Consider the following 72,089-nt stretch of genomic DNA (forward strand, 5'->3'; position numbering starts at 1 on the left):
CCAATCTTGATCGAATAAAAGGTTGCTAGAATGTTTAAAATTTTAGATGAGCTGACAACTCTATTCAATAAATGGTAGCTTTGAATCTCGCCTAAACGGGACACTGATATCAGTTTGTTGAAAACCTTGAAAATTATTTAAGATTGTATGTTTTAGTATTTTCACTTGTCATTCCTACTTGCTATATGTTTAATAATTTCTGAATTGTGTATGAATTTACATTGAACCATGTTATTTTCTGTTATTAAATTGTAGTTTAATTTCGAATCTTCATTGTTGGTCTAACTTGGTTTGTTTATCTAATGAGATAAATCCTTAATGGATTTTCACCATTAGACATACATAATAGTGTTAGATCTCGAAAGATAAATATTGTATATGCAACATCTAGCTGTTCATCAATAGATGACACCTTAGACTAGTATTTTTACAATATGAAACAAGAAGATTGTATAAATAAGATTACTTTGACTCTCGCTAATCGAAGCATCGTTGGATTCTTATTTATAAACGAAATCATCATAATTCCTCTTAGCTTATTCATTTCGAATTAGCTCAATAACATATCATTGGATGAATGGTCTATACAGGGCCGGCCCTGACTTTTAGTGGGCCATAGAAAAAAAATTATTTTGGGCCCTTATTTAGAAAAAAAATATGGTATTTTTGAAAATCAGTAAAAAAAATGGTATAATTTTAAAAGATAAATATTTTTTTTTTGGCCCCTGGGATAGGTGGGCCCTAGGCACAGGCCTAGCCCGCCTATGCCCAGGGCCGGGCCTGGGTCTATATATAATTTAATGTCATTCTATTTTCTCTCTTCATAAATTAAATGACACATATGATTATAATCCCGAAATTCTATTTCACAATGATATAAGTCCTCAATCTTAGAAATCTCCTACTTGTATGGGCAAATCTGACTTAGAGTCTAAATTAGTAGTGATGGTCCAAGAAGAATTACTCATTATATTTGGTATAAATTTAAGTCTTTGACTTTAATTTTAGATTCCAAACAAAAATTTTCTTATATTTCTAATTCCAGGATACAATACAGTTACACTTTCACAAGTGTTTAATAACCATTTTCTATCAATGGATTCAAACTGTATGGAATATGAGTTTAGTATTCTGTGACCAGGATCCACTTGCACTATTCTAAGAACTTTTGAATGTAACTAAACATTAGTCATCAAAAAGACACAACCACATTTTTTTAATCTATGACATTTGTATCTTGTTCATAGTGGTTTTGACAAGATCAATCTCTGCAAAGAGTTAATATGCCTATATCCACTGAAAGTTGTTCATCTCATTCGTAGATGGATGTACATTCAGGGGTGGATATGAGTTTTTCGTTGTATTCTTAAAACGATCACTCTAGATTATACCTTATGCAAAGAAATCTGAAATGTTTGAAAAATTTCTGATTTCTAGCAATGGTGGAAAACCATTAAGGTAAGTGGTTAAAGATCTTGCGAACTGATAGGGGTGGAGAAATAGTTAATAGATATATAGTTCAAAGATCATTAAATTGATTTTTGTATTATATCCAAACTTATCTCCCCAGAAATTTCGATTTGCGTATTGATGATTAGTTACTAGTCGTTGCCTAAGTCTTTCTATGGTAATATAATTTCATAATGATGTAATGGTTGTATACTTAATGTAAATCATTACTAGATTCATGGATGACCTAATCAAAATCTTAAGAAAAGCTAGAACTGTTAACCATGGTTTGTTAGCTATTCTAAGTGATTAGGGGTGGACCATCCCATAGTCAATAGATAAGAAAGTGTTTGTTTAAACAAATACTACTTTTCTAAGAAAATGACTAAGTCTGAAAATAAAGTAGCAAATAAAGGAGATATTTATTTCTTGATTCCAAAAGTGTTCTATCATCTTATTTGACATATGATGATCCCACTGCCTCTGTTGTCTTGTCACAACCGAAGAGATCAATACCATTTAGTTTTCTTAGACATAATTCACGGTACCTTGTCGTAGTGGGAGAGTTTCTAGGAACTCACCTTCTTATGACTTGGAAGACACTAGTGATTACAATCCATTGTGAGTTTAAACAAGTAATGGATTGTCAAGATAAGAAACTAAGAAGAAAAGCCAATAGAACTATGGTTTAATCCATTCAAATGGAATAACCTAAAGTTTTCTATTACAAGGACATAAAAGGAAATTTTCGTTAATAAGTCTAATCAATGGACTTAACAAAACTTCCTGTTCCTAGTATTATAGGTTTGAGTTTATATAAACCTTTGGCTTGTGGTATACCTGGTAATTACTTACTCTAATGCAAGCAACTTACTTTAGTAAGATGCTGAAGCATTTTCTTTCTAATGGCAATCTATAGAAGCTTCTCGATTAACCAAAAGTAGTTGCCAAAGGTATAGAATCCAGTATCCCAAAAAGAGTAGACATATAGAGAGGAATTTCACATTATCAATGATTTTGTGATTAAGGAAGAGTAATGGTGGAGAAAAGGTTGTGTTTAATTCAACCTTTCAGATCCTATTACGAGGAGTTTACTACTACTACACTTGATTTGTATATCAAGATGTTGAGATTATTTGACATGCACTTTTTGTTTTATATTAGTGCAAGTGGGAGTTTGTTGGGTTTTATGCCCTAAATAAAACTCCATTTCAATGTAATCCATTTTATTCAACATCAATAAAGAAACAGAAGTATTTTTCATTCATTTGTGTATGTTTTGGTTCATGTTATCAATTGCTTGTCTATTTGATTTATAAATTCATCTGAAACCCTTTACACATACATGATCCTGTTTATTGTGTTGTCAACACTTTGGAAAGTAAACATGACTATGTGAATAAAGTTTCCTAGATTTATCAGACACAGGGTTTTACTGATATGATAATATACAACAGAGTTTACTTGCATTTGGAGAAATGCTATGTTCTTTCCAGAGCATTGGTTAAAGTAAAGCTCAGGTTGGATGCATGGAGTATGCATCGGAAGGGACCGATATTGAACTTTGACTTAGATTTATTAAACTTACCGTAATATCTATTCAAGTCAATATCGCCTAGTTGATCCTAGATCAAATGATCTTAATCCTGTTATGATTAGGCTCAATCTCAAGAGGTTATTCGTGTTCTTTGATTGTTAGTTAAGCCTACTTTTGGGTCAGGGTGATACGTACATTTTGGGAACACGGTAATACAATTGAGTGGGAGCGCTAACATAAACATGGAATCTATAGCTTCTATTTGGAGTAAAGGATGATCTCCTTCGAGCTTAACCAAACGAAAATAAATGGTGGAGTACTCATTTCACATAAGCTGAAATATCATTTATACGGGGTTAAGTGTTTTAAGGATAAAATACATTGTAGGGTGTAACGGTAATCTAATCCCTTTACAGTGTAGATCATTCATATAGAGGATCATTGATCAAATTAGGATTATAACAATGGATAACTAATAATGTCTCTATATGGTGGAACATATAGAGCATTCTATATACTGAGAGTGCAATTCTAAGTTCTATGCGTGGATTCAACGAAGAATTAATAAGTCAGTGAAATTAGGTTATAAATTCTTGATCTGCTTATTGGAAGCTCGGTTATATAGACCCATGGCCCCCCCACTAGTTGAGATAATATTGCTTGTAAGACTCATATAATTGGTTTTGATTAATCAATTATAATTCTCAAATTAGACTATGTCTATTTTTGAATTTTTCACTAAGTAAGGGCGAAATTGTAAAGAAAGAGTTTTAGGGGCATATTTGTTAATTATGATACTTTGTATGGTTCAATTAATAAATATGATAAATGACAATATTATTTAATAATTATTTATAGTTATTAAATAATTAGAATTGGCATTTAAATGGTTGAATTTGAAAATTGACGTTTTTTGAGAAAATGAGATGCAAAAATGATAAAACTGCAAAATTGCAAAAGTGAGGCCCAAATCCACATTTCTTAGGGCCGGCCACTTTTATAGGGTTTTTCGTATGATATTTTCATTATTTTAATACCAAATAATTCAAACCTAACCCTAGTGGAATGCTATAAATAGATAGTGAAGGCTTCAGGAAATTTACACTTAACTTTCACACTTTTCCTTCAGAGAAAAACCTGAGCCTTCTCTCTCTATACCTAGCCGCCACCTTCTTCTCTTTCTTCTTCCTTGAAATTTTGAAATCTCTTAGTGATTAGAGTAGTGCCCACACACAGCAAGTGATACCTCAATCATAGTGAGGAAGATCGTGAAGAAAGACATTCAACAAGAAGGAGTTTTAGCACTAAAGAAGGAGTGAAAGAGATCCAGGTTCAGATCTTGATAATACTCTGCGACAGAAAGGATACAAGGGTTAGAGATCTGAATGGAATGAGTCATTTAATTCAGCTGCACCCAATGTAAGGTTTCTAAAACTTTATATGTGTTTATTTTATAATCGTTTTAGAAGTTCATATTTAGGATGTTAATCAACATACTTGTGAGTAGATCTAAGATCCTGGTAAAATAATTTCCAGCAGAAATAACTTGGGGAGCTTACCCGAGCCAACAATGGGTTGAAGACTAAGAAGACTTTGCTCAAAAAGAATGAAGAGCTCTAGATTTCGCATCTATGATTAGCGCTCCCACTCAATTGAACTACCATATTCTCAAGTTATAAGTATCGGGAAGATCTAATTGGTCAACTTTAACGACCAAGTCAAAGAACATAAATAATACAATTGAACTAGAACCTAACCATCTCAGGATTGAGATCATTGGTCTAAGATCAACTAAGTGATATTGACTTAGAAATATATAACGATAAGTTTATGATATCTTATCCAAGTTCAATATCGATCCAGTCCGATGTATAACAATACATCCAATCCAAGCATACTTTACCAATGCCTTGGTAAAGACATAACACTATTCAAGTGTAAGTAAACTACATTGTTGATTATCATATCAGTGGAAATCCTGTGTACTGATAAATCGTGGGACTACATTTAATCACATAATCTCGATTACTTTCCACTATGTAGACAACACAGTAATCATGAATAACAATGTGATAAGATTTAAATGAATTTAGAAATCAAACAAATGATCATGAAATAAACACGTGAACCAAGCAATGTATTAAACAAGTAATAAAATAATTATGTTCCTTTATTGATAAATGAATATTCAAGATTACATTGAAATAGAGTTTTAATTAGGACACAAAAACTCAACACATGTGCATATAAATACTCTCATTTTTATGTACAAAGAGCGAGTAATTTTATACTAGCTAAATCTCTACTAAAATTCTTACTAACTTTTTTCTTCTTCAAGAAAAACAAAAGGAGTGAGAAGTAGGTTTTATACTGTAAAAGCTTGTATTATTCAACACTCGCTTGTAAGGTCAATATAACTGACTCATGGACTAAAGATTATTAACGCCCGAACTATATAAAAATTATCTGCTTATTGTTTATTATTTTTTTTTTTAAGTTCTATTTTATTAGTTTCTAAAAATCTCAGTAAATAAATAAAGCTTACAATTTTTTTATCGTAAATTGTTCATAATTTTTTAAAAATTAGTAAGATGTCTACTATAAAATAATCGTATAAAAAGAATAGGTTATAATTTCTTTAAATATTGATTAGTGAAAGAGAGACATCTTATTAGTAAAGTAAATGTGACACCCTCCTCCTAGCTCCATACATAAGATTTATATATAAAATTATTTGAACAAGTTGCCCACATTACTCTTTCACACGTTCATGATAAAATGATAAAATATAGATAGGGTAGGTAAAATTCGATCATCTACATAAATTAGGGTTTCATGTAGGCCCCGTTTGGATATCATGTGAGATCCCAAACCATCCATTGTATACTCCACTCCTTACATACACACAAAAGAAAAAAAAAAAAAAAAAAACACCCAATTTATCTTATAATGCCAACATTATGACATTTTTGAAAAAATAACTTTTACAAAATTATATATATAAATAAAAATGTATTTATGTATAGTCTTTTTTTTTTTTTTTAAAGAAGGGATACCCTTTGAGGAGAGGAGAGCAACTAGATTATAAGGGTCATCCTCAATTCAAATTGCAACTTCATCTAACCTTAAAGTTATTTTTGCAAGTTTGTGAGCAAAAGTATTAATCGTGTTGTTGACATGAGTAATTGAGGCATTGGGGAAGTGAGATAAAACTGAGTTAATTTACTTGATGAGATCTCTAAAAAAGGAGATGTCTTCTTTGAGCTATTGTCTTAAGCCAAACCAAAAGTGAGACAATTTTTTTTTCCCTACTAAATGAAAGAGAAAGTTGGAGAATACCAATTTCAATATAATCACATTATGATAATAATATAATTTATTTTGGTAAATAGTTGTACTTAAATATCAAATTATTATTATTTTTTAAAAAAAGTAAGAAAATAATTTTTTTGACATAATTATATTGAATTTTTGTTAATAATTACACAACTATTTTTCTTTTTTTTTTTAATGGTAATACTATCAAATATTGGTACTTATTTTTTTTTTATCCAGTAATAATATCAAGTCATTCCTAATATTACACTTATTGAAGGTGTTATTGTTGAAAGAAAGATAAAGAAAAAAAAGAGAAGAGGGTATTTAAGTAAAGATTTAATATTATTGCTCTTAAAAATTAATTTACTACTTAAATGTAATTATCAAGTAAGATATTATTATTGTAAAAAAACTAGTTTCTAAATAAAGTAAAATTATACATTTTAGGAGTTTTTATATAATTGTGCAAAAATATAATTTTCTATAAAAAAATTATAGAAAAAATAAAAGATACTACATAATTGGTTTCTATAGATACCCTAAACTATTTTTTTTTTTTTCAAAAAAAATTCCCATAAAGAATTTTTTTTTAAAAAAAAAAAATATATATTTTCATAAATTTTGCCCCAAAAAAAATAGAAATGAAAATTTTTCCTAAATAAAACTATTAACAATGATTTTATTTGAAGATATGCTAAGAGAATCATATTTAACAAAGAGAGAGAGCTTGAAGCAAGAATATTGATAAGATTTAGAACATTATGAGTTCATTTGGTACGTCGTATTACATCGTATTACATTGTATTGTATTATATTCAATTGTATTTTATGTAAAACTATATGTAGTATTAATTTTTATGGATACCTAAATATATAATATTTTAGTATAAATTAAAGTTTAACATATTATTATATAAAAATATGATATATAATCCAATTCAATATAATACAATACAATACAATCTAATACGACATTCTAAACGAGCCCTATATATTTTTCTCCAATTAAAACAAATTGCATTATATTATTATTCTAGTAAATAATTGATTTGTTTAATGAAAAAAAAAACATGGAAGAGGCAAAATGTGGGTTTGAAATGTGAGGTGAGTCCACTTGTTTGGTTTGTTATGCATGGAATTTGTTGTGCCCTTTTCTACACTTTAGCTCTGGAGTTTGGTTGTCTTCTCATCCCACTTTTCATGCCCTTGTCCTTCTCTGTCTCTCTCTCCTCTTCTTTCTCTCTCTAGCCCACTTGTATTATGTTAATGCCAATCATGTATCACTATTATTGGCAACTTACTCCAAATTTTGTCCACTTTGCTTCTAAATTACAGCTCTCCTTTTCAATTTTTAATCACTTTCAATTCAAATATAATAATAAATAATAATTGATAAAACCCTCCTATCAAATACCAGAAACAATCTTTTCAAGCCAAAAATAAAAACAAAAGACTTATCTTTTTTATTGGAAGAGTCTTCATGTAGTCACCACCGTTTATGAATCTCAAATTAAATATTAGATTCATTCCCAAACAAAAGTAGATTAATATGATTAATAAAAATTGTTTTTAATTTTGTAAATTTAACTGAATTGCTTTAAAATGAGAATAGGGTCAATTTTAATTAATGTGAAATTTGTAATATTTTACATAATATTAAATCTTAGGAATCATGGGAAGAAGAAAAATACTATTTGTAAAATTAATTCTAATTTATTTTAGAAAATATCTTCAGAAATGTAACATCATTTCATAAGTCTAATTATTACTTACCCCAATTTTTATTGGTTTGGTAGCTGGAATAAAACAAAATATTCTTTATAGAAAAGGTAAAAATGAAAAATAAAAGGTAAAGAAAGGGCTTGAATAATATTTGGTAGATAGTTTGGGGTGAAAATATGAATTATACAAAACTTTAAAACACACAAACAAAAATTGGTTTATACTTTTTTAGTTACATTCCAACCCAGGCCTCAACGAGGAAGAGAGAGAGAGAGAGAGAGAGAGAGAGGCGCTTGTTAGAAGTAGAAGGAAAAACAGGGAAAACGAACCCTAGAAGCGATTTTTGTTTCCATTTTTTTTTTCTTTTAAATTTCAATATTCTCGCTTACTTTTCTCATTGCATATTGAGATCTTGATTCTTAATTCCAACAAGGTACGCTTGCTTCTTTTCATTTTTTTTGTTTTTTCAATAAGGAAATGATTTTTATTTTTTTTTTTATTTTAAAAAAAAGTTTTTTGATTTTGGTTTGGAAGACGAATCTATCTTTCTTCTGTTTCTGTATAAGTCAGCTTCTAATCTTATAGATGCATCATTTTTGTTTTCTGGAATCCCATAGATTATGTTTCAAAGATATATATTTTTTTCATTCTACATTTCTTTGTTTGTTTATTCTCTGTTTGGTTCTTGAGAAAATGTGAGATGGGAAAACAAAGAATGGCTTGAATATTTAATTTCTGATATGTTCAGGTCCAATTTTTGTTTTTGTGGCAAAAAGAAAAACATTAACAGTAAAAATCACCTTATATTGCTCTCTGGGGATTGATACCTTAAAATATGTTTCTGTTTCTTTAGTTTTCTTCATAAAATATAAGGTTGAATTGAGATTGAAGGGGCTAATGTATTTGAAAATTTACTGTGGCAACCATGCCCATTGTGGGATTGACCCGTGTTATATGAGCCAAGGATGGCTCAGTTGAAACATTTTACTAAATTGTATGGTCTTGTATTAAACTTTTTGTAGAAAATGTTTTTGGGGGTTGCATTGTTATGGCACGTAGTTTGGCCTTTTTTTTTTCTATAGTTAGCTGTTTCATTTACTTCTGTCGTAGAATTCTTCTTTTTTTTTTTTTTTGTTCTTGTTGATGTTTGTGTCAATTTTTTTCTTCTTCAAAATTGTTCATTTTTCATGGTTTCATTCTTTTTGCTTTTATTCCCTGTGTAAGTATTGTCGAGTTTACTGTTAGTCTGCCAGAATGCTGATTATGGATTCATTTTATAATGTTGGTTATACTTTTTGCTCCTCAGCTATGGCAAATTCAAAGGGTTCGACTAACTTTAGAAGCTTGATGTACTCTGGAAAACATGCCTTACTTCCTCCAAAAAGTCCATTTCCTAGTGTTTCACCATCATATGCCGATTATGTTGTTAGTCCTGCGGTTGGATCAAAAGCTGTTCAGAAACCTAGAGAAGGAAATTCGCATCACCAACGAACTTCCTCAGAGAGTTTTCTTGCAGAGGAACAACCTTCTTGGCTTGATGACCTTCTTAATGAACCTGAGACACCTGTACGCAGAGGCGGCCACCGACGATCATCAAGTGATTCTTTTGCATATGTAGATGCAATTAATCACTCAAACATTGATTATTCTGCTCAGGATGATTTCAAATATAGGAATTTGGTATCAACTCCTTCTTGGGGATCTCAAGATTTCGATCATCATAAGGATTTGCGACATGCTTCATTCTATGCAGAAATGAACATGGCAAAACAGAAGAATAAAGCATGGGACTCTTCTTTGAATGTAAATATCCCAGGTGGTCTTCCTTCTGGCAAGGATATTATATCTCGTCAGGGTTCAGGATCTTTTTGCATGCCACTTGAAGCAGATGGCCATCCATCTACAGCAAGTGAAAAGCATGACTTAGTTGAAACTAGTTCACATGATTCAAAGACTTCCGACAAAAAGGATAGTCCTGGTATTAGGCCTTCATCTTCAGACACTGATACCAAACGTGCTAAACAGTATGTACCTAAATTGCTTGTTTATTTTTTCATATCTACCACTTACCTGGATGATAAACTTAGCACGATTGCATTATTTTTATGATTTTATTTTTCTGTTTGTTGATTTAGTGCTGCTTTACATAATTTTATGCATATAATCTTAAACATATCTATTTTTAATCAAAGGCTTTAGCTAATCTACTTTGATTCCTATAGGATTATAATAATAGCAACCCTTACGGAAAGGAATGTAGTACGATATATTCGAAACGTTAACACTTTTTTGTTCATAGTTGCTTAACACATTCAAAATGATGATTCTTTTTCTCTATGACTTAATCACATGCAAACGAACAAGGAAAAAGATGGGTAAACTGGCATAAAAGCTTTGGAAATTTGTACTAATGAATTAAAGTTTTTATTGACTAATAGCTATAGGGTCATTGTCTGGACAATTTCTGAGATTTTGGTCCTATCTTTTATAAGTTAATTCTCATCTTCAATTTATCTTTGTACTGCTTTTATTACTTTCTTGCTTTGTGGCTGTATGATGGTATTACATGCATCTAGATTAAAAATGAATATTCAAACCATGTTTGTGAGTTTGAAACAAGATTATGAGTACATTGATAAAATGAAACTCTATTTGTACAGGCAATTTGCCCAGCGCTCACGTGTCCGGAAGCTTCAGTACATAGCTGAACTGGAGAGAAATGTACAAGCTTTACAGGCAAGTATTATTAGTTGGAATCCTAAGAGGGGTAGCTCAAATGGTTAGGCATGTGGTTTGCTCCCACAAAGTTTGAGGTTTGAGCACCTCCTGGGTACCTACGTAGTAATTTTCTGTAGTTTCCTGGTCTCCAACTATTGTAGGATTAGGTGGGGAGCCTTGCTTGAGGAAAAAAAGAATCAGTAGTTGGAAGAAATATGACACAGATCAATCTGGAGTTAAAGACTGGATTTATTTGATGTAGATTTAAAATTTGTTTAATTGTTATTATTTTTCTGGAGGACTCCTTTTGTATCTAGATTCTAGAGACACTTTCCAACACATAATGCTTCTTTTAAGTTTTTAATAGAAAATTGTTTTAATGTTTTTGTTTGTGTGATTCTACAGGCAGAAGGTTCTGAAGTTACAGCAGAACTTGAATTTCTCAATCAGCAGAATCTTATTCTGAGCATGGAGAATAAGGCCCTTAAGCAACGGCTAGAAAGCTTGGCGCAGGAGCAACTTATTAAATACTGTAAGTTTCTTTAGCTGATTTTATTGTTTGAAAACTTATGCAATGTCCTATTTTATTGATTTAATCTGGTTATACTTGAAAATTTGAAAAATGCTCTAGATTTTCTTGGGAATTCTCTGAATGCAACTGAAAACTACTGTTAGGAGTGAAGAACTGTCTATAGTGTGTATGTTGGAGCTCATGCTTATTAAATTAATCATTAGAAATTTGTAACTATCTTTCTGAAAACTCAAAAAACATTGTGGGTTTATGGATGTTTCTGTGGCCTATCTTGTTAATTTAGCTTTTCTGAGGTGCCTTTGGTCAATTGTTAATGCAAAATTGAAATGCTCATGCAAAACCTTGCTATGCATCTTTTTTAATTTCTCTTCTCATCAGCTAAACTAAATAGATAAAGGAGATCATGATTGCAGAAATACGGTGGGGAAATTTCTTGTTTAACTATTTTTATTTTTATTTTCAGTTTTGCTTTGTTTATTTATATATTTATTATAATTTCATTAGATTTCTCTATGTTTTATGTACCTTTTTTGGGTGTCTATATACTCTTTCCACTTGTGGTGCTTTGGTTCCTTTATGCTATGTATTTCAGTTTTGACTTTGAGTAAATCATAAATTGTTAGTGCAAGTGGAAAATCATAAGAATAAGAATGTCAATGTCAATGCTGCCTCTTCTGGGCATTTCTTGATTCTGTAGTTTGCACACAATACATATGGGTACACAAATAAAATGTTGAAAAGCGAATAAGATATATGGTGCCATCTTTTCCCTTGTTTAGTGGAGCATGAAGTATTGGAGAGGGAGATTGGAAGGCTGAAAACCTTGTATAAGCAGCAACAGCAGCCACCTCCACAACAGCCACCACCATCTTCTAGCCACAGACGCACTAACAGCAGAGACCTCGAGTCTCAATTCGCAAATCTTTCTATGAAACACAAGGATTCAAATTCAGGCCGTGATTCTGTGACAGGTCAACTTCGCATCTAGATGTAGTTTGAGCCATGTTCTGCCATTTCTCAGTCCTTGATTAACGCTGCCATATCTAACCAAAATTGTTGTTTCCCTTGTTTGGGATCATAAAGCTAAGCTCACCTTGCTTGATGCCTTCTACCACTTTGTGCATTTCGATTTCAACCGTTTCTTGCCATTTCAGTTAAGTTAATATCTCTTGTGCACCTGGTAGTCGCCGCCAGAATATTCTTCAATTTCGGGCTGGCAACTCACCGGAGGTGGTAACTCAGAACAGCCTCAATATTTCAGTATTTCTGTATTGTTAAGTGATCATAATTGATGATAATTCATAAAATGTTGTATGCTCCAATTTTTCCTTTTTTTTTTCTCTCTTCAATTGAAAATGTCCACCTATTGTGAGGATTCTAAGAGCTGTGGGAAGCTCTCTGTTGTACTGCGTAATGCTTAGAATGTTTATTTGTAAAATGTGTTTAATGAAAGCCATCGTACTAGTGTTTACTCAGATTTCACAGGCTGTTGAAAAAAATAAAGTAAAAATTCTCAAGAATATTTTGAACTTCTATGGTTTCTTGAAAGATGTGGAAATATGATATTTGTAAGGAATACATTTTCCCTCTTTTCTTATGTTTGGTTAGAAAATAAGTTAGTATTGGAGTGACATTTCAAGCGTAATTTTTCACCTGAAATAATTTAAATAAAGGGCCTTTCAAATTCTAATGCATAATTAATTTTTTTTTTACTTAGTTGAATTTCATGAATGGAAATATGTATTTTGTGTTTAAATTTGAGTATAGAGTAAGTAAGATTTATGTCGCTGAAAGTGAATTAAGATATATTTTTTTAAAAAGTCGTGTCTTATATTATGTTAAATCAATTAAAATTTGACATGTTAATTAATTTTTTATTTATAAAAAAATTAAACCTCTAATAAAATCAACAAAAGTAGTTAACATATCTAATATAAAATAGATTAATTAATGTGTTAAACTTTGATAGGTTTAACACAGTATGTGACACTAATTTTTAACAGAAGATTTCATTCCTTTCAAACCATGCTTCTTAAAATTCTTTATGAACTATTTCTGTTATTGAGTTATGTTTTTGTCAATTTTAATTGTACATAAGCAAACATATGACTTACATGATATTTTTTTTGACAAAATCAGTACCTAGTGTAATTTAATTGAAAAGTTATTTATAAGTTTTATAAATTTATTTTTAAAATGAATTAAAATAAATAAATAAACTAAAAATTAATTTTAATTGTATTTATATATGTGATGTTGACGTAACAATGCCACATTAGTATTCATAGTGTCAACTAAATTTTTTGTTGGCCACGTAAGATTGAAACTGATAGAGTAGGCATAACTTAGAAACATGAATAGATTGAAAGAAATTTTTAACTATAAAAAAAGTTCTAAAGGCATGATCTGAAAATGGTAGTACTTCAAGAGTAAAAATCATATTTAAATTAGTTATTCCTTAGAAAATTAAGAGAACTCATTTAAATTTCATATTAATAGTTGTAAATTACCTTTTTTAAAGGTTAATAGTTAAGGATTGATTAATTTTCTTTGTTATAATTAAGAGACAAATTAGTTTTATTTTGCCTTGTATTTTATGGTCTTGCTACATTGTCATAGTCATCATTTTGTAATTATCTTTTCCTAATTCTAATATCGTGGGAATACCCTTAGGTTGTTAGAATTTGTTATAGGCAGACCGCGTATTATATTCTTGTTACAATGCTTCAAAATATTTCTACTTTGTATCAGACTTTATCTATATAAGGAGAGGCATACCTCAACATCATTTGAGCTGAGTAATTTTCTCATTACTAGCTATTTTTTCAACTTGGTATCAGAGCAGTGAAATAGGTGCGTGCCTATGTCGATCAGTGACCAATTTTCGCCCAACCAAACTCCTCCAACAAGAGCATGGACTGCTTCCAGCAATATTGGAACACCACATGTCACAACTACAAATGTAGCTTCAACTAGTATTGCTCACGCTCCTAGTGAACCTTTTGGTAGCAACCTAACACAACCATTCTGAAACTGGATCAAAAAAATTTCATTCTTTGGAGAACTATGGTGTTCACCCTGAAATTTGACCTAATGATGTGGACACCACTTTTGACACGTGGCAAAAAGGAAAACAATTTTGGGGCCCTACCTCCCGAGATTAGGGTGGTCAACTTGAGTATTGGGAACTGTGCCGGTACCTTAGTTAACATTCAGGGGCACCCAGGTAGGCACCAAGATCTAGCGAAGTTGTTTTTGGGTGCTATCCTTCGATGAGTTCAAGCAAGTAGGTTACAATGACCCTAAAATGATGAACCATGAGGCTGAGGATGTCACGTGGACATCCCATGGCTCAACCTAGTTCTAGTAGCAATACTAGATGCCTAGGTTGATATCATGTGCACCGTCTTGCATCAGTTTCGGTTTGCAAAAACTTCTTATGCGCAATCTACTTAGCCATTGCACTAGGATACATGAGAGACATGCCCCAAACAAGTTTCAAACATTGGAGATAAGTCTATAAGAAACTACACCCAACACTCTGGAACCCCAATGGATGCCCAAGTTGACATATCGTCGACATGGGCGACACGGCGACTAGGGTTTAGGTTTTTGGGAACTTTTTGGACCCTAATTCCTCAAATCCAACGAGGAACAATGCCAGGACATGAATTTTCTTCAGTGACACCCCAAAGGAGGCCAAATCAAACTATGGGCGCCTAGGTTGACATTACAACCTAGCACTAATTTCACTTCACTGAGTAATGCCAGTGCTAGTTTGACAAAACTAAAATCCATGGAGTAATTTTTACCAAAAAGAAGATTGAACATCAACGAGATGTATTTTGGAGCTTTGAACTCTGTCTAGTCACCCAGTGATAGCCCCTAGGTCACATTAGGTGCCAGGTCAACATAAGGTGGCCGGTGGCACTTTGGTACACTTTTCCAGGGAAGTCTCCCAAAAGTTTTCCTTATTTTGTTCAATGATGAAGATATAAGTGCTTTCAAGGATCAAATGAAACCACCAAGAGCCCAGTTGAAAATATGGGTGACTAGTGTGACATTCACCCAGTCATTAGGCACCCAGGTTGACATGTTCTACATGAACATGTAGTTTTGTCAATTTGATTGTGACTCCGTCTCAAGCATTGTTCTTATTTTCTCCCAAAATAGGATCTAAGACTTAGAATCAGAAGAAAATATCATCCAAGTAGTGGTTCAGCCCCTAGGCAGTGAACCACACTGGGTGCCTAAGTTGACATTGGTCTAGGGCTCAGTGTTTCATCCATCAAACGATAATCTATCTCAGGCATCGGTCTTATTTTGCCACCAAAATAAGATTTTGATGCTTCCGTAAGTCAATATCTCATGTACATGTGTCATGCGCAAGTCCACAGACACATATGAGACTAGTGATCACCGGTGATAGTTGTTATAGGTGATCATTTGGGCAACTCCCGCGTGCGTCATGTAAAATTGCCGAAGAGACGGTGAATAACGAGTCAAAGAATGAGCTAAGGAAAGCTTTTGCATCATCCGAGCATCTATAAATATGCTTAAGACCCCTAAAACCAAATTTTAACGTCATTCTGGGTGCCCCAAAGTCAACTTGGCCGCCCATCTATGAATTCCTAGTTTTTCAACACTACACACTGCTCATTAAAATGGCCATATTTTACTCAATTTTTATTCAAATAATGCAGTTCAAGTGGAATTGGAAAGCTTTATTCAAGATGGATCTAAGCTTGTCTAATGTCCTTTTCACGATTTTAACTTTTTGGACCTAAAAATTAGTTCGTGAGCTCGACTGTGAATTGCATGAATTTTCCAGCGAGTTTTGTACAAATTTTCTATTATTTTATTATAATTTAGTTGGACCTCATTCCTTATAAAAGAAGAGCTCCTCTAGCTCATTATTCACACTTTCTATTCTCTCTACAAGGTCATAACTTCTCTTTCCTCACTATTTCCCTCTCTAAAAATTGTGAGGTGAAACTAGACTTAGTAATTTTTTCTCTAGTTCTCTTGTAAGAAAATGTATTTTTACGATAATAAAAGCTCAAAGTAGACATAACTCCATTAACATCATGATATGGAGAGTGAAATACTATAAAATGTGGTGTTCTCTTTATTTTTCATTATTTTTCCATTTGCCACTATTTCAATGTCAACATATGATGTCCAGCATAGTTAGGGGCCATCGTCTAGATTACTATGTGATTGGTACTCGTGTGAAGCCACCAAAGTTTGTTCCAAGTGTCGTCAATAGAGATGGTGATGAGAAGATTGGTTTTGGGGTTCAATTCACTTCGGTCTTCGAACAATGGATCGTACACGAACAACTTCCAATGGGCTGGCTGTATGGATCTATTACGGAGGAGATTGTGACTGGGGTGATGGGATCTGAAACTTTTGCTACCCTTTGGAGTGCTCTTGAGGCGTTGTATGGAGCTTACTCAAAGGAAAAAAGGATGTAAGTTGACCAAGTCTCTCATGGCCTTCGACAATCCCCTAGAGCATAGTTTGGAAAGTTGAAAGCCACACTTCTCCAAAGTTGACTGCTCACTATTTTTCTATAAAACCTAGAGTTCTATCATCATGGTTGTTATCTACGTTGATGACATCATAGTCACTAGGAATGATACAAAAAAAAAAAAAAAAAACTCAAACAATTCACTCAAAGGATGAATAAGATATTTTTATCTAAAAGACCTTGGTTCTCTTTATTAATTTTTGAGAATCGAGGTTTATAGAGACGATACGAGGATGTATCTTACTCAATCAAAGTATGTGGAAGACCTCCTTACAAGGATTGAGATACTCCATCTTAAATTTCATCCAATGCCTATGACAATAGGAAAGGTTTTATCACAATCTGATGGAGAGACTTTGACAAATGCCACAACCTACATGAGTATAATTGGTGGCTTGCAATATTTGACACACACCAAACTTGACATTAGTTTTTTCGTGAATAAGTTAAGTTAATTCCTGCACACCTACTAGAACACACTGGAACACAATTAAAAGGACCTTTTGTTGTGCTTTGTGCCCTAAATAAAACTCTATTTCAATGAAATCTTTATCATTTAATTATCAATAAAGAGACAGAAGTATTTTCATCACTTATTTAGTGTGTCATTTGGTTCATGTTATCATTTATATGTTTATTTGATTTATAAATTCATCCAGACCCTTATTACATCGATATTCTTGTTTATTGTGTCGTCAGCACAGTGGAAAGTAATCAAGATTATGTGATTAAATGTATTCCTAGATTTATCAGTACACAGGGTTTAAATGATATGATAATCTACAACATAGTTTACTTGCACCTTGGATAAGTGCTATGTGTTTTCTAGGGCATTGGTTAAAGTAAACCTTGGGTTGGATGCATGGAGTATGCATTGGAAGGGACCGATATTGAACTTGGATTAGATATGATAAATTTACTGTAATATCTATTCAATTCAATATCACCTAGTTGATCCTAGATCAAATGATCTTAATCCTGACATGGTTAGGTTCGATCTCAAGAGTATTATTCATGTTCTTTGATTTGTTAGTTAGGCCTACTTTTTGTTCAGGGTGACACGTACATTTTGGGAACATGGTAGTGCAATTGAGTGGGAGCGCTAATCATAGATATGGAATCTATAGCTTCTATCTGGATATAGAAGTGAAATGATGATTTCCTTCGAGCTTGGCTAAACAAAGATAAATGGTTGAGTACTCATTTCAGTGATTATGTTAGTTCACTAAAATATTATTTATAGGTAGTTAAGTATTTTAAGGATAAAATTCATTAAAGGGTGTAACGGTAAATTAATCCCTATACAATGTAAATCATCTATAGAGGATCATTGATTATTGGGATTATAACAATGGATAACTAATAGCGTATCTATATCGTGGAACATATCGAGCGTTCTATATAACTGAGAGTGCAATTCCAAGTTCTATGGTGGATGCAATGAGGAATTAATAAGTTAGTGAATTTAATTGGTAAATTCTAGATCTGCTTATTGGATGCTCGGATATATAGGCCCATGGTCCCCATACTAGTTGAGAAAATACTACTTGTAAGACTCAGTTAATTGATTTTAATTAATCAATTATAATTCTAAAATTAGACTATGTCTAGTTTATGATTTTTCACTAAGCTAGGGCTTAATTATGAAGAAAAGAGATTTTAGGGTTTATTTGTTAATTAAAAGACTTTATTAAGTCTAATTAATAAATATGTTAAATGGGAATTTTATTTAATAATTAATTTTAATTATTAAATAATTAGATTTGGCATTTAAGTGGTTAAATTGGAAAAATGGCATTTTTGAGAAAATAAGATAAAAAATTAGAAAAATGGCAAAATTGCAAAGTGGGGCCCAGTATCCATGGCCGGCCACTTGGGAAGAAATTTACCATTTTATTTTTTTTATTATTTTAATGCTAAATAAATTTAACCTAACCCTAAGTGGTTTCCTATAAATAGGTAGTGATGGCCTCAAAGGAAAAGATGATGAAAACTCTTTCCTTCAGTAAAAAATTTGAGCCACCTTCACTCTCTCTATTCGAAACCTTCTCCCTCTCTTTCTCTCTTCAAAACCGAAGCCCTATAGTGAAAAGAGTGAGTGCCCACACACATCAAATGGTACTCAATCATAGTGTGTAAGGCTGTGAAGAATCAAATTTCAAGAGAAGGAGATTCGGACTCAGATCTTGATGATACTCTACTACAGAAAGGATACAAGGGTTAGAGATCTGAGTGGAAGGAGACATTAAATTCTGCTGCAACCACTGTAAGGTTCCTGAAACTTTATATGTGTTTATTTCATATCGTTTTAGAAGTCCATGTTTAGGATGTTAAAAACATACTTGTTAGTAATTCTAAATCTTAGTAAAATAATTCCAACACTTTTGTTATGTGAAAAGTACACCCCATCTAGGGCTACATGTTAAACCATGTGAAAGACTCACTTTGAAAGGTTTCTCTGATATGAATTGAGCGTGTTTCCATGATGATAAGTGCCTGTTGCTGGATATTGTGTATATTTTGGTGATACACTTGTTTCATGGTCCTCGAAAAAGTAATTTGTTGTCTCTCGGTCAAGCACATAATTAAAATACTGTGCACTAGCTTAGGTGACATCTAAATTCTCCTGGATACAAGCCATGCTCAATGAATTTGGTTTTAGTCTACCAGCTACTCTAATTATGCGGTGTGAAAATATGGGAGTCGCTGCGCTTGCTTCGAATCTACTTTACCATGCTCATACCAAATACATCGAGTTGGATGTTCATTTTGTTCGTAATAAGGTGCTAGTCAAGAAACTTGACATTCATTATGTACCATCTTCAGACCCAATAGCTAAATGCCTGACCAAGAGTCTTTCCACAACACATTTTCAATTGTTAGTTGACAAAGCTTGGTATGGTGTCCTCCCCATTAAGTTTGAGAAGAGGTGTTAAGAATTGATTAGTTTTTTTTGTTATTAAGGGTCAAATTAGTTTTTATTTTGCCTTGTATTTTGTGGTCTTGCGGGCCGCTACATTGTCATAGTCATCATTCTGTAATCATCTTACCTTGATTTTAATATCATGCGAATACCCTCACACTACAAATATTTTACTTTTAGTCACAATAAAATCTGTGATTAAAAGTATAAAAAATTGTGATTTATAAATAATAATTCTTATGTTGTGATTAAAAAATTCGTAGCTAAAAGTATTAGTTATAAAAATTAAATTTGTTGTGACTAAAATTAAATTTGTTGTGACTAAAATTAAATTAGTGATATCTTGTATATAAATACTTTATTTTGGTTATAAGTAACTTTCTGTTGTGACTAAAAAATTATATCAGTATATATAATATTTTTTAGTGTCTAATAGTTAGAATTTGTTATAGGCAGTCCATGTATTATATCCCTGTTACAATGCTTTTAGATATTTTTACTTTGTATCAATTTCTCTATATAATGAAAGGCATATATCAGCATCATTTGAGCTTATCAATTATCAATTGTTATTTCAACTTTAATAACTTAATTAATTTAACAAGAAAAACATATTACTCGATCAAAGCTCTTTTAACTCCATTAGTCATAACCTAGACAGCTAATTTCCATCTTTAAACTGATCATATAAAATTACAAAACACACACCCTACATAATCCTAATTATAGTTAGCATGAATGATCATGATTTGAAATTAAACAAAATTTACAAACATTTGTTGTGAAACAAATAATAAAATGATTATTTAACAAGAAGATGGAGAAGAGTAGGAATATATAGTTATATAAATTTGATTAGTATTGAGATTGAGAAAAGAAATAGAGAAAATAATGATGAAGGTTTTGGGGTTATGAAAGATGTTTGGGCAATGTTTGGGAGTGTTGGGTAGTGATCAGGAGATGGCATGACACAGTGATCACCATTAAAGGAAATCATTCTAGGAAAAGCCCATCCTTGTTTGAAGCTAAAAATTGGAGTGTCTTTGTGTAGTAACATCTCACTTTGTACATTCCCACTCTTGCCTGATTTCACCAACATGTCGTTGTAGTACTCAATCCCCCAAAATATTCCACTATCATCTACAATAATTACACATCCACATATATCAAAATTTATACCATACTTCACTTAATGATTAGTTAATAATTTCAACATTAATTCAAATAGTTAATCATCACAATAATTTAATTAGTACCTGTACAGAATACACTGAAAAATAAGTGTATATGGTTTGTCAACAGTGAAAAATTATATATGATAAATGTGATTAGTGAAAAAATCATTGGTTAAAAAACCTGTTACGTCACTTCATCACTTACTTATGTTTCCATACTGATTGAGTGAACGATAGTTGAAGCTGAACACTTGAGTGAGACTTTGCAAATTTGGGTGAAGAACCAACAAGTTCCAGTGAGAATAGTTCTTAGCAAAATTCATATTAGTAATAGTGATTTTCACACGCCAATATTCTCTGTAACTTTGTTTCACGTGCCAATGAACCCTAATGGGGCACATGTGCTCTGAGCACCTCACTAAACTTGACCTTTTATCCTCTTTCGTCTCACGTGATGAGTACTCTACTGGAAGTTGCAATATTTCATTCTCAGGCCTACAAAATAGTCACCAAAGAAGTTAGTTATTCTTATAAATCAATAATGTGATTGATTTCCTAAAATGTATATATATAAATTTTGGTTGGAAAATTGAAGAGAAAATAAAATAATCATTATGATTATTGTTATTACGTGAGACATTTTGCTCCAGGCAATCCTTGGCAGTTGCAGCTGCATTTTGGGCAAGGGACAATGGTGTCATTGTAAAAAGCAGATAAAGAAACACAACAGTTTGGGACTGTTGATGCTCGAAACTGAGAGTACATACAGTTCAATTTCCATGTCTCTGTAAAAACAAACACATCCATATATAACTAAAATATGATTTTTGTCATTAATTAGAGTCTTAAGTTGTTCTTGTTCTTTTTCCTTTTTTCTCAGTGTATGTAAGTGAGGAGCACTGCTATTTCAAATCTTATTTAAATATCACAATTTAAATGAAAAATATTCTTACTGAAAAAATCATAGATCATTTGTAAAAATGTTTGTCACTAAATGTATTATACATAAAAATCGTAATTTATCGTATCTAAATCTATTTTCAGTCACGGGGAATTATCAATAATATCAGTGACAATTAATTATCATCAAAATTAGTGACAATTTGTGATTAATTATGACTTTTTAATCACAATTAACTTTTTGTTATAAGTAAATGTTAAAAAAGAAAATCTTATATTGTTATTTTATGAGAAAAATTAAAACAAAAATGGGATAAACAAGTAAAATAATTTCAATACATATTTTGTATTTTCCTGTAAAATATTTTTTGTTTGAAAAATACCATATTTTTGTAAACTTTGCAAAAAAAAATCAGAAATATAAATTTCCCATAAGCAAGATCTATATTGTTACTAAAAATATTGTTATTAAATAATTTTTGTAGTGTTTGACATAAGATGTCCAACACTATATATTATAATTAGCAATTTAATACAAAATAATATCAAAGTCATATATATTTAATTTAAAATTTCATATGTGAATGTTGCATGATAAAATTGTATTATTAAACTATTAAAATATTTTCAGTTACAAATATATTTATTTTTTTCAATGAATAAATTCATTAAAAAAAGAATAACGTCATACAGGCTAAGTATGAATACTAAACATGTTCATTAAATAAATACTAAACATGGTATGATAATCAGTATAAAACTAAAAATCCAACGAAAATAAGAATATTCATATCTAGCCAAACAAGCTGTTTATCCATCCAAAGAGCATGCGCAACTAATCTATGAGCAACACAGATTAAGGACACTCATGGAAATAAACTTATTAAAATATATATTTTTAATTTTCCATATCAATTTATTTTTCTACTTATTAAAAATAAAATATATTTTCAAATATATAATATGAATATTCAAAATTTAGCAAATATATAATTTTATCATGTTAATTATTTTTCACATTAATAAAAATATATTATAAATAAAAATTAGAAATTTCAAATAACACAAAAAATAGACAAGGATTTAACTAATATGTCTACATAATTTTTTTTTTTGGTATTCTATAAAAATAAGGGTAAATATCATTTTGGACCTTGTGTTTTGTCAAATTTATTAATTGGACCCTCTGTTTTGTTAAATAACATAATGGACCCTATATTTTGCAAAATGGTAAAAATAGGACCATTAGCTCAATTTTCACCAATTTTATTTTTTAATATAACTAACTTTAAGACTATTTCTAATACGAACAGATATAAAAAATTTAACTAATTTTATCATAACATCTCTAGATCAAACTATTATTAAATTTTATTTTAATAAAAAGTTAATTCAGGGGATCTTATTTGTACAATTTTAGAAAATACAGGGTTTATTTTGTCATTTAACAAAACAGAGGGTCCAATTAGTAATTTTTACAAAACACAAGGTCCAAAATAGTATTTATCCTAAAAATAATATGAAAACAACAAAAAAAAATCATATAAAAGTAACAGAAAAATAACAATAAAAAATAAAACAACAAATTAACGAAAGTATAACATAAAAATACATTAAAAAATTGTATTTTTTGTAAATAAAATCATAAAAATTGTAAAAAATATTTAAATTTCGTACAACCGTATTTTTGTAATTTTTGTGTATTTGTGAAATAGTCACTTAAATTTCTATATATGTATATTATTATTTTTTATTACAGTGATATATTATATATTTTTTGAAAGAAAGTTACTTTTTTTCCTTCCAAAGAAAAAAAAAACAGAAAGGAAGTTACTTTCAAAAGTAATATTACAAAAGTCACAGGCAGTATATAAATTATAAGAATTATAAGAATTGTATGTAAAATAACTTTTTGATATTAAAATTAACATCTTGGTAAATAAAATAAAATGTATATATATGTATGTACATCACTAGTTATTATAATACTATGCAATAGAGATATTACATATAAATATAGGTAGGTAACGTACCAAGAGCTTGTGTATATCGTCGACCACCATCTTGGGAAAACCTAGTTGGAGAGACTTGAAAAGGATTTCCACAAGTGTAGCCAGGGAGACCAAGAGTGAAGTTTTGGGGCATATTTATTGTGCCATTATTATTAGTACTAGTATCTCCAACAATCATTCTAAAAGTAGATAAATGGTTTGTGGGATCTTGAATGAGTGAACCCAAAAATCCTCCTCTACAACAGTTGGAAACTTGGAGATTGTAAGGTGTTCCGGGCATGAGATCCACAATTTCTGGCTTTTTCTCACAACAATGAGGAAGCTGTTCTTCACCTCTCAACTTTGCACAATTCCCTTGTTCTCTTGCTTCAGCTCCCCACATGTTCCATATTACCTCATCACCTTTCCATTCCCAACCAACTCGCCAGCCCGGACTCTCCACGTGCCGGTATAATTGGTTGTTTCTTATTGATACTGTTATCTGATATAAGAAACAGATTCTTAAACATCATTATTTTCACGTTGCCAAAACATAATATCATAATATAATATAATAAACATTTTTCACGGATGACCAGTGTTCATCTTGAAAATTAATATGGAGAATTTTCATTATTATATTTTTTTTAGCAAAATTTACAAAATATGGCTTTTTTGGAAAAAAATTATAGGATAATTACATAGGGCACCACTTTTTCTAAGAAGATTACATCTTTACGTCTATTTTTTTTTTTTTTTTTTTTTTTTTTACATTTTTAAGGTTTCCATACAAACAACACAATAACATGAAAATAACATCTAAATAACATTAAAATAATATCAAAAAATAACATACAGATAACAAAAAATCAATAACAAATTAAAAAGAGTTAAACATAAAAAGACCGTATTTTCTGTAAATAAAATTAAAAAAAATCGTAATAATATTTAAAATTTCCTGAAATCGTATTTTTGTAATTTTTTTTTGTTGTTTTTGTGTATTGTGAAATAATCCCAAAAATTATTTTATGGGGAAAGGAAATTAAGAAATGTGGAAAAATAGTTTAGGGTAATCCATGTTCTACTGTTTTTTTTTTCCATATTTTTTAATTTCTTAAAAAAAAATTCCCTTAGAATAATTTCTTTTGATAAAAAACTCATAATTTGCATAAATTATATAAAAGCTCACAAAATGTTTAAATTTTTCTTTTTTGATCAAGAATAATAATCTTTCTATTAATCAAACAAGCCATTTACAACCAAATAGGGACTACACCCACAAATTTACATCAAAACTTACAAACTTTTAGCATTTCTAAGGACAATCCTCTCAAAACTAGAAAGCTTCCTATCTTGAATAAGAGACAATTTAGTTTTGAGATTCTCTTTAATGCTTCTATCTATATGCAATGGGGCTATACATTTTCCTTCAAACACACACAAGTTCCGATTGAGCCATATTCCATATATGGCACTAGCTAGTGTAGAATAGTAGATTTCCATTAATAAACTCCTCGGTCTTTTTCCTTGGATCCACTCAAGAAGCAATTGAAAAGAATTTGGCCAAAGCCAATCCCCCAACCACTTCTTAATATTTTGCATCACTCTCCAAGAGAAGGGACATTCAAAGAATAAGTGTTCATGAGACTCTAGATCCCATTCACAAACCGGACAGTAGGCACTATCAATGGGAACATGTTTCTTAACAAGATTGTCCCTGGTGAGAAGGTTAGAGTGTACCATTTGCCACATTATAAAACGATATTTTGGTGTCGAGAGCTTGCACCAAACTGCTTTCTTACTATCAAAACTTGTCTCCTTCGAAATGAGATAGTCATAAGCTTGCCTAATCGAAAAGTTGCCATTAGTTTCAGCTTTCATGATAGCTTCACGAGTGAATGAATCTCTTAATCTCAGAATTTTCCTCCAATACCAACTCACATCCGCTTTCAGCTCAAGAGACCACATCTCTTGATCTTTTATGTACATGTTGTTCACCCATTTTACCCAAAGTACATCTTTCATTGTAGTGATAGCCCATAGATACTTTGCCAAAGCCGCTTTGCTCCATTTAGGACCTTCTCGAAATCCTAAACCTCCAAGTTCTCTCGGTAGACATACCAAGTTCCAAGAGGCCATATGAAGCCTGCTCCGATTATCCTTTTCCCCCCAAAGAAAGTTTCTACACAATCGGTCAATCTCTTTAGCTATTTTTTGAGGTAATTGAAATATGCTCATCCAATAACTTCTGATTTCAATTAAGACAGTGCTTATTAGAAGAGCTCTACCTGCAAAGGATAGGTGGCGGCTTGCCCAAGAATGTAATTTCAGCTTTAGTTTCTTTAAGATGATATCACAATCCTCATACTTCCATTTGGTTGGCCTCAGAGATACCCCTAGATATTTCAAAGGAAATGTACCAGTCTTGAAAGAAACCTCCTGCTGAATGAAGGTTACCGTATCCTCAGGTATACCTGCAAAGTAGATGTTAGACTTCTCTATATTAGCTTTGAGACCCGAGCATGAGCTAAAATGAGTAAGAGCCTCCAAAATACATTTGACCTAGTCCCTATTCCCCTTACAAAATAGGATTAGATCATCAGCAAAACATAGACTGGAGAGCTTTAGCTTCTTGCACATTGGGTGATAAGAGAAGGCTTTGTCCATGGCTTTCCATTTAAGTGTTCGAGTAAGGTAGTCCATGACTAGCACAAAGAGAAGGGGTGACATAGGATCCCCTTGTCGTAAGCCTTTAGCACCCTCAAACTGTCCTTGTATTCTTCCATTCATTACCAGTAAATAGCATGAGCTCCGAACACAAACCATTATCCACTCCACAAATAATCTTGGGAACCTGTAGGCTTTTAAAAGGCTTTCCAAAAATTTCCAGTCAATTGTATCATAGGCCTTGCTCAAGTCTATTTTCATTAGACAGCGAGGAGAGAGTTGTTTACTGTGGTACCCTTTGATTAAATCTTGGAGGATCAAGACATTGTGCGCTAGGGAGCGATCTTTGATAAATGCTCCCTGGTTGTCACTAACTAGCCAAGGAAGAACCTCTGAAATTCTGTTACAAATCAACTTCGAGATACATTTATATATTGTATTACAACAGGCAATCGGACGGTAGTCTATAGCTTTGGAAGGATTCTCTACTTTAGGAATTAGCATCAGAAGAGTTTCATTCAATTGTTTTGGTAAGGCCCCCTCCTGAAAGAAACTCAAAATGGCTGTAGAGAAATCCTGTCCAAGATCCTTCCACATACTTTTAAAAAATCTCGATCCAAAACCATCCGGACCAGGACTTTTTATATCAGGAATTGAGAAAAGCACATTCTTAATATCCTGTATTGAGAAAGGACGAATAAGTTTTACCTGCTGATCCAAGGATAGCTGCTTGCCTTCTTCAATGCATTGGGGAAGAATGGTTTCTGTTGCAGAACTTGAGCTGCCCATGAAGCTCTTGAAATGAGACAAAAAGTGGTGAACAACTTTTGAGTAATCCTTAACTACTTGTCCCTGCTCATTAACAAAAGAAGCAATCCTGTTAGTATCTCTTCTATTCTTAATGCACGCATGGAAGTAAGCAGTGTTCTCGTCCCCAAACTTGATCCAGTCAACCTTGCTCTTTTGTTTAAGTAGGCTGCCATAAAGGTTCCTGCATTTCAGCTTCTTCTCTCTAGCTTGGTTTAGTTCCATCTGTAAAATGAGAGAATGAGGATCACGTTGAAGAGCAAGGTGAGCCTTGTTGTATTCTTCCTGAGCCAACTCAAAATCCATCTTGACATTCCGAAAATGGGAAGAGTTAAACTTTCTCAACACCGGTTGTAACCTTCTTAACTTGTAACTTAAGGTTGCCAAGTTTCCTCCATTAGCTTCTTTCCTCCAAGATTCAAGAACCTTCTCTTTAAATTCACTATGGTGGCACCACATGTTAAAAAATTTAAATGGCATATATCCCAACTTCCTCAAATTTAACTGCTTAATCACACAGAAACAATGATCCGAGACAACCTCCCACTGAAAAAAAAGCTTCCGTGTTAGGATGGAGATCTAGCCATTCCTCATTTTTAAAGACCCAATCAATCTGCGAGTAGATTCTCTCTCCCTTCTCTTGATTATTAGTCCATGTGAATTGAGAACCACTTCTCTTCATTTCATCAGCTAACCCAAGAGCCAACCATTGGTTTGCATCTTTTAATTCCCCAGCACTAACCGATTTCCCACCAGTTCTATCACTGTAGTTAAAGACCGAGTTGAAATCACCACAAAAAATCCAAGGCTTGACCGGCATGTATAAGTTAGCCAATCTTTGCCATAATAGGACCCTTTCGGTTATTGAGTTACTACCATACACAAACGAGAGACAAAAAGACTCATCTAGTCCTGTCATCCTTATTTGGCAATGCACAAATTGGTTGGACTCTGCCAATATCTCAACATTGACAAATTTATTTAACCAGAAAATTAGAATTCTTCCTTCTATTATGGGGCTAGTGTAATGGTCCCATCCATACAAGGAAGTATCCATAATGTCCTTAATTTTATTGCCTCTAACTTTAGTCTCCAAAATTGCTCCAATTCCCACCTTATTAATGTTAAGAATTTCCCTTACTTTCTCTTACTTCTTTTGCCTGTTGAATCCCCTAATGTTCCAGCATAAAATGTTGCATCTATCCATGAACAATAAGAGGATCAGTGCTGTCTTGCAAAGCACTAAACATATTTCCCTGCTTCCTTGCCATTCTTTTCTGAATACGGTTACTTTTCCTTTTTGGAAGTTCCCAATTCTCCACAATACAATCTTCTAATTGACTCTCCTCTGGTTGCTTAATTAACTTAGCAGACCTATTCAAAACATCCTTTTCTCCTCCTTGGTCAATCTGTTAGTGCAAACAATTCCCCACTTCATTAATGACATCATTTTCTACCAATATACTGGGGCTCTTCTCAAGTACTGGTAATGCCTCTTGGTCCCTTAATCCTTCTAGGGTCTTATTATCTTTTTCCTCAACTTGTATAGTGGATTTGGGACATCCTAGAATGTCCTTTGTTTGATCGACAAACATCAGCCCTGTGACCAAACCCACCACACTTGGAGCATTTTGTGGGTAACCATTCATACTCAACAGGGACAGTATCAAGAACTCCCCATTCATTTTCAAATTCTATAGCTGCAGGAACTTCATCTTTAATCTCCATCTCCACTAGAACTCGTGCAAACTTCACCTGGGATCTTTCTTTGGTTATGTTGTCTACCATTATAGGAGTACCAATAGTGCTAACAAGAGCACTAAGACTGTTGGTGCCCCAATATTGAAGACCCAAACCAGGAAACTTCACCCAAATAGGCACAAAATTGATCAATTTCATAGAATTAACCTCAGGAGTCCAAGGTCGCATGATAACAGGTTTATTATCGAAGTGCACTACCCCTGCCTCAAGGACATAATCTCTGGTGGCTTCATCCTTGAATTTCACTAATGTTACACCATTATTCATTCTGGCAATTTTTTCAATCCCTAAATCTCCCCAAACTCTTCTAGCAAAACCCTCAAAAACTTTTATGGGTGGATTAGCACCCATAACAACACATAGCATTGCTGTTTTCTAGTACTCAGATTCATATTCAATTTCAGTTAGGTCAAGCTTAGCAATTACCTTGCCCTCATGTTTTGCCGGAGGAGTGAAGTGAAGCTTAGCAACCACATAATTGGCCTTCGGCGCTAGCTTTGCCCAGAGATTCGATGCCTCTTCTTGCAGGTTCAAACCAGAAACTCCATTCGTAGGTGGCTGATGAGAACCCCTTGCAGATTGTAGTTTCCGACCAGAACCACCAGTCGCAGGTACCTGGAGAGATCCCTGTGCAGGAACTCGAGCATCTTCTTCTTCCTGTAACAGGAGAAAATTCCCATCCATAGCATCCATAAACTCAGCTGATGAATCTTCAGTCATCACAGCTTCTTGCGCATCGTGAAATCGAGCTGGAAGTCGATCGATTGAACCTAATCTTGCTGGCTTCTGGTTCGACCTTTTCTTCTTCATTGGGAGAGAAAATCGCACCTCACGCCTTAACCTATGTAGCTTTTAATGATATGTTTAATTTTCAAGAGAAAATACTCAAATTATAGCATTACTCATAATCTTACAAATCAGACCCGACCCTACACAAAGAGCCCTAAAATTAAGAAAAATACCATTTGTTTTATATACTCAAATATCCGAAATTATCAACTTTATATATATAAAAAAAAAAGGGTGTATACATATTTGATACCTTATATTTCATCTAAATACAGGTTTGCACCTTATATTTTAATAATACTTATGTGATATTTTGTGTTTTAAAATCATACATATTTGGTACCATAAACTCAAAAATTTTTGATAAAATTTTATCAATACTATAAAACTGTCTTCAATTTTATAATTTTGAATTCAAATTTAATTATTTGATTACATATAACTAAAAACTGTTTGATCAAATTAATAAAATTATATTATTATATTTTACTTTAGGATACCAAATATGTACAATTTCAAAATATAAAGTATCAAATAAGTATTATTGAAAATACAAGATACTAAATGTGTTTTTTGAAAAAAATCATGATACTAAATAAGTATATTCTCATATATAATAAAAAATTGAAAACTAACATATTTTGTATAAGTTCTCTCACCAGCGAGAGTCGGGGTCTGTTATTAATTTATGTCTTATAAGAATGGAATAAGTTGAGAAATATCTTTTTTGTGTATCTATTAATCAAAAATACCTTCATATTATATTTTATTAAAATATACCTACTTTTGTGAGTAAGCTACCCAATATACCCTCACCATCTACTTAAGTCTAGAACATAATTTACATTAACTTAAGGGGTATAATTAGGACATCATCTATAAAAGTGGGTCTAATTTTAAAAATATAAAAATAAAGCTAAAAATTAAAACATATAAAGTAAAGTAGGTATACAATGTAATTTCCTCAATAGAATCTATATATGTAATGAAATAAGTATCATCCTATATAATATAGGGGATTAGTCCCACAAACTATAAAAGGGGTGGGCAACATCCAATCCAATCCAATTAAACCGAACCGATCCAATCCAATCAAATTACAAAAAATTAGATATCCAGCTATAATTGGATTGGATTGGATGCTAAAAGTTAGATTCTAATTGGATTGGATCAGTTATTAGGTGTCAATCTCAAAATCTAATTAAAAAACTGATCCAATCCAATTACATTTATATATATTAAAAAACTATTTATATTGATTTATATAATAAAAACTAATAAAAATAAAAAAAAAATATATTAATTATATTTTTAGTGAATTTTTTTGTAAAATTTGTAACACTTGGTTGTTCTATATATTTATTTTCATGATGTTTTGTTATATTTTATTACTTGAAAATATTATTGTTTTAATTATTTCAAATGTTTAGTTACATTACGCTTGCAACAATTATATTTTTATGGAGTATTAAACTTAAAAATTAATGGTGATATTTATATTTAACGTATTTATCTTCATATTTTTAAGTTAATATTAAAAAATCGATCCAATCCAATTAGTATAATTGGATCGGATTAGATTAGAATTTGATGTCTAATTGGATTGGATCGGATGAGAAAAAAAAATATTGAATTGGATTAGATGCTCACTTCTACTATAAATTAAAAATTGAAATTACTTTTGTGCTTGACTTAATGTGTTGTTACTAACCTTCATTGATTATAGGAAATTACAACAAACTTTTTTTTTTCCTCTTTCTTTAAGTTTGATAAAAATGAGATTTTTAACTTTGTGTGTTGCCTTTTCTAAAGTTTTACATTTTATGGAAACTTTTTTCCATATTTAATATTTTTTTCTTCAGAAATTGATAATATTGGTTTTTATCATATCAATTTATTATTATTATATATATAAAAAATAGTGAAGTAAACACACTGATAATAGTAGTATGTTATTGTTGACCTCCAAAATTTACCAAGTGTAAATTTTAGAATCCTAAGTCCGAATAAGAATTAATACTTGAAAAGTATTAACTCTAACATTTGGGATGCAATAAATGTCGAAGTTATAATTATAATAAGAGGTAAAATAACGTGACAATCAAGGTGAGTCCTAAGAGGTAACAATTCTCAGAGTAGATGACCCAAGGAGTATATGGCACCAACCACTTTCCTCTCTTCTTTTTTCTTTCTCACTCCTTGGTGCTCCAACCCCCTTGACCCCGCCAACTACTTTCCTCTCTTCTCTTCTCTTTCTCAATCTTTAGCGCCTTCGACCCCCTTGGCGTTGCCAACCACTTTCCTCTCTTTTCTTATCTTCTCTTTCTCTCTCCTTGACACCTCCAACCCCCTTGGCGCCACCAACCATTTCCTCTCTTCTCTTCTCTCTTTCCTCTCCTTGGCGCCATCTACCATCTTCCTTTTTCTTTTTCTATCTTTACTATTTTCTCTCTCCTTAGCACCAAAGAGGTCTTGGCTCCAAGAAGACTTGAATCCCCTTCTTTTCTTTTCTTTTTTTCTCATTCAATAGGACAACAAAACATAAGTCTCGTGTCTTGAAGGGGATGGACTAGGTACCAAGCAGTAATGAAGCAAGGAGCATTAAAAGGTAAAACAAATGTCATTTTGAGCGTGTCATGTACTCACCTGACCTATGCATCCAACAAGTAGTAGTGATAGAGTCATACACAAGGGAACCTACCGCTGGGACAATCAAGTACCCCGACAACCACACCTCTGCAACAACTACCCTTGCAACCACAACTCTGATATTCGAGGGTTAGAAAGTGTACCATGTATTGGCCATCCTTAGGGACCCCGAAAATCAATTCGTAACACAAGGTCAGTAGAGCCTCACTATAAATACCATTCTCTTTCATTGAAGAGGGGGTTGAAAAATCACTGTAATACTTCTCCCTAAGAAATACAAAGGCTTCTCTTACTCTATTATTGTTCTAAGCTTCAATCTTCAAGCATTTTAAGTTATATTACTCTTTGATTTGATAACTTAATTTTGGATTTTCGACCTTTAATTCGTTCACGAGAATCATTCGTCAATAATTTGGTACCATTTGTGGGAAAGAAAATTCCATAGCTACGTTTTCCCTTAGTATTAATCAATCATCATGCCTAGACATTTACAACATCCCCAAGACAATGGAGTTCACTCAGATGACAATCACTGGTCACCATCATAAGAGAACATGTACCTTCCATTTCCATAGAAGACCAATGGAAAAATAACCAAAGTGTGGACTGCCAAGCCAATGCTCAAAAAGAGCCCCTAACGGGTGTGCAGAAAGTCACCCAATCTAATTACAACCGACTTATCCAATCCCAACTGACCTCGGATATCCAATCATAATTGGATTGTATCAAATGTAAATTTTAAAAATCTAATCGGATCAAATCGGTTGTTGGATGAGACATCCAATCCAATTGATAACCGACCGAACCGATCTAATTACCATCTAATGGTCATCTAATTATATTTATATATTTTTAAAATATTTTTATAATTTTATATATTTTATTTAAAAATTTAATATACATTTAACACATGAGATTAAAGAAAAAAAACTTAAATTTAAAATATTAATTTTCATCTTCCTAATGCCAATAAAATTGTCAATACGTATTGAATAAGTTTTTTTTTTTTTTTTGACAATTTTATTATGAGATCATAAGAATTAGGTTGGACTAAATGTATGTTGAATTATTAGGTTTTAAATTATATTTGTATACATATATTTTTCTTTTTAATGAAATCGACTTAAATGGTAGCTAAAATGGATTGGATCCATCCAATAGATCCAATCCAATCCAATAGAAAACCAGTCAATTCATCCAACGATTGGAACCGATCCATTCCAATACATATATTAGATTGGATCGATCGAATCAGATGACTTAATTAGATTGGATTGGATCGGATGACAAAATTCAATATCCAATAAATAATTGGATTGGATCAGTTGGGTTCGAATCCATTGGATGTGATCCAATGAACACCCCTACCTAACACAATATGACTTGATAATGACATCAATGTCTAACCTCGTCAACGGAAGTATTCAATCGCCAAGGAGGCCATCTCTGGTGTGACACCATCCACCATCTGTGACACAAGACCTTCACACTTCAAGACGTGGACCCAAAAAGGAGATGTGAATGTACTCGATGAGCTTAAGCTCCCAAACTCGCTACTATGAAGAGGAGATAAACGACCTCCGCTGGAAGAACCAAAGGCTAGAAACTTCAGTGGCTGGCATGCAAAAAGTATTGAGTTGCATACTCAAAGGAAAAATTCAAGCCTCACACTTTTAATAAAAAAGCCACCAATAGGGGGAACGGTGTCTCAACCGCATATCCACTGATAGCCCCCTAAAAGTTCAGCGGGAAAGGAGCCCATCGCAAGACAAGAATCATATGGGTAAGTGAGACAACTTGAGCCTATCCACCACGAGGAGTTCGCACTGTGGGAATAACCTTATAACCTTATGGAGAGACTTCACCCAAAAGGTCTCATGCTAGGGGCACCTCGCCTATGGCACCCCCCTCCCCAAATCAAGAGAAATGTAAGGCCTTACCCTTTCAGCTTTGGTGACAAGTCACACACTGATGGGACAAGAAGAGTACCTCTTGCAGGCCCTATGTAAAACATAAAAAAGGACCAAAGTTCTATCCGCCAATCCCCGAGAGAGGATGAGCAAAAGGATGAAGGTGCTGGAAGCAGAGATACAAGACCTACATCAATAGATAGCTACTTCCTTGAAGAAAGACTTGAATGATGATGAGGAGTTTGATGAAAAATCCCCCTTTCTCAAGGGAATTCAAATTAAACCACTTCCATTAAACTTTAAGGAGGCGCGGATGACACCAAATGATGGTACAACCGATCCAAAGTATCACCTTGGTGCTTTTAATGAGCTAATGAAGATGAAGAAAGTTTCGAGCAAGGCTAGATGTCAATGCTTCGTGGTCACGCTAGAAGGGGTTGTGTATAAATCGTTCAAGAGGCTAGAACCGGGGGAAATTGCATCTTAGGAGAAATTTTCAGAAGAGTTATTCCAACAACATCAAGCAGCATTTAACTATATCATGCTTATCACAAGCATCACCAATGTGAGGCAAAGCCAACAAGAAAGTTTGTGAATCTACATTCAATGTTTTAGCTACCAAGGTGGGAAAGGTAGATGAACTCAAGATCTCCATAACTACAAGAGTATGCTCTGGAGGTGGGCTATGCGAGAAGATGTTGAAGAGAGAATTGATTGATCTAGATGACTTCTATGGAAGAATAAAGAAGTATATTCGTGTGGAAGAAGGAAATGTATGCTTAAAGAAAGGTACGAGTGAATACTCCTCAGGAAACAAATCAAACCCTTATATGGTCTGTTAGTCAATACACCTCGATGCTTATAAGAAAATGTACTTAAGTGGCACTTTCACCCCTTCACCCATAAAAATCAAGTATCTAAGAAGATTTAGCGATGTTGAACTATCCTATTTAGCTTGAGTGACCAAAGAAGACTCTCTAGTTGGTCTCATGTAACAACAAGGATTCTACTTTCTTTTAATGTGTTGCATTAAATTAAAGAAGGCATCTAAGGATGACCTCCAATAATAGCAAGGGTACTCGGTACTTATGAAATTAATTTTATCAATGAAGTGTTGAATTTTATCTTTTATATGACGTTCACCATTTTATACCCATCCATTCAACTTGTTTGCTTTACTTGGAATTTGAAATTTCCAAAGTGAACGAAGTAAAGGAACAATAAAAAGTGCAAGTACTTGCCAACATGAGCAACTACCCACCACAAAAAAAAAAAAAAAAAAAAAACTCTTCAAGAATGTAAAGATTAGCTACCCTTGCAGTCCAAGAGAATAACAATGAGGGGGCACCAAATCCACCTCGTAAAAATAAGCCTAGAACAACTTGAGTCGGCTAGCCAAAAAGGGTCTTGAAGAGACGCTTGCAAAAGTAGTACTATGCTTAAAAATAAAAAGGACGCTTCTCGATCAAAATTTATAAAATAATAAGAGGATGATTAGCCCACATGGTCGGTAAGTCCTTAGCTATACCAACAAATTAGAGGATGACTAGCCCACGGGACCGATATGTCCTTAGCCATACCAACAAATAAGAGGATGAATAGTGTAATACCCAGAATTAAGAAATAGATTAGCAAAACTCTAATTATATAATTATGAATAATTGAGGAATTATATTATTATATAGTTCAATATATGTGAAATTATATGAGTTTTAATATGTTAAGACCCCGTTGGTAAGCCAGGGGCATTTTAGTAATTGTGACCCGAGAAGAGTAAATTGATGAATTAATTTAATTACGTGCTTAATAGAACTATATTATTCTATAGTATGCATGTGTTGTCTTTTCAGGTGTGTTCTGACAGGTTGGCGCGGTATAGTCACAACCGAGAATTTCGGGTCGAACCGGGTTCGGGCCCGAAATGTAAATTGGATTGGTTATTTGGCATTTTTATTTGATATATGATAATCTGAAATTTATTTGAAATTAATTGAGTATTGAATGACTATTTTACCCTTGTGAAGGTTTATGTGAATATTTAAGCCCTAAGGGCATTTTGGTCATTTGACCCCTAATTACTATATTTGGAAAATGGATTTTGTTAAGTTTATCAAAGTGAAAAATTCTGGTTTTATTTTCCCCATCTCACCCGACCCCTCTCTCTCTCTTTCACTCAAAACCTCTTGATTTTCAAAGCTTGAATTGTTGAAGAAAAGCTTGGTTTTGGCTTGTGTGAGGCTTGAGTTTGGAGGAAAGACCAATTGCTCTTGTTTTATTGTGAATTGAGGTAACTTTTTATGATTTTAATCTTGTTTGGTTGAGAAATTGGAGTGAAAAGTTTTGTTTGGAAGCTGAAAATTCGAAGAGGGGCTGCTGGTTTTCTGGGTTCTGCACCCAGATGTCGCAGCATGCTCTAAGCATGCGCGGCCCGCTCCTCTGAGTGGACCTGGGAATTTTTCCTAGGTTTCTTGGCATGGTCTGGGCATGCCGCGGCCCGCCCTCGTGTTTTTGGGCAGTTTTGAGTTGATTTTTGAAAGTTCGTAACTTTTGATTCCGAACTCCGATTTAGGAGTTCTTTATATCGTTGGAAAGCTCGTTCCGAGCTCTGTATGATTATCTGAATTGTAAATTCCATGCTTGAATTTTATTGGGTTGAAAGTCATGGGTTAACCCTAAGTGTGAATTATCCCAGATTTGTGTGACTAGAATTACCGGCACCTGATCAGGAGCACCCGGGGATTCAGAATCTCCTTCTATTGCTGGACAACAGGTAAGACAGTGATTAGCACGTAGAGTATGCGCAGTGGCGCTTATATTGAGAATGATATGCATGAATGTTTAGTAATCGGGATTAGGGTTATTACCCTAATAGGAACGGTCTAATAGCCTAGGGTTATTACCCTAGTGATATATGTGTATAAATGCCATGCCATGTTAATTGAAATGAGATTTAGGGATTATGCGCTCAAGGCATAATCAGGTTGGACTCGGTACTCATAACCGAGATGAACCACTTATAAGGCCTTAATGTATTTAGATGTGTGAGAGCAACACGTGGTCTACGTCACGTAGATTTAAATAGATGTGTGAGCGCAACACATAGGTCTACGCCACGTAGACATAAATGGGCATGTTGATATAATAATCAGGTCTGTGATATGCAGACGTATGTGAATGGCGTATCTATTAAATAGTACGATGAGCATATTATTATTGTTATGATTTATACTGTCTTGCTGGGCTTGGCTCACGGGTGCTCTACTGTGCAGGAAAGGGTAAGGCATTAGCCGATCAGCCATGAGTTTCTGGAGCAGGGCGAAGAATGTACATGTTCATGCCATTTCAGACCAAGCGGGTTATGGGTCTATCAGTGTTGAACTTTTGAATTCTGTTTTGCCGCTTAGGCGGGCTAGAAAGAAAGGACTTGTAATAAGTTTGTAAATATTTTTTTGGGATCCCAACTATTTTGAAAGTTTAAATATATTACAAGTTTATTTTCATTCTGTTTAATATAAAAGTTTAAATTCTGCGCTATTTTGATTAGTAATCCCGATTAGGGGATTAGGGTTTCATAAGTGTTTTGGGTAGCGTGCCTAATTATTTAGGGCGTTACAAATAGCCCATAGGGTTGATACATCCTTAGCCATTAGGTACACACAAATGCTCAAAATTAAAAAAAAAAAAGGATCACCAATGCCTGAAGGATTAATAAGTCCTTATATGATCAAAAGGGATTTCACAAGTAAAACAACTCGAAAAAGAAACCCACTCACTAAGAGAGAAATCATGAAAGAGTTCTCAACAGAAAAGAAGTTTCGTAAGGGAGCAACCACATGATAAAAAAAAGGTTGAGCGTTTCCCAAGGGGCCTAAAGTTCCCATACATCCAATGAGTTACTAAGAAGAGGTTGAGACTGCTCTAAGAGTCAATACTCCCTCTAGGAAAGGTTACACGAGAGAAGAGGTTGAGAAAGCTCAAGTGACAAAATATTCCCTCAAATAAAATAATAACTCATAAAAAGGGTCGAGATGGCTCCTAGAGCCAACTCTACCCCATAGAGGGTCATTAATAAAAGACCCCAAGGTAAAAATGCCTAAAGAGGCAACCATGGGACCAAACGATGGGAGCGAAGCTCACCAAACTTAGTCTACAAGGATACATGAAAGAATTCTCGTAGACTAGGGGACAAGTGTTGACCCCCAATATTTGCAAAGTGTAAATTTTGTAATTATTAGTCCAAATGAAAATTAATGCCTTAAAAGTAATAACTCTAAAATTTGGGATGCAATAAGTGTGGGTCATCTAATTATAATACGGGGGTAAAATATCTTGACAACTAAGATAGGTCCCAAGAGGTAACCACTCTCCTTGGGGAGAGTAGATGGCCCAAGGAGTAGATGGCGCCAACCACTCTCCTTGGGAAGAGTAGATGGCGCCAACCACTCTCCTTGGGAAGAGTAGATGGCGCCAACCACTCTCTTTGGGAAGAGTAAATTGCACCAAACATCTCTTCTATTTCTCTCCCCTTGGCGCCTCCAACCCCCTTGACACCACCATACTTTCTTCTTTTCTCCTCTTCTCTTTCTCTCTCATTGGTGGTTCCAACTCCTGTGGTGCCACCAACCACTTTCATCTATTCTCTTCTCTTTCTCTCTCTCCTCGACGCCTCCAACCCCCTTGGCGCCACCAACCACTTTCCTCTCTTCTCTTCTTTTTCTCTCTTCTTGGCGCCTCTAACCCCCTTAGTTCCACTGTTATTTGCATTTTCACAAGCATGACACGTGGAAATTAATCAGGAAAAGGAATCATTAAGCCGCCTAAGGGCCTTGCTCCACGCTCCAGGAGGATAAAGGCCCCAACCTCGTGAAATTGACCTTCGACGGAGAAGTCTTCCCGAATACAGGCCACGAAAGACATGTCCACGAGCTAGCGACTCTCTTCCTTCTAGAAGATAGGACCCTTTGCTCCTACAAAGAATAGGGACTTTCCACTAAGATGCACTAGTTTGGGGTACGCCTTTGACCCGTGAAAACTCATCCCACGCATGTCAGGCTACGGACCCAATGGTGGGGCTGTTACATGTATGATGTCAGAGGTTGTCGCTCACGCCATGCTACCATGCAAAGCACGCGTGTCCTTATGTACTGTGCCAAACAATCCAACGGCTAGGAATAAGGGTAATTCAAATAAGAACAACCCTGGAATGACACACATCCAAAGCACCACTAGTATAGCCAGTACAATCTAACATCGGTAAAGATCACATGAAAAATATGCCACCTACCAATCTAACGGTGGGGGTTCATTCCTATGAAGATCCATCCAAGGTGGTCCATACAAAGGGATCGGCCTATAAATACCCCTGAAGACACACAAGGCAGGGGACTTCTTTTTTCCTCCTTTTGGCTCTTCGCATGGAATTTGAAGACTAATTCTTTGAAAAACACATTACTATAACTCCATTATTAACTTCAAAATATTCCTACTGAGCTTCCTCTTCTTCAAGAGGAACACAGTAAAGAGGAGTAACAGGTCATTATTTTTGTATTTGTATAAACAATCACCGTCCAAAGAACCTAATAAAATAGACCTGTGGCGCCACCAACTACTTTCCTCTCTTCTCTTCTCTCTTTCCCTCTCCTTGGCGCCATCTACCCTATTCCCTTTTCTTTTTTTATTTTTACTATTTTCTCTCTCCTTGGCGCCAAGGAGATCTTTGGTGCCAAGAAGGCTTGAATCCCCTTCTCTTCCTTTATTTTCCAATGCAATAAGATAACAAAATACAAGTCTCATGTCATGAAGGGGATGGACTAGGTACCAAGCAGTAAAGAAGCAAGGAGCACTAAAAGGATCAACAAATATCCTTATGAGCGTGCTGTGTACCCACCTGACCTCTGCACCCAACAAGTAGTAGTGACGAAGTAATTGTACACAAGAACCAACTGCTGGGACCATCAAGTACCCCGACAATTACACCTTTGCAATCACAACTCTAACATCTGAGGGTTAGGAGGTGTATCATGTGCTGACCATCATCAATTTGTAACACAAGTTCAGTAGAGTCTCATTATTAATACCCTTCTCTTCCATTGAAGTGGGAGTTGAAAAATCAGTGTAATACGAAGACTTCTTTTGCTGCATTGTTGTTCTAATCTTCAAGCTTTTTAAGTTATATTACTCTTTAATTTGATATCTTAATTTTGATTTTCTCACTTTTATTTTATTAGCGAGAATTAGCCGTTAACAATACTATTTAGATATATTCTTAAAATAACTAAGTTAATACTAATTGATTATCTAATAGAAACCATACAAATATTAAAACAAAACTCATATTTTGGTGTGGCATTATTTTTATTTATTTATTTATTTTTGTATAAATTTCCTTAATAGAACCGTAAATAAATGATTAAATATTTAAGTATTATATATTTATGCATGGAAAACAAAAAATAAAATAAAAATTATATAACTATAACTCACGTCATAGGTATTTCCATTTTGAAGAATAAAATCCCATGTAATTGATACGTTACCATAGGGATCTAGAGGATCATACCCATCTGTAATATATTCATATTTTGCAAATAAATTAAAGTATTAATATATTGATCAAATATAAACAAATGTATAGTTCATCATGATAGTAAGAAACAATTATATATACTTACAAGAAGGTGAGCTGATGAGAGAGAACAAGATGAAAATCAAGATTACTGCCACGCCCATTGGATTTTTATAAATAATTATAATAAATAATATATCTCACTTGTTACATATACCCAACTTTCTACGATTTTCTTTCACCTTGTTTGGAAGAAAAGAAAAGAAAAAATATGCACTATTGGTTTCTGTTTAAGTAAATGTGACAAAGAGCCAGAAGAGAGATCAAGATTTGGGAAAATGAGACTGAGAAAAATTAGATTTTCACTTGAAATGTAGTTATATAGTGTTAATATAAGGGAAAAATCAGATTAGAATAATTATATACAGTTAACTAAGGTATGTGGTATATACGATGCTAAACATTAATTAAATATTTTTAAATTGTAATAATTTTATTCATGAATTAGTGTACAGTGAGATCCGTCTCATTTGGCTTTCATTATGGGAATTAGTTGGCTTTGTTTTTGTATTTTTTTTAGACAGAATTTGTTTTTATATCTTAATTTTATTTACTTTTATATATTATTTGAAATATTCTTCAGCTAATTAATGTATTATTGTGTCATATCTTTATTATAGTTTCATAGTGTCCAGGTGGTGTAAGTCCTTTGATTTTTCAATGAAGCTCTTATTAACAAAAAAAAAAATAAAAATAGGCTCCTTGTTTATCTCTGTTCTTAATATATTTGATTTTCTGAAAATAAAGTTTAATATTTAATTTAATTTTCTGAAAAAGAAAAAAAAAAGTTATTTTTTTTTTAAAAAAAATTAAATATAGCCTTTTGAATTTATTTATTAATTTTTTTTATATAAATTTTAATCACCTAACATTAATTCAATTACGTCTAGCTTTTGAAAGAATATTCTCCTATATATATATATATATATATATATATAAAAAAAAAAAGCATTAAATTTTTAGCGGAATTTTCTTTTGGGATATTTGCGGCAAAAGTCCCCAAATAGTTCACGTTGTTACAGATTAATCCCCAAGCTCGATAAATAGCGGCAATAGTCCTCAAGGTCGCACCCTTTGTAAGTCCGTTAGTCCTAAATTTAACTGCTCCGTTAATTCATTCAAGAGTGCCACGTGTTGAAGCCTTATTGGTCCAAATAATAATTTTAATTAAAAATAATTAAAATAAAATAAAAATATTTTAAAATTATAATTTATTTTATTTTATTTGTTTTTTTTTCTTTTTTTCTTTTTTCTTCTTATTCTTCTTCGTCTTCTTCCTCTAGCCGCACTCCGACCCCCTCCCCACTCGTCTTTTTCTTTCAGCCCCTTCTGTCCTCTCCAACCGCTACGGTACCTTGCCTTCTGAAGAGGCCTCATCCGCCGCCCGCCACATCGAAGAGGAGGCCTTCTCCACCGCATGCCTAGCTCGTCGCTTCCGAGGATGATGGCATTCAGATTCTTCAGGTCTACTCTAAGGAGGTCAGTAAACGAATGCTAGATGTTGTCAAGGCTAGGGCCGCCGCCTCCTCTGGTTCAGCCCCCACAGATGGTGCTTCGCACCCGGAAACTGAGAGTGTTGTTGATTCAAATGTTGAGAATGAAGAGGCATCTTCTTGATCTGTCCTTTTTAGGGATTCTTAGCTTTTATATTACAATCGAATGGTGATACATTTAGGATTTCTGCTTTGTTTAGAACTTCTGTGCCGAGATCTATCTTGTACTCGCATATGGATTTCTGATTATGCCTATATGAGGAAACTTTTTATTTTAGGGTTTTTGTTCATTTTCATTTATTGGCGCTACAATTGTTCTTTATCGATTTTATGGGTATAGAATTTGAGGTGAAATTTTGGGCTTTGCAGTCTTATGTGCATTGTTGATCTGGAGCTATGGGCAGAGTGTGGCTGAAAGAAAATGACGAGTGGGGAGGGGGTCGGAGTGCGGCTAGAGGAAGAAGACGAAGAAGAATAAGAAGAAAAAAAAAGAAAAAAAAAACAAATAAAATAAAATAAATTATAATTTTAAAATATTTTTATTTTATTTTAATTATTTTTAATTAAAATTATTATTTGGACCAATAAGGCTTCAACACGTGGCACTCTTGAATGAATTAACGGAGCAGTTAAATTTAGGACTAACGGACTTACAAAGGGTGCGACCTTGAGGACTATTGCCGCTATTTATCGAGCTTGGGGATTAATCTGTAACAACGTGAACTATTTGGGGACTTTTGCCGCAAATATCCCTTTTCTTTTTATAGGTGACACCTTCTAATACTTAAAAAGCAGGTGGCATCCTAGTAAGAAGCCACGTGGAATTCTGAAGAAGCTACTATAGTATCGTGCACTACATACAGACAAGTCCAAAATAAGAGTACGAAAATTGAACGAGAAGAAGAGTCTATCAACAAAAAATCAACTCCACTGTTGTGTTTTGTAGGTTTGGTTCGGGTTATAGTTTATTTTTACCAATCTATATATTTAATTGTAATTTGTCCAGTGAGAAAATAAAAAAACTGTAATCCTCTAATGATTTTTGTCGGTCGAATTAGCCCATTTAAATAGAATCTTTATTTTTTATTTTTTTTAATTATTATTAGTTTTTAGTGTTCAAATAATTGATTTAAAAAAATAAATACATGGTATATGATTTTTAAAATTAAAATATTTATAATTTAAATTAATGTTAAAAAATAAATATGAATTGAATAAACATTTAATTATTAAATAATATTTCTCAAAAAATAGAATAAAAAAATATACTCATATGTAAACTTTAAATTTTAACTTTAATATTTAAATACAATCAAAATTATCAATTATAAATTCTAAATTTTAAAATAAACACTATAAAATACAAACTGTAAAATAGTTTAGCTATTAAACGTAATTTATATAATATATTTTAAATAATTTTAGTAAAAAATATGTAAATCAGTTTATTTACGTTATTTGAATGGATTAGAATAATATTTAACCCGCTTAATATATTTATAGTACAGTTTAAATTTTTCGTAAAGTTATTCGAGTTTAGACGGTTCATTCGAATTTGGCTGTTTATTAATTTTTTTTTGAAGAGCCCTACTGTTTTGCATTTCTTTTCTTCGAGAAGAGCGTGTGATACACATCCAAACGCAGGCGCGTAGATCCCCTGGGACTCCAAAGTCAGCCGCCAGAAGAGAGTAAGAGAAAGCTTTGACCAAAGCCATCGCCACTCCAACAACCTTTCTCGTTATCTCCCTGCATTCTTCCACTTCTTCAACGCTTTCTCTCTCTAAATTCAGAATTCAGTACACCAAAATCACAAAAACAACAATGGAGATCGCCTTAGGGTTCGCCTTTCTCTCACTCATATCCCTCTCTACGTGGGGCGCGGCTGCTCCGGCGCCGGCGGGAAATTCCACAGCATGCCCGATTGATCTGAATTACTTGTCCCGAATCGGTTGGAACACGACGAGTTGCCGGAATTTCAAACCTCCGGCGAAACCGAAAAACCAATCAGCTGATCACCCCAAAACTCCGTGTTGCCAAACCTTACTATCCCTCTTCGGCATCGGTCTGGCCCAACACCTCAAGGAGACTTCCCAATTCCAGCTCCCCAATGTCCAGACCTCCGCTTCTTGCCTCGAAGATTTTCAGTCCAAGCTCTCGTCGTTTTCCAACTCCAATGGTCTTTCCCTGTCGAACGACGCCGTTTCGTACTGCTTTAACCCTGTCCAGTTCGTGATCGCTCCAAATCTATGCGCCCGTATTCAGTCCTCAGACGACTGGGTCCGTCATCTCGGACACACCTCGGTGCTCGACACGGCGTGCCGCCCGGACCTGACAGATCTCACCAGCTGCGATGGTTGTGTAGCTGCCGGTTTCAAAGTCCAGGCGGAGTTGACCTCTCGTGACGGTAACACTTCTCACGCTAATGACTGTTGGTACTTTGCTATACTGTATGCTGCCGGCATAGTTAACGAGTTTGGGCCGGAAAGTAAAGGTGCCGTTTCCTGTATCTTTGGGTTGTCAGTGGATTCACATGTGGGTTCTGGGAATAAGAGCCGTACGCCTCTTGTTTTTGGGTTAACTGGTGCTGGGGTTGCTATTTTAGTCATGTTTAGCTTGTTGGGTCTGTATTTTTGGTATGATAAGAGATGGAGGAGTAAAAGTTTGGAAGGAGGGACTGGTTTGGAAGGTGGGTTTGATTTGGATGAGCCGGGGTCGAGGCCTCGAGTGAGACCCAATACTGGTGCAATTTGGTTTAAGATTGAGGAGCTTGAGAAGGCGACTAACAACTTCTCGCAGAAGAATTTCATAGGAAGAGGTGGGTTTGGTTTGGTTTACAGAGGGGTTTTATCTGATGGAACTTCTGTTGCGGTGAAGAGAATTATCGAGTCTGATTTTCAAGGGAATGCTGAGTTTTGCAATGAGGTTGATATCATTAGCAATTTGAAACACCGAAACCTTGTGCCTCTTAGAGGGTGTTGTGTGGTTGATGGGGGTGAGAATGAGAATTATAATGAGAGTGAAAGCCAAAGGTATCTTGTTTACGAGTTCATGCCAAATGGGAATCTGGATGATCATTTATTTCTTCAATCAGATATCCATGGTGGAGTTGAGAGACCACGATTGACATGGCCTCAGAGGAAGAGCATAATTTTAGATGTGGCTAAAGGGTTAGCTTATTTGCATTATGGAGTGAAGCCTGCAATATATCATAGAGATATTAAGGCCACCAATATATTACTTGATGTTGATATGAGAGCAAGAGTGGCAGATTTTGGACTTGCAAAGCAGAGCAGGGAAGGACAGTCACATATGACAACCAGAGTGGCAGGGACTCATGGCTACTTAGCTCCTGAGTATGCTCTTTATGGACAGCTAACTGAGAAGAGCGATGTTTATAGCTTTGGGGTTGTTGTTTTGGAGATTATGTGTGGGAGGAAAGCTCTTGATTTGTCTTCTTCAGGATCACCGCGAGCTTTTTTGATCACCGATTGGGTGTGGTCATTAGTAAAAGCTGGAAAAGTAGAAAAGGCTCTGGATGCTTCATTGTTAAAAAATGAGGATTCTGTAAATTCAAATCCTAAGAGCATTATGGAGAGATTTGTACTGGTTGGCATTTTGTGTGCTCATGTGATGGTGGCATTAAGGCCTACCATTATGGATGCACTGAAAATGTTGGAAGGAGATATCGAAGTTCCTCAACTTCCAGACAGACCAATGCCACTCGGGCATCCTTCGTTCTATGGCAACGGTAACACTTTCAGCATATCCCCCTCATTAAGCGGGCCACAATTACATTCGGGAGACATGCTCAGGTAATCAAAGTCGAAAATCCTTTTGACTTCACACATGCTCGTCAGCAAGAAGCAATTTTCATAAAAGGCCCTTCACGAGTTGATTCAAGGCTTGTGATTAGAGAACACTTAAACTCAGACAACAACTCATTATTTGCCTACAACCATTGTAAGGGCATTCAGTGTAGTATACAGTTGCAACTGCATAATTTCCTGTTTTTACCTGTACAAAATGGGGTCGAGGATTGGAGTTTTATATAGAAAAATATTGAAGATAGAGAAGATGGGTACATGGAAAATGGCATTGAGGTAGCAAACTCAAAAGGAAGGAGATTCAGATAACAATATTAACGAGAACTCATTGTAAATCTCAAGGCTAATTGGTTCTCTTCCTCTCTCTCTAACAGTTTTGGTCTAATAGCTTTATTTGTATGTATTACTGCAAGAGGTAAAATGGTGTACATGTAGAAAATAATTTGTGCTTAAACTGTTGCAGCAATATTGATGGCCATACATCCCACAGGTATTTTGGAAGAAAGCTAGGCACTTCAGTGAATAAAATTAAGATCATTGGAAGATTGAGACTCTCTCTGTAGTTCTTTCTCCTGTTTTAAAACTTTGACAAGTATCTAATAGTGGTTTATTGGATTGTAATGTATGTAATAGTATACATATTTTGATCATATAATTGTAAATATTTTAAGTTTCTTTCAATTCTATAGCCTTTTCATAAAAAAGATTGATTACTATACTTTTAGTCTCAAGACAACAAATTAATCATGTATCAAAGAAAACAATTAAAGCATATAGTACAACAAATGTGAAGTCTACATGTCTGTATTAGCATGTGGTGAATAGAAAGAGAATAAGCAATAAATACACATAAACTAAATGAGACAAGCCTCATGATACCAAATAATATCTCTTTAATTTGGAAACATTTTAAGGTATGTTCATGTTTTCTAACAAAATGGTTCCTAAGAAGTTAAGAAGTTTTTTTTTCTTTCTTTTTTTTTTTTTTTTTTCGAATTTAAGGGTTTGTGTTGATGGTTAGGTAATTGTTGTTGTCAATTTAGTTGTAAAATATTTGTAATAAGTGATAATCGAGTTGTAAAGGCAATTGTTTTTGTTTTAAATATTATTTTCTTTATTTTTAAAAAATTAATATTTTGACTACATGTCTAAGTTATTATGCTAACGGGTTTAAGGAAAAAATAATAATATTATGTTAGCATTATTAGTTTCTATAATTTGTCCACCTGAATCTAGCTCTATAAATGCTCTTTATATTCACGTAATTTATAAAGTATTACAGAATTGATATATAAAAAAATATGTATTGATGTGGCATGGAGGCTAGCACAATAGTAATACTAAAAATGAGGCTAGCTTTATGGATCATCATAGTACTGACATCGAGAGGTTGACTTTAATATGATAATGTTTAGAAGAGTAGGACCATCAAAAAATTTTGTTTTTTTTTAGATCTATATATATTTTTTTATTTGATATATACATGGTAATTACAGTGTATAGGACCTTAGAATATACATGGTAATTCTAGTGTAGAGGTCCTTAAACTATCTCCAAATATTATGTTAAATTCTTTTAACAAAAAAAAAATATTATGTTATATTCCGCAAAAAAAATAAACAAACTTTGTATTTAGCACAATATTTACAATTGTGCTCCAATGCAGAATAATATTTTAAGAGATAAATTGATTTAAAACAACAAAATATCAACAAACAATAAATTAAATATTTAAAAATTACTAATCGTTATATTTTAAATAAAATGTATTTATTAAAATATTTCATTAATAATTAATGGTAAAAGTATAATTAAAAAAGTAGTATTTATTGTGTGCTAAATTTGGCACAATGATATATCTTGTGCTAAATTTAATCCAATTTTTAACATGTACTAAATTTAGCATAATTTTTATAACACACTATTGGAAAAACTTTTTATTGAAAAGTGCTAAAAAAATAAAAGTACACCACCTATTTAATACTTCATTACAAATGATCTTATACCTCATGGTATGAGGTAATTTTTTGTCCAAGATTAAAGTAAAATAAAATAAAGTCTCCATCACCATATGTACACATGTAATTAATTTGTTTTTCGGGTCTAAACAAAATGACTTTTATGAAAAGGTATGTGAATAGTTTTTTAGACATCAAAAAAAGAAGTGACTACTTTATTAAAAAAAACTGTTCAAAAAAAAAACAAAAAAGACTGTTTTCATATATTGTGCGTATATAAATTAATATTTTTTATAAAATAAATAATAACTTAGTTAGGTTAAAAATATTTACAATATTTAAATTTAAATTTCTTTATATAAAATATTTACATAATTTTTATTTAAAATTAAATTAATAAATTTGAAAAAATAATTAAAAATATCTATAATATTTAAAGTATTTTAAATTTAAATTAAAATTTCTTTATATAAAAAAAAGATTTTTTTGAAATATATGTAAAATGTAAAATAATTACAAAAATAACTTCATAAATCTTAATTATAATAGTGTCTTGCCACGCCAAAAAAAAAATACCTCAATTTCAAAATAATATACTTGAATAACTAATCCCGAAATTCAATAATTTTTTTTTTATTATTATTTTGCGTTATAAAAGTAACTTTTTGGTTACTTATGATGTTGATAATAAATCAATAAGTAACTTTTTTATAAATATATATATATATATATTACTTTTACATTATATAATTTGAATTTTGAGATACATTTTGGTTACCTCTAAAACTTACATGTATGCACAATTATTTAGGTTATATTAATATATTTGAGTAACTTTCAAGTTTATTTTTGAAAATAATAAATTGTCATCTAGTAAGTTACTATTTTAGTAATTTGTATTTTAAAAAATATATATCATAAATATTTAAGTCACTCATATTTTTTAAATGTAAATTAATATATACATTTTTATTAGTTAAATAAAGAATAAAGTTACAAATAACTTTTAAATCATTACAAATACGATATTTTTTTTGGACTAATTAGTTATACTTGCGATAAGATACCAATTGATTACTTTTGATAAAATCATCAATTTTAAATAAAAAAAATGATGATCAGACAAAAAATCCTACAATGTCTATACTCATATATGTCAAATAAACTTATTAGTTTATTTTGGCATGTTGTTTACTTTGGCATATTCTGTTTACATTTTTCTTATAGCCTACCATTGTATATGCTAACAAATCTATTAGTTTATTTTGGTATATTGAAACAAATTTTCATTCTTCTTTTCGTATTTTAGAACAATAATTTATTTTATTTTATATAGTCTACCATTATATACGTCAATAAATCTACTAATTTCTATTTATTGGAACAACATTTTATTTTTTTTTTCAATACAGAGTAAAAGCATAAACATAAAATAATTTTATTTAGTATAGTTCATAATTTGAATATTGTTTACTTGTTGGTAAACTAAATATAAAAAAACTTTTGAAAAAAAAAATCTGAAAGAAATTAAAATTTACCTTTGATTTCGGCTAGCGAAAAAACATATGCTTTTCTGTATCGAAATAATCATTTTAAAGAGTAGATCATAATCAGGGGCGGAGCCAGAACTTAATTACTAAGGGGGCCAACTATTAATTATTTTTTCATCCCTTCACTAAAAATCTTTTCAATATATTTCCTATCAATTTTGGCAACTAGGAAAGCTTTTCAATCTAATATTTTTTTTTTATTATCGCGTACATGACAATTTTCACAGACCACTTGTAACTTTTTTAAAAAATTTAAATAATTTATAATGCTTAAAATAAAATTCACAAAATTACTTATCACGCGTATAAAAAAAAAATCACACATACAATTAAATTTTTTAACCTTATTTTTAGCATTATAAACAAATTAGATTTTTCTAAAATTTTACAAATGATTCCGAATAACTAGAATGTACATAATAATAAAAATTATTTGGTATAAAAAATCTCTCCTAGATGGAAGAAAAAGCTATAGGGTGTACTGAAACGACCCTTTAATAGAATGTACTATAGAATTATCTAATAATTAATTTGCGAAACATGTAATATACATAAAAATATCTTGTTTAATATATAGTACACTCCTTAAAAAAATAGTTATTATGGCACACCTCTATCTGTTTCAGTATCCAAAAAAATTTGTTGTTCTATTTTGTTTTTATGTTCGTGTACGTTTGTAATTATTTCGTATCACTTGTAAGTTTTTTAAAAATTCCAAATTATAGTGTCAAAATAAGATTGAAATTTTTTATTGCACTCATAATTATTTTTTTTATATGCGTGATAAATAATTGTGTGAACTTTATTTTCAGTACTGTAAATTATTCAAAAAATTTAAAATCGATGGTTAAAAAAATAAAAAAGATATTTTGTAGTTATAGTAGAAATTACAAAAGAAAAATTATAATATTGTGATCTAATTTTAGTAAAATTAAATATTTAATTGTATATTTTAATTGAGAAAGATAATAATAAGTGGCTAAAGATAATAATAAATTGCTAAATATATATATATATATATGACCGTACATTATATTGATTTGTTATATCTAAATTAATATTTATTTATAACAGTAGTTAATTGAATTTAGCTATACATATATATTATTGATTGATTTTTTTGAAAATTTCAGGGGGCCCAGGGCCACCCTATCTGGTAAAGTACGTCCGCCCTTGATCATAATGGTGTAATTTTTGCGACCAAATAATTATTAGTGTAGCTAAAAAAAATCTTTTTATATATAAAAAAAAAAAGTGAGGAAATAGAAAATATTTTGAATCTAAATATTTATCACATATATGTATATATAAAGAAAAAGTTAAGTTGTTTACAAAAAAAAAAAAAAAAAAAAAGAACAAATAAAATTAAGTATATATGATAAAATGGAAAACTCTTTATTGCTGAAGCTTTTGTTTTACACGGCTGAAGTGCCAAAAGAATAAAATGATAAATACAAAAGATCTATTTATAGTAAAAGAAGGGAAGTAGCCCTAGAGGAAAATGGGCCGAAAATAAGGCCCAGTGGGCCATTAAATCTAATACCCCCCCCCCCCCCCCTCCCCTCAAGATGAACTATATATGTTTTTTAAGTTCATCTTGGTTACAAATAGATTGAAAATAGCTTGGTAAAAGAGGCATGGTAAGGATGTCAGCAATGCTGCTTTTGGTGGTGACATGAATGAGCTTTAGTGTGCCTTCTTGGATCTTCTCTCGGACAACGTGGCAGTCAATCTCGATGTGCTTTGTGCGTTCATAGAATACGGGATTTTCAGAGATGTGAATGGTGGCAGTGTTGTCACTATAAAGGATGGCGGGATCTTTGTGTGGGATTCCAAAGTCTCGAAGAAGTGCCAACATCCAAGTGATCTCACAAGTGGCATGAGCCATAGCCCGGTATTCAGCTTCAGCGGAAGAACGAGAAACGGTGGACTGCTTTTTTAATTTCCAAGAGATTAGAGATCTGCCAAGAAAGACACAGTAACCCGAAATAGACCTTTTAGTGTCACTGCAAGAGGCCCAATCATCATCTAAAAAAAAATTAGATGAAAGTCTTTGTTTGACATATCAGTTTCAGCATGAGCAGATAGGTTAGTGGAAGATGCTGAGTAAAAGAATAGTCCTTGTCCAGAGGTACCCTTGAGATATTGTAATATTCTGTGAGCAGCAGTGAGGTGGGGAACCCTCGGATTGGATAAAAATTGACTTAGTTTGTTTACGGCAAAAGAGATATCAGGCCTCGTGTAATAGTTAAGTAAAGGAGTTTACCAATGAGGCTGTGGTAGATTTTGGGATTCTCTAATAGTTTTCCAACATCGGATGAAAGCCGAATGTTGGATTCCATTGGGGTGGGAGCAGTAGAAGCTCCTAAAAAACCTGTGTCAGTTAAGAGTTGAAGGGTAAAAGGTCGTTGGAAGACAGATATTCCGGAGGAAGAACGACCAATCTCCAATCCCAAGAAAAAACGTAAGGGACTCAGGTCTTTAAGTTGAAACACTGAGTTAAGTTGCTATTTAAAATCTGAAACAGCGTCATCATTATTAGAGGTAATTACAATGTCATCAACATATATTAATAGGGCGAGAAAAATGCCTTTATCATTTTTGATGAACAGTGTGTGATCTGAAAGAGACTGGGTGAAACCAGTGGATAGAAGATAATTGCTGAGTTTTGTGTACCATTGTCTAGAAGCTTGTTTCAAGCCATAAAGACTTTTGGTTAACTTACAAACAACATTTGGGGGAATTTGTCCCTTGGGTTTATACCCTTTTAGGAGTGTCATATAGACAGTTTCATTTAAATCACCATGAAGAAAGGCATTGTTTATATCAAGTTGGTACAGAGACCAATTGTTAATGGCCGCAATGGCGAGCATAAGTTTTAAGGTATTAAACTTTGCAACAGGGGCAAAAGTGTGAAGATAATCAATACCTTGTTTTTGGTTGAAACCTTTGGCAACTAATCGAGCTTTACATCGATCAACGGAGCCATCAACATTGTATTTGATTTGGTATACCCATTTGCAGCCAATGGCATGGTGACCATCAGGAAGAGTGACAACAATCTAAGTGTCATTGGCTTCAAGAGCATCAGTTTCGGTATCCATGGCTTTTGCCATATGGGATCCTTTGCTGCCATTTTGTAGCTGGTAGGTTCTACAAAGGTATGGACAGCGAGAGCTGCTGCTCGAAAGTGCTGTGTCAACCTATTGTAAGACAAATATTTATTAATAGGGTGAGCAGTAGAAGAAGCAGCAGTAGTATTGTAAATATAATCAGAAAGACGTTTTGGTTTACATAAAAGTCTTCCCATTGTTGAAGTGATAGGAGAAGTAGTTGATATGTTCTTAGGTGTGGATGGTACTTCATCAGAAGTAGTGTTGGTGACAGGCAAGCTGTTAGAGGATGAAGTTCTATCAGATTTGGGAACATGTGAAGGGTCCTCAGAGGGAGTATGTGAATGTCTTGTAGAAGGAATTAAAGAAAGTGAGAATAATTCATTTATAGATGTGGGATATGTAGTTTTGGAAAGTGGAAAAATATCTTCATGAAAGTAAACATCTCTAGATTGAATGATTTCTTGAGTTTCAATACTTAAAAGATTATAAGCTTTCATACCAGGGGGTAACCTATAAAAATATAAGGTCGAGATCTCGGGGAGAACTTGTGCCGTTTGGTTTCTAATGTCGAAGCAAAAGCAAGACAACCAAAGACTTTGAGGTGAGCATAGTTGGGAGCTTTGTTATAAAGTATCTCAAAGGAAGTTTTCTTGTTAAGTAATTTAGATGGAGTACGATTTATAAGATAAACTGCAGTATCAATGACATGACTCCAATAAGGTAAGGATAAGTGAGACTGAAATAATAATGCTCTACCAACATTTAATATGTGTTGATGTTTACGCTCAACTACAGAATTTTGTTGAGGACGACCAACGCAAGAATTATTGATTGAGATTCCATTGGTGGCGTAGAAAGCTGTTAGATTGAGCTCTTTAGCATTGTCACAACGAGCAACTTTAATGACTGAAAATTGAGTGGCGATGAGAGAAAAAAATTGAGGAATAATGAAAGAAACATCATATTTAGAAGTGAGCATGTATACCCAAGTATAGCGAGAAAAATCATCAACAATAGTTAAAAATATATCGGTAACCTTCAATACTAGTAACATGAAAAGGACCCCATATATCAAGATGTATTAAATCAAAAGCAGAACTAGCAAAATTATTCTTAGATGGAAATGGAAGTCGCTTTTGTTTAGCAAAATGACATATGGAACACATAAATTGTAAGGCTTTTCACAAAATTACAAATGATTATTTAAGATAGTAACAATGTTCATAAAAGGACGGCCAAGGCGGAAATGCCAGGTGTTGACCGAGGTTTTCGGAAACCAACTTAATAATATATATCAGAAAGTTGTAGGAAGTTTAATGCATGAGATTTTTACGTGGTTGGGGCATTAATAAGCCTTAGTCCACGAGTCTTTTTTATTTATGAGAGTATTTATTACAGAGAATGTTCTTGGTAGTTTTTTCTCTCTTTAATTCTCATAAGCCCAGAATTCTCGACCCCTGTCTTAGTGTGTTTGGGGGGTATTTATAATGTTTTTCTGGGGTGATCCCTAGAACCGAACTACTTGTCTTTCTGTGTAGTTTCAGTAGGGGCACATATTCCCAGCAGATACAAAGTGGGAAAATGCATGGCCTATACCCTAGGTACCTTAGGGGTTAGGTGGATATAATCCTTTATCCCTTCTTGACTGATGTGATCCCTCATAAAGTAGCCGTCACGAGGCTCATTAATCATAGCGTAATAGCTGCAGCATAGGGGTTACGCCGTCAGACTTAATTAATACGTCTTCTCCCATGCGGCATTAAATGCGAGGTGACTGTTCAAATGGGGTCTGGTATCTCCTGGAGGTGCTTTGCCATAGCTCTATCCTCTGGGAGTACGTGGAGCCCTCATATCTTCTCCGGGAGGTATTTTCTTGTTGATACTCTTGATCCAAAAAAACTTAGTTAATTTATCCCAGAATCATATTTTTCAGATCCACGTGTCGCAGTTGCATTGGTCCGCATATTTTGGGCAACATTTACCCCCAAGTCTCGTTTGGTGGGAAGTAAACGAGGCTTGCTTAGGTGCCTCTGACTGTCTTATTGACTACCTTGCACGTGCTTCGGGCGCGTGGGATGCATTTATGACAATCATCATTATAGTTTATTGCTTTTTGCAGGCAACGATTCGCTTCCCATCCATTAATGATCTGGCGCATTTAATGGGTGTCAGTCAAATACTCAAGCGTTTCCAGCCTCCCCGATAAGCGCTTACCCCAACCGTTAGATCTGCAGAATGCGAATCGGTTGCAATTCTCACCGTACGATGATGCTTGGTCACAGTTGCTTCACACCCATTCTGCCCGATAAAAGCCAGCCTTCTCCTTTCATTTGGTTACTTTCGCTAGTTTGCCATATTTTCTCAAAGCCCTTACAGAGAGAAAAAATTTCAGACACCATAGATTTCTTGCTACTCTTCCTTCGCCATTGTCAGTCCTCGTTATACCGACGATCAACGCCGACCTCCAGCTCTCAACCTTCATGTAAGTTTTTTGGACACTTTGTGCTTGTTTACTGTTTGTTTGCATGGTAGGATTAGAATTTCTTGGTTGAGCGCTGAAATTCCGAGAAATAACTTTGATTGAATTTGTTGTGTAATGCGTAGAATCTCCCTTATTCGTGTCTTTGCTATTTTCCTTTATTGCTATTTAGAGTTGACTCCCTTTTATCGAGATATTGCTTTTAGGGCATAGGGCGATTTTTGCTTCTACCTTCTGCGTTTTCTTTTTATTTTCTTTTCCTCTGCTTTCGCTACCTTTGGGATTTTTGCACCCGATGTTTGCTAAGGAATGTCCTTCGGGTTTCCATTTTTGGCAAACATCCGGAGGAGGCCTCTTTCCAGCGATTAGGGGACCCCCATTCCTTTTTTTCACATTAGGGTTTGGCTTGGGGCCTAACTGCTGGATTTTCTTATTTTTTCAAAAAAAAAATGTCTGCTCCTGCTTCCGGAACGAAATCTTCCAAAAGGGGGCGGCCACTTTGGCCACCCTGGAGGAAGTCATGAAGGGCCCTGTTGCCCAGGAGAACTACACTTCCCGTGATAATGGATAGGAGGCGGATGAGCTCTGCTCCACTTTGATTTGCGCTCACCAACTGGAGAAGATTGTGACCGTGGCTGGTATCAAGCCATCCGCGTCTGGGATCTTTCACCGCCTGCCTCGGGACGAGGAGACGTCCAATCATAACTACTGGGGGTTTGGAGCCTAGAGCCAGACCCATCTCATGTCCGGGGCCATGCTCCCTCTTCAAGATTACTTTATTAACTTCCTTGTCTTTGTCGGCCTTGCGCCTTACCAACTATTCCCGCAAGCTTATCGCCTGCTCTCAGGCTTATTTATTTTTTATGTTGCCAGAGGCTGGGCTTCACCTAGCCCGGCTGAAATTTTGTATTTTTATGAACTTATATCTGTCCCCAAGAAGGGGACAAATTTAAAGACGGGTTTTTCACCCTCTGGGCCCATCCTTCTAATGAGGGCCCGGTCCCTTTTAATTATCAAAAGAATGTAAAGGAATACCGCCGTCGCTTTTTCTTCTCTTCCGGTTTCCAAGCCGTGGACCGCCCGGAGCTTCTTACGGAGTGGGTTAGGATTCCTCCTCTTTTCCGCACTGCTCCTACCCAGCTGTTCCTCCAACATGCCAAGACTTTCTCCACTTATGACAAGAAAGGTCTTAACGTGAGAGACTTGGTCACGACAGAGAACTGCCGGATGGCCAAGCTTATCTCCAGGAGCCAGTCAGTGGATGACTTCAATCTTTCGAAGGTTCTCTGCCCAAATATTCATACTCCCGCTGAGGATAAAGCGCTTCGGGTGGACATCATAGCCTCGGCAGAGGACCGGTACCAGAAGTACCTATTTAGGAGGGAACAGGATTTGGCCTACATCAAGGCTCAGGCCGCCGCCGGGAGGACCCTTCGTCTGGAGGCGATCACAGATCGGATGCCTTCCAGGCCTAAATCGCTGGTCCTGGTTCCTAATACTGGGGCTCCCGATGCCAGCACATTCGGTTTCGGTAAGTCTCCTTTAACAGTTCACCATGTTCCTTCTGTCAAAGAATATTCACGGTGTAGGCCCATAGAATTCGACGAGCGTCTTCTTAAATTTAGGATGCCCCCCACTTGGTGGTGGGATCATGCCAAGGCCTTTTATTTTTCCCACTTAGGTCATTTTTTAGGCCAGTCCCGGATGGGTTTCGGACCCCCTGCACCCATCCCTCTGGATCACTCAGCTTATCTATCTTCTAGCTGGTTTCTCCCCTCGGACAACTTTCTTGGGGATGATGAAGCAAGCATTGTAGTTCAAGACTTTGCTAGGGCTGAGTTAGATAGTCAGGGTAGGACTAGCTTTACTGTTTTGCTTTCCTGTGCATGCTTTCTTACAGTCATTCTGACACTTTTTTTTATTTCTTTTTGAAGCAGCCAGGCCAATGGAAGAGCTCTTGGCGACTCTTGCCGAAACCTACAGCCCAGACCCCTCCCTTCCTCTGGCGCCTGCCCAGATGGTGACCCCGGGGAGGTCATCTTCTAGTGCTCCTTTAGGCACAATCGTCTTAATCGACGAGGAGGGAGAGGCCGAGGAGGAGGAGGAAGGCGAGATCGTGGCTCCGCTGGATCGGAAGCGCAAGGGCAAAATGGTGGAGGCTGAGTCTTCCAAGAAGCCTAGAAGGAAGGACACTGCGGTCGTCAGCTCGGACTCGGGGATTCCGCCTGAGGCAGAGGAATACGTTGTACCCCCGACATCATCCTTACTCCAGTTCCCGCCGATGAGGAGAGGCAGTAGCTTTGAGTTGCCAAACATAACTACGCCATGGATGAATACAGCAGGAGGAATGCCGAGGTGGAAGCCTTGAAGAAGGTCTTACGGGAGGCTCAACAAAATTCCTTGCGCGATGAGGCCTTCAAGAACGCCTGGGACCTGAACATGGACCCTCTGACGGACTAATTCAACCGCTTCATCGGCCCTGCCCTTGCTCCGTTCGCCTCCGAACTGACCAGCCAATTCGTCTCCCACCTAACCCAACTCCCGGCCAAAAGATATGCAGCTTGCGCTTCCACAAACGCCATTTATCAAGTTCAGGATATCAGCGCTGCCATGACCGCGGTAAGTCTTTGTTATTGGTTTTTCCTTTTCGTTTGTGCTCTACCATGTGGCACTTAATCTCTCATACTTAACTCGTTTTCTTTTCCAGATCGCTGCAGAGACTGGTCACCTCTCAAAGACTTTGATAGATCATGGGTAAGTTATGTCCGAGTTCGAGGGCATGGACGAGGCCATGAAGAGTCTGAGAGACCTGGCGGCTGAGAGGAAGGTGTTCCGGGAGGAGGCCCAGTAGAGGAAGGCACAGGCGGAGAGGAGGCATCAAAAGGCATTGCAAGCCAAGGCGGAGGAGCTGAAGACCCGGGACGAGGCCGTGGCCAAAGCAAGGTGTGAGCTGAGGGATGCCACGGAGGCGGTTGAGGAGCTGACTGCCAGGCTAAAGTCTATGGAGGAGTTGTATCAGGCGGACTTGCAGTCGACAGCCAATTTGACCGTTGAGGTGAAGGAGCTCAGGGATTTTAAAGATCAGGCCCTGAAGAAGGCTAAAAGAGATGAGCTCCTAGCCCCCATCGTTTGCAAGCATTGCACTAAGCGCTTCGATGACAGCGTTTTCATGGCTGTTAGGCTATTTTTAGCCTACGTTTTGGGTTACTTTTTATAGTTGTTTTCCTTCTTTGTTATTCTTTTTGGAATAGAATTATGCTTGTTTTCTTTGGTTTCAGGTTTCACACTTGGAATGTATAAATTGATCAAATTTCGGAAAATAACAATCTATAGAATAGAGAAAATTCTTCATGAAAATAAAGCTGAAACTTCAAGCTTAAATTTGACTATGTTCTGATCAGATTTTGGTAAAAGTCAAAATATAAAAGTTTTATATTTCTTTCTCTTCTTTTTAACGCATCTTGAATCAACTCATTTGGAGTTCGTATGTGAAAGTTATCCATATTTTACTAAAAGATGCTGAAGCTGTCAAATTTTGCTTCAGTAGTCGCGACCACCACTTTCCATGGTCGCGACTAGGAGGCCAAACAACAAGTTTTTTTTTTCGTATTTTGCCTATGGTCACGACTAGGCTTTATATGGTCGCGACCAAAGGCGAAACACGGGATTTTTGGCCAGTTTTTTACTTTTTCAAAGGTAGCAACCCTAATTTCTATTTAAGGGGCTCGTTTTTTAGAAGGAAAGGAGGCAAAAATTGGACCTAAAAGTTAAAGAAGGAGGCAGAGGAAGCAATGGTGGCGATCCGGAATGCAATCACCAACTAGTTCTTTCTTAAACTCTTAATTTCTATGTTAATTTCTGTTTCAGTTTTGATTATGGATGTTATTATGGATTTTATGAACTAAACTCCTATTTAGGGAGATGATGAATGTTGATTGAAATTACTTTTGGTTAATGATAATTGCTATTTCTCCTTTCTTGATTGTGACTTTATCCATATTTGTGTTTAATTACATATTTAAGATTGATCACCTTCTACATGTTCTATGATCTTAATTCAAAATCTGAAAAGTGAGAATTGGGAATGCTAAAATTGGATAAACTAGGTTTTGATGTGAAACGAAAGTATTTGCATAGCCTTTGTGACATTTAGATTATTGCTTAATGCTGATTATATGTTAATCTATCTCAGAGATGATTAGATAACATGTGATTTAGGACCTAAAAGATCTGAAAATAGTTAGGTGAATTTTTATAATCTGTCATTCACATTAAGAAAGAGAATAGTAATTAGCATTAACAATTGGGTAATTAAATCAACAGGATTCTTTTCCCTAATTTCTCATCCTTGATTAAACACCTTTATTGCTTCCTTTAATTTTCTTGTTTTTCTTTATTTCAAAATCTATCAAAATTATTTATCCACCAAATAGAATCATAAGTCTAATTTAGTGGTATTCAGTTCAATTCCCTGTGGTTCGACGTCACCTGCGTGAGTTTACTACTTGATTAAGTGCACTTGCGTATGGTCTATAAATTTCGTAACAAGTTTTTGGCGCCGTTGCCGGGGAATTGTTTAAAAATTGATATTGCATAAAATTAGATTAAATTCTACTTTGGTTAATTTTTCTTGCTTATTGCTAATCTGTTTCTCTTAGATTGTCTTATTTCAGGCATTGGAGGTGTATGCGACGTCAAGGACAAGGTGTCATATTGCCGGTTGATCCTGAAATTGAGATGACCTGTAGAAGAAACAGAAGAAACAAGAGGCAAGAAAGAGTTTCAGCAACTGCTGAAACACAAGAAATCATGGCTGAGAATGCTAATGGCGGTAATAATGGAGGTAACAACGGTAATAATGGAGGTGCCATTGAAGATCAAGCAAATGGCCGCAGTTTGAGAGATTACATTCTTCCAACTCTTACGGGGGTCCAGTCTTGCATAAGACCACCCGCCGTAGATGCAAACAACTTTGAGATAAAGCCAGCCATACTCCAAATGGTGCAATCCTCAGTTCAGTTCGGTGGACTACCCTCTGAAGACCCCAATCTGCACTTGTTAAATTTCATGGAGTTATGTCAAACTTTCAAAGTCAATGGAGTTAGTGATGATACCATCCGCTTGAGACTTTTCCCATTCTCGCTGAGATAGCGAGCTAAAAGTTGGTTGATCTCCTTGCCACCGAACTCTATTGCAACATGGATTGATTTGGCGACAAAGTTCTTGTCCAAGTTTTTTTCTCCAGCAAAAGCTGCCAAGCTGCAAGGTGAAATTAATAATTTTTGTCAACTAGACAGTGAATCTCTCTATGAGGCTTGGGAGAGGTTCAAGGATCTCATCAGGAAATGTCCACATCATGGGATCGAAAAGTGGAAGTTGGTTCATAATTTCTACAATGGGCTGATTGGTAATACAAGAACAATTATAGACGCCGCAGCTGGTGGGGCATTTATGAGAAAATGTGTAAATGAGGCCTATGATTTGCTAGAAGAAATGGCCACGAATAACCAACAATGGCCAATTGAAAGAAGCCAAACGAAGAAAGCTGCTGGTATGCACGAGGTAGACGCCATTACCAAGTTGATAGCCCAAGTGGAGGCCCTAACGAAGTTGATGACTGCTCAGGTGAAACAGGCTCAAGTTACTTGTGAGCTATGTGGGGCCCCTCACACATATGACACATGCTCGATGGATGTGAATAGTTTGCCAATGAATCAAGCAAATGCCATTGGGAACTATTCTCAAAACAATAATTATGTTCACAACCAACAGGGGTTCTACCAGCAGAGAAATCAACCCCAACAAAACCAACAACAATTGCAACAACAAAGTCCTAGTGGAGGCTTAAATATCCAAGCTGACTTATTACTCCAATTCATGATGGAGACTAAAGCCTCTATTAAAACTCTAGAAACTCAGATTGAACAATTGGCTACTCAAGTGCCAAAACAAGCTCAAGGAAATTCACTAGCACTAGTGAGGCAAAAGGAAAAGAGCAATGTCAAGCAATTTCCTTGAGTAGTGGAAATAGTTATAAGGGACCTAGTGGCAAGCAACCAGTTGAAGATGGGGTTCAGGATCAACAGGCACAGACACAGGCACCAAAGGAAAAGAACACTACTGAGGGTCTTGCACCAAAAGAAGCTTTACCTCCGATCAGCATAGATCACCATATTAAAATTCCTTACCCTCAACGACTCCGCAAGAACAACCTCGACAAGTAGTTTTCAAAATTTCTTGAAATATTCAGGAAACTGCACATTAACATTCCATTTGCGGAGGCCTTGGAGCAAATGCCAACTTACCTGAAGTTCATGAAAGAAATTTTAGCTAAGAAAAGGAAGTTGGAAGAATTCGAGACAGTGGCACTCACTGAGGAGTGCAGTACAATTTTGCAGAAGAAACTACCGCCCAAGCTTAAAGATCCAGGTAGTTTTAATATTCCATGCTCTATAGGGGGTTCAGTCGAAACTAAAGCTCTATGTGATCTGGGAGCAAGCATTAATCTAATGCCCTTGTCTATCTTCAAAAGACTATAACTGGGAAAAGCAAAACCCACAACAGTGACTTTACAACTGGCGGATCGTTCTTTGACTCATCCTCGTGGGATAATTGAAGATATACTAGTGAAGGTTGGTAAGTTTATCTTTCCTGCTGATTTCTTAATTCTTGATATGGAGGAAGATTCAACTATTCCTATTATTTTGGGAAGACCATTCTTAGCCATGGGGCGAGCATTAATATATGTTCAAAAGGGGGAGTTAAAGTTGCGAGCATTACTTTTTGTTAATGATAATTTCTATTTCTCCTTTCTTGATTGTGAATTTATCCATATTTGTGTTTAATTACATGTTTAAGATTGATCACCTTCTACATGTTTTATGATCCTAATTCAAAATCTGAAAAAGTGAGAATTGGAAATGCTAAACTTGGATAAACTAAGTTTTGATGTGAAACGAAAGTATTTGCATAGCCTTTGTGACATTTAGATTATTGCTTAATGCTTATTATATGTTAATCTATCTCAGAGATGATTAGATAACATGTGATTTAGGACCTAAAAGATCTGAAAAGAGTTAGGTTAATTTTTATAATCTGTCATTCACATTAAGGAAGAGAATAGTAATTAGCATTAACAATTGGGTAATTTAATCAACAGGATTCTTTTCCCTAATTTCTCATCCTTGATTAAACACCTTTATTGCTTTCTTTAATTTTCTTGTTTTTCTTTATTTCAAAATCTATCAAAATTATTTATCTACGAAATAGAATCATAAGTCTAATTTAGTGGTATTCAGTTCAATTCCCTGTTGTTCGACCTCACCTGCGTGTGTTTACTACTTGATTACGTGCACTTGCGTATGGTCTATAAATTTCGTAACAAGTTTTTGGCGCTGTTGCCGGGGAATTGTTTAAAAATTGATATTGCATAAAATTAGATTAAATTCTACTTTGGTTAATTTTTCTTGCTTATTGCTAATCTGTTTCTCTTAGATTGTCTTATTTCAGGCATTGGAGGTGTATGCGACGTCAAGGACAAGGTGTCATATTACCGGTTGATCCTGAAATTGAGAAGACCTGTAGAAGAAACAGAAGAAACAAGAGGCAAGAAAGAGTTTCAGCAACTGCTGAAACACAAGAAATCATGGCTGAGAATGCTAATAGCGGTAACAATGGAGGTAACAACGGTAATAATGGAGGTGCCATTGAAGATCAAGCAAATGGCCGCAGTCTGAGAGATTACATTCTTCCAACTCTTACGGGGGTCCAGTCTTGCATAAGACCACCCGCCGTAGATGCAAACAACTTTGAGATAAAGCCAGCCATACTCCAAATGGTGCAATCCTCAATTCAGTCCGGTGGACTGCCCTCTGAAGACCCCAATCTGCACTTGTTAAATTTCATGGAGTTATGTCCAACTTTCAAAGTCAATGGAGTTAGTGATGATGCCATCCGCTTGAGACTTTTCCCATTCTCGCTGAGATAGCGAGCTAAGAGTTGGTTGATCTCCTTGCCACCGAACTCTATTGCAACATGGACTGATTTGGCGACAAAGTTCTTGTCCAAGTTTTTTCTCCAGCAAAAGCTGCCAAGCTGCGAGGTGAAATTAACAATTTTTGTCAACTAGACAAGGAATCTCTCTATGAGACTTGGGAGAGGTTCAAGGATCTCATCAGGAAATATCCACATCATGGGATCGAAAGGTGGATCTTGGTTCATAATTTCTACAATGGGCTGATTGGTAATACAAGAACAATTATAGACGCCGCAGCTGGTGGGGCATTTATGAGAAAAAGTGTAAACGAGGCCCATGATCTGCTAGAAGAAATGGCCATGAATAACCAACAATGACCAACTGAAAGAAGCCAAACGAAGAAAGCTGCTGGTATGCACGAGGTAGACGCCATCACCAAGTTGATAGCCCAAGTGGAGGCCCTAACGAAGTTGATGACTGCTCAGGTGAAACAGGCTCAAGTTACTTGTGAGCTATGTGGGGGCCCTCACACATATGACACATGCTCGGTGGATGTGAACATTTTGCCAATGAATCAAGCAAAGGCCATTGGGAACTATTCTCAAAACAATAATTATGGGCACAACCAACAGGGGTTCTACCAGTAGAGAAATCAACCCCAACAAAACCAACAACAATTGCAACAACAAAGTCCTAGTGGAGGCTTAAATATCCAAGCTGACTTATTACTCCAATTCATGATGGAGACTAAAGCCTCTATTAAAACTCTAGAAACTCAGATTGAACAATTGGCTACTCAAGTTGCAAAACAAGCTCAATGAAATTCGCCTAGCACTAGTGAGGCAAAAGGAAAAGAGCAATGTCAAGCAATTTCCTTGAGGAGTGGAAATAGTTATAAGGGACCTAGTGGCAAGCAACCAGTTGAAGATGGGGTTCAGGATCAACACGCACAGACACAGGCACCAAAGGAAAAGAACACTACTGAGGGTCTTGCACCAAAAGAAGCTTTACCTCCGATCAGCATAGATCACCATATTAAAATGTTGGAAATTATTTTACCAGGATCTTAGATCTACTCACAAGTATGTTGATTAACACCCTTAATATGAACTTTCTAAAACGATGAAATAAACACATATAAAGTTTAGGAAACCTTACATTGGGTGCAGCGAAATAATATGACTCCTTCCGTTCAGATATCTAGCCCTTGATTCCTTTCTGTAGTAGAGCATTATCAATATCTGAACCTGGATCTCTTTCTCTGAAACTTTGGTGCTGAAACTCCTTCTTGCTGAAAGTCTTTCTTCACGATCTTCCTCACTATGGTTGAGGTATCACTTTTTGTGTGTGGGCACTACTCTAACCCTAAGAATTTTGAAATTTAAGAGGGAAGAAAGAGAGAGGGATTGGTCGGCCAGATAGGGAGAGAGAAGGCTCAGGTTTTTCTCTGAATCAGCAGTGTAATATTCCTGAAGCCTTCACTATCTATTTATAACATTCCACTAGGGTTAGGTTTGAATTATTTGGCATTAAAATAATGAAAATATCAGTTTAAATTCCCTACAAAAGTGGTCGGCCAAGCATAGTGGATTTGGGCTTCACTTTTTGCAATTTTGCAGTTTTATCTTTTCTGCATCTGATTTTCTCAAAAACGCCAATTTTCTAATTCAACCATTTAAATGACAATTCTAACTATTTAATAACTATAAATAATTATTGAATAATATTGTCATTTATCATATTTATTAATTGAACCATACAAAGTATCATAATTAACAAATATGCCCCTAAAACTCTTTCTTTACAATTTTGCCCTTACTTAGTGAAAAATACACAAATAGACATAGTCTAATTTGAGAATTATAATTGATTAATCAAAACCAATTATATGAGTCTTACAAGCAATATTATCTCAACATGGGTCTATATAACCGAGCTTCTAATAAGCAGATCAAGAATTTATTACCTAAATTTACTTACTTATTAATTCTTTGTTGAATCCACGCATAGAACTTAGAATTGCACTCTCAGTATATAGAATGCTCTATATGTTCCACCATATAGACACATCATTAGTTATCTATTGTTATAATCCTAATTTGATCAATGATCCTCTATATGAATGATCTACACTGTAAAGGGATTAGATTACCGTTACACCCTACAATGTATTTAGTCCTTAAAACACTTAACCCTGTATAAATGATATTTCAGCTTATGTGAAATGAGATCTCCACCATTTATTTTCGTTTGGTCAAGCTCGAAGGAGATCATCCTTTACTTACTATTCGCCAGATAGAAGCTATAGATTCCATGTTTATGTTAGCGCTCCCACTCAATTGCTCTACCGTGTTCCCAAAATGTACATATCACCCTGACCTAAAAGTAGGCTTAACTAACAAATCAAAGAACATGAATAGCCTCTTGAGATTGAGCCTAATCATAACAGGATTAAGATCATTTGATCTAGGATCAACTAGGCGATATTGACTTGAATAGATATTACGGTAAGTTTAATAAATCTAAGTCAAAGTTCAATATCGGTCCCTTCCGATGCATACTCCATGCATCCAACCTGAGCTTTACTTTAACCAATGCACTGGAAAGAACATAGCACTTCTCCAAATGCAAGTAAACTGTGTTGTAGATTATCATATCAGTAAAATCCTATGTCTGATAAATCTAGGAAACTTTATTCACATAGTCATGTTTACTTTCCAATGTGTTGACAGCACAATAAACAGGATCAAGTATGTGAAAAGGGTTTCAGATGAATTCATACATTATGTACATATAGTCATGAAATAAATCATGTGAACCTTGCAACATTAAATGTTATTTGTGATCGATATTAATAAGCAAATTTGATTATATTGAAATGAGTTTTATTTAGGGCATAAAACCCAACTAACTCCCTCTTGCACTAATATAAAACAAAAAGTGTGTTTCAAATAATCTCAACACCTTGATATACAAATCAAGTGTAGTAGTAATAAACTCCTCGTAATAGGATCTGAAAGGTTGAATTAAACACAACCTTTTCTCCACCATTACTCTTCCTTAATCACAAAATCATTGATAATGTGAAATTCCTCTCTATATGTCTACTCTCTTGGGATACTGGATTCTATACCTTTGGCAACTACTTCTTGGTTATTCAGGAAGTAACACTAGTAGTTAAGGCAATTTGGAATGGTGCTAAAGATGTATAGAACTTTCCTTAGACTGAATAAGTACCTTTCCTGCAACTTTAATATTCAGTCCCTTTCTGGTAGACCTAGAGACTTCAGATAGGTTTTTACACTTCTCCAAAATCACTATTCCACCCCCAGAGTAATCACCATCTTATCAGAAAGATTTTCTAGCACAAAGGCAAATTTCGAAATCTGATATGGTGTAGTCTAAGAGTTTTAAACACACCCTTATAGACTAACATATAGTTCCTCTTCTTAATCTTAAGATTTACTTGATTGTCTTCCAATGTTCTTCTCCTGGATTAATCTGATACCTACTCATTACTCCCACTCAACAGCAGGTGTCTGGTCTAAGGCATACTAAAGCATATATGAGACCTCTCACTGTTGATTTAAGAAATTCTTTCATGGCATTATCTTTTCTGGAATAGTTGAGACTTTTCCTTAGATAAATAAAATCTATGCCTAGAAGTCGAGAAGCTTCTATAGATTGCCATTAGAAAGAAAATGCTTCAGCATCTTACTAAAGTAAGTTGCTTGCATTAGAGTAAGTAATTACCAGGCATACCACAAGCCATAGGTTTAGATAAACTCAAACCTATAATACTAGGAACAGGAAGTTTTGTTAAGTCCATTGAATAGACTTATAAACAAAAATTTCCTTTTATGTCCTTGTAATAGAAAATTTAGGTTATTCCATGTGAATGGATTAAACCATAGTTCTATTGGCTTTTCATCTTAGTTTCTTATCTTGACAATCCATTACTTGTTTAAACTCACAATGGATTTTAATCACTAGTGTCTTCCAAGTCATAAGAAGGTGAGTTCCTAGAAACTCTCCCACTACGACAAGGTACCGTGAATTATGTCTAAGAAAACTAAATGGTATTGACCTCTTCGGTTGTGACAAGACAACAGAAGCAGTGGGATCATCATATGTCATATAAGATGATAGAACACTTTTGGAATCAAGAAAAATATCTCCTTTATTTGCTACTTTATTTTCAGACTTAGTCATTATCTTAGAAAAGTAGTATTTGTTTGAACAAACACTTTCTTATCTATTGACTATGGGATGGTCCACCCATAATCACTTAGAATAGCTAACAAACCATGGTTAACAGTTCTAGCTTTTCTTAAGATTTTGATTAGGTCATCGATGAATCTAGTAATGATTTACATTAAGTATACAACCATTACATCATTCTGAAATTGTATTACCATAGAAGATTTTAGGCAACGACTAGTAACTAATCATTAATATGCAACTCGAAATTTCTGGGGATGTAAGTTTGGATATAATTCAAAAATCAGTTTAATGATCTTTGAACTGCATATCTACTAACTATTTCTCCACCCCTATCAGTTCGTAAGATCTCTAACCACTTACCTTAATGGTTTTAACCATTGCTAGAAATTAATGAAATTTTTAAACATTTCAAATTTCTTTGCATAAGGTATAATCTAGAGTGATCGTTTGAAGAATACAACGAAAAAACTCATATCCACCCTTGAATGTACATCCATCTGCGAATGAGATGAACTACTTTCAATGGATATAGGCATATTAACTCTTTGCAGAGATTGATCTTGTCAAATCCGCTATGAACAAGGTTCAAATGCCATAGATTAAAAAAAATGTGGTAGTGTCTTTTGATGACTTAGGTTTAGTTACATCAAAGAGTTCTTAGAATAGTGCAAGTGGATCCTGGTCACGGAATACCAAACTCATATTCCATACAGTTTGAATCCATTAATAGAAGATGGATATTAAACCCTTGTGAAGGTGTAACTGTATTGCATCCTGGAATTAGAAATATAAGAAAATTTCTGTTTGGAATCTAAAATTAAAGTCAAAGACTTAAATTTATACCAAATATAATGACTAATTCTATCTTGGACCACCACTACTAATTTAACTCTAAGTCTGATTTGCCCATACAAGTAGGAGATTTCTAAGATTGAGGATTTATATCAATTGGGAATAGAATTTCGAGATTATAATCATATGCGTCATTTAATTTCTTAAGAGAAAATATAGAATGACATGAAATGATTTATAGACCATTCATCCAATGATATATTATTGAGCTAATTCGAAATGAATAAGCTAAGAGGAATTAGGATAATTTCGTTGTTTAAATAAGAATCCAACGATGCTTCGATTAGCGAAAGTCAAAGTAATCTTATTTATATAATCTTCTTGTTTCATATCGTAAAAATACTAGTCTAAGGTGTCATCAATTGATGAACAGCTAGATGTCGCATATACAATATTTATCTTTCGAGATCTAACACTATTATGTATGTCTAATGGTGAAAATCCACTAGGGATTTATCTCATTAGATAAACAAACCAAGTTAGACCAACAATGAAGATTCGAAATTAAACTACAACTTAATAACAGAAAATAACATGGTTCAATATAAATCCATACACAATTCAGAAATTATTAAACATATAGCAAGTAGGAATGACAAGTGAAAATACTAAAACATACAATCCTAAATAATTTCCAAGGTTTTCAACAAATTGATATCAGTGTCCCGTTTAGGCGAGAGTCAAAGCTACCATCCATTGAATAGAGTTGTCAGCTCATCTAAAATGTTAAACATTCTAGCAACCTTTTATTCGATCAAGATTGGAATTCAGCGTTGTCCCGTTTAGGCGAGAGTCAAGGCAATTCTATCTTATGAGCTTCCACCATTGTTTCGCAATTTGTAAGTCAAATATGGTCGCCACCATTATGGTGATCCATACCATATAAAACACTTACAAACTACTTATCTTTCGAGATTAAACGGTGCGAAATTGCTAATGAACGTTCCTCCATTAGGGAGGATTACTCACTAAAACAAACGCGATGTAAAACCAACAATGGAGATCGAATATCTTAATAATAAAGCTCATTATTTAAAGAGAGTTGTATTTTCTTTGATTCTCTTTATTTTATCTATTTATTTTAAATATGTATTTATTTAATTAAAATTTCCAATTTAGAATGAATAATTCTAAATATAAATTTTAATTTAATATTTATAAATTTTACTTAGATGGATATGAAAATAATATGAATTATTTCCATCTTAGTAATAATTTCCAATAAATATTTAGAAAAATATTCAATTTAAGTTGTTACAAAATTAATTTAAATTAATTTACAACTCAAATTTAATTTTCTATAAATATATATTGCATTTCAAAAAATTAAAGTGTTTAAGAATACAATTTTCGAAAATGCATGTTAAAATAAAAATAAATCCTGGAAAAATTATTCTAATTTAATGTTGGCCCAAAATTATTTAATAAAATTAATTTACAACAAAAAATATAATTTTCCTATTTAATTAAATATATAAGAAAAATTTCAAATATTTAAGTATGATGATCAACTTAAATATTAATTTTCTATTTAATTAAATACACTAGAAAAATACTTCAAGCAAAAAATATCGCCTATCTAGATTTTCCTTTGACTAATTAATTCAATTTCTAATCATTTATTTTAAATTAATCAATTAATGAAAAAAATATTGATTTAAGTTGGTCCAAAATTAAAATAAATAATTTACAACTTTAATCTATTTTTCAAATAAAATTCGAAATTCCAGCATTTAAGAAATGCAATTTCGAAATTTGATTAATAAAATAAAGAAAAAATATATTTTGAAAATTATTTAAATTTAGTTGAAAAATAAATTTCAACTAAAAATAATTTTCTATTTAATTAAGTGTCATGAAAAAGAAATATTTAAGTATCATGATGAAAATCAACTTAGATATTTAATTTTCAATTTAATTAAATGTATTAAATTCAAGAAATAAATAATTAAGTGTAGAAAAGGCTTAATTATTAATCTCTAGTTTAATACTAGGAAAAAAATATACTTAAAATAAATTGTACCAAAATTAATTATTTAAATAATTAATTTCACAATGTATAATATTTTCCTATTTAATATTAGAAATAATAAGTAGTCTAGAAATAACTATCTAGAAAATATCTTATTTGACTAAGTATCTTTTCCACAAAATTTGAAAAAATATCTAATTTAAGTTATATTAGAAAAAATCTAGAACTTAAATATTTTCAAATTTAAATTTAATTAAATATCAAAAATTAAGTTGTAACCACTTAATTTGAAAATATTCCATTTTAAGTTAATATTCGAAAATATATCAACTTAAAAAAAATATCTAAAGAATCTTAATAACCAATGCCTAAAATTCTTCAACTTAATTTTGAAATTTAAAATACAAAGGATATTCAGATTTAAGCTGGTTAGTTATAGATAACTAAATGTCAACTTAAATAGGAATATTTAATGAAAAATTTAAATTAAGCTTTAGAAAGAATCTAGATGGTTATAATTCTATATTTAATTAAATACAAGAAAATACATATAGTTTAACTTAGAATAAAATTCTTTAAACTATGGTTTTCTTAAATTAATTTCAAAATAAATGAAATTAATTATGTTGCTAATCAATTTTATTAGGTTAAACTAGTTTAATTAACCTAGTACAGTTATTCAAATCAGGCAAATGGGCCTTCACAATTGGGGTGGTTCATGTGAGGGGGTGCTGGGTTCAGTATGTCGTACCCACTACTATGGCTCCCAACTCTCACACAAGGCCCAAAAGAGAGGAATTTAACCTTAAAATGAACAACTGTTATTAATTGAATAGGCCCAAAAACTAAATGGGCCTAAATAAAATCTATCAAAAACTATGACATTTTATTTAGCAACAACAACCTATATGCATCTATAATGAAATTAAACGCATAGGCTCACACAGGCACACTTTGGATGGGTCCTATCATGTTGCTAGGTCATACACAGATGAAAGAAGATTGTAAATATACCTGTTACAAATTATTTACTTGACCAAGGGAGCCATCAGATCATTAGATTTGGCAAAAAGTTAACCATGGCTATTTGCAATCAAGCAATAATAGGTTTTGAAAACTTACAAACAAGCTAAAACATATACTCCTGCAACAAGATTAGCTGGATAGTTGGATGTAGGATTTATTTAATTTTAAATAAATAATTTCGAAAAAATAATTAATTAAATAAATAAAATTTATTTTCGAAAATTAATATAATAAAATAAAATTTAAAATTTCGAAATTAATAAATAAAAAAATATTTAAAATTAAACCTACAATTTTGAAAAATTAGGTTTCAACCAACCTAAATATCATTTCAAAATTTGCTAACTATTTTTAAATATTTAATATTATTTTATAAATAATAATTAAATAAAAAATTAAAAAAGATAAATGAATATCTTTTTCAGATTTTAAATGTAATTTAAATAAATAAATTAACAAAATTTAAAAGTTAGCAAAATATCTTACATCTATTTAAAATTACATGATTATAGTTATCTTATTTTAAATTTAAATAAGGTCAAATTATTTTAAAAAAAAATTAATTTAAAAAATTTAAAATCTGACCTTCAATTTAAAAATAAGATAAGATATAA

The 72,089-nt window shown here is 33.8% G+C and overlaps 3 protein-coding genes and 2 non-coding genes across 5 annotated transcripts; 2 read left to right on the forward strand and 3 right to left on the reverse strand.

Moving 5' to 3' along the window:
• The first annotated feature begins 8,140 nt into the window (after nt 1-8,140).
• Nucleotides 8,141-12,751, forward strand: LOC115725489 (uncharacterized protein At4g06598). The gene is made up of 5 exons (XM_061117312.1): nt 8,141-8,459; nt 9,333-10,050; nt 10,687-10,766; nt 11,154-11,276; nt 12,056-12,751. Exons 2-5 carry the CDS (start codon nt 9,335-9,337, stop codon nt 12,262-12,264), a joined length of 1,128 nt encoding a protein of 375 aa, XP_060973295.1. The 5' UTR covers nt 8,141-8,459; nt 9,333-9,334; the 3' UTR covers nt 12,265-12,751.
• A 7,713-nt stretch (nt 12,752-20,464) lies between these two features.
• LOC115695241 (COBRA-like protein 6) lies at nt 20,465-41,553 on the reverse strand. The gene is made up of 6 exons (XM_030622321.2): nt 41,053-41,553; nt 40,865-40,944; nt 23,841-24,300; nt 21,539-21,692; nt 21,113-21,402; nt 20,465-20,872 (listed from the first exon to the last, which is right to left on the reverse strand). Exons 1-6 carry the CDS (start codon nt 41,108-41,110, stop codon nt 20,574-20,576), a joined length of 1,341 nt encoding a protein of 446 aa, XP_030478181.1. The 5' UTR covers nt 41,111-41,553; the 3' UTR covers nt 20,465-20,573.
• Nucleotides 41,554-44,048: 2,495 nt separating this feature from the next.
• Nucleotides 44,049-47,004, forward strand: LOC115725442 (probable receptor-like protein kinase At1g11050). The gene has a single exon (XM_030654960.2). It carries the CDS (start codon nt 44,321-44,323, stop codon nt 46,313-46,315), a length of 1,995 nt encoding a protein of 664 aa, XP_030510820.1. The 5' UTR covers nt 44,049-44,320; the 3' UTR covers nt 46,316-47,004.
• Nucleotides 47,005-60,683: 13,679 nt separating this feature from the next.
• On the reverse strand, nt 60,684-60,789 carry LOC115696171 (small nucleolar RNA R71). Its single transcript, XR_004007762.1, has one exon. It is a non-coding gene; the product is annotated as a small nucleolar RNA R71 (small nucleolar RNA).
• A 2,728-nt stretch (nt 60,790-63,517) lies between these two features.
• Nucleotides 63,518-63,624, reverse strand: LOC115696082 (small nucleolar RNA R71). The gene has a single exon (XR_004007680.1). It is a non-coding gene; the product is annotated as a small nucleolar RNA R71 (small nucleolar RNA).
• Nucleotides 63,625-72,089: the final 8,465 nt, after the last annotated feature.

The sequence above is a fragment of the Cannabis sativa genome, chromosome 6 (assembly GCF_029168945.1).
Source record: "Cannabis sativa cultivar Pink pepper isolate KNU-18-1 chromosome 6, ASM2916894v1, whole genome shotgun sequence".
NCBI classification, from domain to species: Eukaryota; Viridiplantae; Streptophyta; class Magnoliopsida; order Rosales; family Cannabaceae; genus Cannabis; species Cannabis sativa.

Excerpts from the sequence above, each read along its gene's own strand:
- LOC115725489 (XM_061117312.1), top strand. The coding sequence starts at position 9,335 with ATGGCAAATTCAAAGGGTTCGACTAACTTTAGAAGCTTGATGTACTCT. Across the intron at positions 10,051-10,686 it reads GATACCAAACGTGCTAAACA|GCAATTTGCCCAGCGCTCAC; the intron begins GTATGTACCTAA and ends CTATTTGTACAG. Across the intron at positions 11,277-12,055 it reads GGAGCAACTTATTAAATACT|TGGAGCATGAAGTATTGGAG; the intron begins GTAAGTTTCTTT and ends TCCCTTGTTTAG.
- LOC115695241 (XM_030622321.2), bottom strand. The coding sequence starts at position 41,110 with ATGGGCGTGGCAGTAATCTTGATTTTCATCTTGTTCTCTCTCATCAGC. Across the intron at positions 40,945-41,052 it reads TCTCATCAGCTCACCTTCTT|ATGGGTATGATCCTCTAGAT; the intron begins GTAAGTATATAT and ends AATATATTACAG. Across the intron at positions 21,403-21,538 it reads CCTGGAGCAAAATGTCTCAC|GCCTGAGAATGAAATATTGC; the intron begins GTAATAACAATA and ends ACTATTTTGTAG.
- LOC115725442 (XM_030654960.2), top strand. The coding sequence starts at position 44,321 with ATGGAGATCGCCTTAGGGTTCGCCTTTCTCTCACTCATATCCCTCTCT.